A 71,400-nucleotide genomic window follows, 5' to 3' on the forward strand; every position below is an offset into this window, starting at 1 on the left:
CCCTCTGTTTGCTTTCATTGGCTGTAACCAGTTTTTTTCCAGTTCCTTCCTTTCCTGGGATGCCAGTTAATGCCAGTTAACACCAATAACACCAGTGCCTCAGCTTTTCAGCTGAAAACAGGTTCTCACACCTGCTGAGCTTTTCACTGTCAGTTGGCTACTGATAACACTGCAAAACATCCTTCATACCAATGCCATGCTAAGCAGCAGACCTCAGGATAAAATATTTCACGTTTCCACTTACTGGGAACATTTTTCCCTGAGACCTTATCACCATGATACAGTGGTTTTGGCACAGGGTGTAACTTAGGGAGCAGGTTGAAGCCCAGAGCAACAATGCCCCTTCATTTTTTTTATCTTGCCATTATGGTTTGTGCTGTGTACTGACTGCTTTACCATCCATAAAAGCTGGTTACCTCCTGATGTTACTAGAGGAGGAAAAGTTAAGACATTGCTGTGTTGCAGCTGGCACAGATACCATGAAATAAAGGCAGAACTAGGGAGGAAAAGTGGGTTATTTGGCCTTTATTTTCAGAAGATTATCCTGCTGGATTTCTAAGTAAGCAAGTAGGTAAATATTTAAAAATCAGTCCAGGCTCTGGCTTCTGAGGATAATGTAGGTAGCACTGAACTCCAGTTCTAAACACAGTTAAAAGAAATCTCCTTTGTTCTAAAATATCTTTTTATTCTTATTCAAAAAGAACAAAACTCATTGTTGTATTCACTTAAAATTCATCACTTCATCAGAAGATTTGGGAACTCCATGAAAAGCAGCCTTTTTTTTTTTATTACTTACTCCTGGAAGCAGTATGCTTCTTGTTGAGGGAAGATGCATATCCTGATAAGCTTTTAAGTTATCCCACAGTATATAGGTGCCAGCAGCTATACATAATCAGTATATTTAGTTGGAGGACTACATTTAGTTTAGGGATTTGAACAGAAAGGGCTGCAGTTGCATTACCTCTCTTATTTCCATCAAAACTAGTAATAGCTCACAGCTGAAGGACACTCTAAGTGTGATGGTAGTGGAGGTGCCTGCCCACACTGTCTTTGTAGAGATTGGCAGAATCAGTTTTGTGTGGAACAGGGGGAAAAAAGGGACAAATAAAGGGTGCAGAAGATCTTCACAAATGCTAGAAAGGCTGATGGATACTTCCAGTCTCAACAATGTTGTACTGCAAGCTTGTCTCAATAATTTCACACAGCAGTCCCTATTTCAGCAAAGCACATCTTTGTCAGTGGGATGGCAAAAGCTAATAGTAAGATTAAGTAGCCAATTCTTGTATATCTGATTACCTAAGGATGGGACAGATTTTCTATGTGGAACTTTCTGTAACTTCACATGTGCAAACTTAACAGTTGGGAATCTCTGAATAACCCTGGTGCAAAGAGGGCATAGAATGGGGGAGTCTGGCATCAGTTCATGCTGTTCAGGATGCCTCTCTTCCCACTGGGCATTCCCCCTTACAAACATCCCCCCTTTTCTGCCAGACCTCACCAGGAGCCTGGAGAGCCTCTCATATATTCTCCATGAAGCTGAACATGCCACAGGCAGGAGGAGTGAACCTCAGGGCCACATAGGCTTTGCTCCCCAGCAAGCTGGAGCAGGATCTCAGCAGTTCTCTGACTTCTTTAGGGCCATTACATAGAAAGACATTTGGGAAGTGGGAGCAAGTGTGTAGCTGTGGAGTTAGCCCAGTTTCCAAACAGCAGGCACTCGAGCAGAGCTGTGGGTTATATAAGGTGTGTGCTGTTAGAGGAGGTTGTTTACACACCACGTTATAGCAAAGGAATCTTATCATAGCTGATTTTAAACTTTGAAAAGATTTCAGCTCCTTCCCCAGTCTAAACAGCCTCTCTTTTTTTTTTTTTCTTTCCAAAACATCTGAATAATGTCTTTAAAAGCTGACATTAATTTTTGCACATAGCCCATGAGGATGTGGCAAAAAATTGTTAACAGCTCTGATAGCATCCTGACAGGTGGACATTTTGCATGGAAAATATGTTACACATGAGAGCAGAGCTAGGCTGACTTATTTAACTCCACACTGAAGGTATTGTCAATGCCAAACTTCCTGCTGGAACCAGTGCCCCTGCGGCATCCTTAGCTCTCCACCTTCTGAAGCTGACAGTGAGACAGCTGTCAGGGCAGTTGCAGCATCTTTGTCAAATCCTCTTGTTAAGCAAACACTGATAAGGGTGTATCATGCCTATTCTACTTAAGAAAAAAATGTTTAGGAATTCTCCTTCCTGGAAATTTTGCAAAAGCTACCAACTTTCCACCTCTGCCTTCCCTCCAATGCTATCTGCAGGCATTAGTGTATTAAAACAAAAACAGCCAAGACAAAACAGCACTCAGTGAAGGAGAAGAAAAGCACAAACAAGGAGCCTGCAGCACTGCCAAATTATACAACAGTGATTCCCACCAGGGATAGCTGGGACAACTTTCCTCACTGAGGCCAGCGGGTCTGCTGAGAACACTTCGGGGCTCCCACACCAGGACCAGGACTAGGATGAGGCAGGCAGCCCATGTAGGCAGCTTTCCCACATCCATGTAGCTTTTGCTGTGGTGCAGCCTCTGGCCACTGCTTCCCCCAAAGCTAGCAGGGGTGGAGTGACTCCTAGCAGCTCTCAGAATCAACCCTTTGACTCAATATAACTGAGACACTTTTTCCACAGATAATTTTCATGGGAAGAGGGTGGCTTGCTCTTCATTTGCTTGTAAAATAGCATGAGCATTTACGCTGTGAAAGCCATCGCAGACTGCAGAGGGCTGCCATGGCTTTTCTTTCCTCCCTGCTATTTCTCACCACAACTTGCTCAGTTTACAAGAGCTATGCAATGCTGAATGTGCGCGCTCAGTGCCCTAACTTTAGCTGACACAGCAAAAACTTCAAAACCACCCCTTAAGTGTGCCTTCTCTGTTAGAAACCTGTGCATATGAACACCAGAGGGAGAAGGAAAAGAGAGTGAGAGACACTTTAAGCTAATGGCTAAGGAATGTGCATCGAGTTGTGTGTGGACGTCTGATGTCTCCAACTATTTGTTAGCAGGCAAAAGCAATACTTCCGACAAACGGCCCTCCCCTCGCCTGTAATAGGCTCCCAAGAATAGCAACAGCCTGTGTCACTGCAAAGGGCAAAGCCTTCTGAAATAGCAACAAAGTTGTTCACAAACCACTTTGTGGTTTGCGTTTGGTTGCAGACAGCTTCAGCAACTTGTTGCCATGAGGAAACTAACCTGTGCTTTCCCCTCCGTCCAGGGAAGGACTGCTGCCCTGTGAAATGCTCCTGCCCCAAGGTGCAGAGGGGCTAGCAATGGTACCTGGGCAGAGCAAGGAGGACCTCAGCCAGCAGAGCCAGAAGATGAAAGCAGGGGAGGATGAGGAGAGCAGCCGGGGCAGCCACCGCAGCAGCCGCCGCCACCTCCCTGAGCTCCCGGCTGCAACAGGTAAAGTGGCCGGAGCTGAACGCCAGCTTAGTTTGTCAGCAGAGCAGCAGCGTGCCCGTGGAGCTAATGCTTCGGGCTCTGAAAGCAGCACTGCAAAGCCAAGGGACGTCCCAGGGCATGGGACTCTCGATGTCTAACAGTGAGAGAGGGGAAAACATGAGTAAGGAAAAGAAATGCCAGCTTGAAATTTGAACCAAGCTTTATGCTATACTTTTCCCAAAAGGCCTCGGTCCTACTCTCTGTGCATGTGTTGTTTGTTGTGCAGAGGCCTTCCCTTTACATAGATCAATCACCTGAAAAACTGGAAAACCCTCTGGTGCCCAAGATAGCAGCTGTGCTCCGGCTCTTTCATGCTCGGAAGCAATCCAGCCCTTTTCACGGAAGTGGAAGGAGGCCAGGCAAGCACTGCACCTGCTCACACAGGGGGAAATTGCAGGGTGGGGACATGGGGACTCCCTCCTCTTTTCCCCCCTAGCATTCCAGGCAGACATAGGGTTTCTGTGCTGACACCCTGAAAAAGCAGCTGCAAAATTTCTTCTTTTGAGTACTGAAGCTGAATTTCATAGCTCTTCACCTTTGCTGTCCTGCCCAGCCAGTCTGTCCAAGTTACAGCATGGTTTTGCACCTTGAGTCACTTTCACTGATGATAAGGTCAAAGAGAAAATGACCCACAAACATGATATTTCTCACCCACAAGACAGCTGTACCCAAAGAGGAAAGTACATTTGTAATCCAGAAATTACTATGTCCCGAGCAGGTTTTGTTCACTTAAAAATGAATGAACTGACTAACCCACAAATACCACAGGCAGAAATGCTTTGCTGGAGTATAATAGTGATCAGTCTAGTAGTATCTACTGATACCTGGATGCAGAGATGCAGAGGTCAATCAAGAACAGAAAGCCGGTTGGTGTGCAGACATATTTAACATTACCTGAGGGCATGGGGGGAGCAAAGCAGTTGCTTCTAGGATAACATCATCAAAGGGAAGCACAGCAATTACAATAGACAGCAGAGTTACTGCAGCACAAGGGTTGTGGCTAGAAGAGTACATGCAAATTACACACTTGGCCTTACCCTCAGAAATTAAAGCAGCAACTTGAAGGAATTTATAATTGCCTAGCTAGGAATTATAAGAACTTGTTGATTCTTACTGGAAAATAATGAAACAAAACCCATTCAATGTAATCAAGTGCCGGGCTGCCTGTTGACATAATGAAAATACATGGAAGAGCACTAAGAAATTGAGAGATGGCGAGGGTGGGTCTGCTCGGGATCTGCATTCCCTGTCTTTCCATCAGTGCCAGGGGAACTTTTTTCATGAAATTCAGATACTATGCAATACTTTAATTGGGCTTATACTGTACAAATTATACAATGCTTCCCACCATCACAGAAATTTAGATGTGTGAAAATATACAATTCCTTCTGCCTTCTTTTTTAGTCAGTTACAAAATATATGCTTTGGTTTTGCCTTTCACACTTGAGTGAAAGGAGTCACATTGGCCAAATGATCATGGATCCCACAAGGCCCTGACACTATTTTTGGGTAAATTTAATATACTCTGAGATTTTCCAGCTCTGCTTGAAACATAACTTTGTCCCAAAGCTACCGTTTGTTTCTTCCCGTAGGGTCTTGCTGGGTAACTGATTCAGATCCCATGCCAGACTTCTAGATAAGCAGTTAGATCAGATTTATGCCAGCTAAAAGGAGAAACACATCTATTAAATATCTATTGGCTCTAAAGAAACCTCAGGCAGTAGAGCAGATCGACAGGGAAGTGGATGAGACAGAGGAAGGGACTGTGACAGTGACAGTACAGAAAAGATCATGATGGCATGAAAGTAGGATAATCATCTTTTACAAGAAGCAAAACCATAATTCAATCATGCAGCAATTCCCAACACATGCCATTAAGTATTTATCCTACAAAACCATCTGATCTACACACTATACACTTTAGCAAAATGCTTCTCTAGAGACAGCTTGGGGAGTTATAAACACTATTTCCCTTTAATGGCAAACTTTTTGTATGTCAGACAGCATTCACATGGAGAAGAAATATGTTGTTAAAGATAGCTTAAAATTTTCAGATAGAGATGCTGTAGTTTTAAGATTTATCATGGATAAATATAGATACCTTGTTCTGTTGAAGAAGGGAGATTCCATGCTGTGGATTCATATCTATGCAATGCACTCAACTAACTCTAATTTTCTAACCTGTGCTTGTCAACCAAGGATTGACAGAGCTTGGTTTCACCTTCCAAATGTCTAAATAAATCAAAGTATCCCCAAGGATTTAAAGAGCATATGTTAGACCTTGCAGGACAATAATTTCCTTCCCTCCCAAATTGGGACATTTCTCACCTCAGATTAAATCAAAGTCAACAGAAAAAAGTAGTATGTTGGAAGCGACTGTCAAATCCCCTCCTATCAAAAATAGATGTATTTGCACAGGTCACGCAAAAAAAGTAATCTCTCCTCTCAACATCCTATTCCATCCCACTAATTTTCTGTACACACACGGCTTGTTCTCTTGGGAGAAAGGAAAGAAAATGTACATAAATGAAACCTCAGTGTCTGGATTAATGTGGAGTGTGATGTGTGGTACTGTCAAGGTAAGCTGCAAAGGGCTCCCGAGCCCATGTCCCATAGCTCTACTGCACGTGAAGTTGGAGAAGAGAGGTGCTTCCCAGCTCAGCTTGCTTGTAGGTCTTCCCTGGCACAGATCATATATTTATCTGTAGTGCCCAAAAACTTTAGGCACAGGCCAAATATTTTGCTTTTGGAAGGACTCTATTTTCCCAAACATGTGCTTGAAAATAAGGTCACATCCTTATTACTTGACCCTATGCAGTCTCACCATCAGTACTCTGTGCTATACTGCAACTGTGCTTTGTCTCCTTTTCAGGAGCCTAGCATTTACACTTCCAGCAAATGTTCTTAAATATGAGTTTGTTTGCCAAGTAATGCTTCCTTTGACCTGAGTAACAGTTGTAAGAAACCAGTTTGTTTACATGCAGAAACTCTAGAATAGACTTTCCAATCATTTGTCACATACCAGCCACACACTCATTACCCATGGTGTCTGTTGCAAACAGAAAGAGAAATTTCTCTGGAGGATATCATTAAAATATTTTATTCCCCTGGGATGCACAGTGCCATGGATTTTTCAGGCTTCTCATAAAAATAAGAGGAATATGAATTTTAAGAACTTTTTTTAGGGAAAAAAAAAAAAGAATGTCTAAGAGCTGCCAGCAACATAATTAAAAGTGACACTTAAAAGAATTGTGAGTGCAACTACTGCAACATGCTTTATCTGGAAATGTTAAAGCAAAACATATACTGAAGTCAGAGGGAATTTTGACCAGAAGAAGACTAAAGGAAAACCAAGCAGAGATTTCAGGGATTGACTCATCAGGTAGCTCTGAGCAGTCAAGTCTTAGGTACACCAGTTACAACAAAACCTCATAGCGATATAAGGGTATTTCTCAGCAGAACAGGGCCTGTGAGGAACAAGAGACACCAAGTCAACTGCTGAGTTTGCTGCTGCTAACACAGAAAGACAACATGTCTCCCTCTGCATCACATCAGAATCTGCTTTTCATTTAGGGGACTGCTCTAGTTACAGCTCTCTTCTATTTCTATATGACTATGCATCTGTCACTGGACACATGAACAATGATGCCAGTTGATTATTCAGACATTATTCAAGCTGCTGTACTTGGAGAGACAAGAAATATATGGGCTTGAGTGCTTCCCTATCAACTTCCCAAATGTTCAAGCTCCACAACCAGTCTGTACAGCCTCACAGATTAGAAATAAATATTCACCTTAATTTCTCTGAGGACCACAGGCTGAGGAAAGCACAGTCTGGATTGTAAAGAACAGTATTGGTGGTGGACTCCGTCAAGATATCTGACTTTGCACTCTCCTTTTGAATCAAACCTGGAATTATACAAAGCTGGCAGTTGCACATTCAAAGAATTAAAAGCTGTGAAGGACAGACCTCAAAAGTATCAATAGGAGACACTGCCCAAGCTGCTGCGTTTCTGCTGGTGATCCTTACACGCAGTTTTTGTCCCTCTGTTGCTTAACATCTTTTCTCAGTTGCTTGGAAGAAAATAATAATGTATTATTTGTGGGTGATTAATCAATGGGATATGCCACTGAGTGAATGCAATTTGGGTGTTTTGGCCTGCTGACTGCAAGTGAAAGTACTGTCTGGGATTCCCCTCTTCTAACTTTTGGCTTCTGCATCTGAGCAAGCCACACAGAATCCTTTTATAGCCAATGGAGAGAAATAGGCATCTGACCTACTTCAAATATCTAGACATGCCTATTTTTCACAAGTGGTTACAGAAGAGGTGTAGAGATGCTGCAGATCTCTCACAGTTAGGTAAGTTGAAACCATCCTATGTATTTCAATACAGACATAAAGTGATTTGCATTCTTAGGGTGAAAAAAGTCAGGTCACATTTAAAAGAAAGGCAGTGCTTTGGGAAGAACCCTGTCGGAAAAGGAGCTGGTTGTCCTGTAGGGTAACCAGCAGAACTTGAGCTCCTGTACATGCTGTGGCAGTTGTTAGATGAGTAGAGGAGAAGATGTCCACCAAGAGGAGGAAAATTGTCAAGTTCCTATCTGGCATTGTGCAAACACTGCAAGAGCACTGGGTCCAACTCATGATTTATTGAAGAAGTTGATAATCTGGATAGAATTCAGAGCAAACAGCTTTGAATACTTAAGGGACTGATAAAACTGTAAAGCCTCACAGGCTAAGTAGCTTATCAAGGAGAGGTCTTTGGGATGACTAGATGACAGGCCATAATTTTGTACTTGGTGAACACAGCTAAATGCAGGCAAACAGAGAATGTTACATGATGGCTGGAAGACGCAGTTGCAGAAATTAAGCCTAGAAATAATTTACAGATAATTTACGGTGAAAGAAATTATCCACTGGGAGAAATACTAACTTTAAATCATTTGCTTTCAACTATTAGCAATTTTTAAATCAAAGCTGAATATTTTAAATGGCCCAGTTCAAATAAAATATCATTTAAATGAGTCTGAAGGGTTATGTTGTGCTGTTCTTAAGTGTCAATTTGGATGAACACAATGGTCTCTTTTGGCTTTAGAATGTATAAATTGAGGCAAAACCTTAGGTTAAATCTACATGGCTCAATGATGTAAAATGCAGAGATATCCAAGGCTAAGGCAGCATAAATATCTAGCTAGGATTCATTGAAGGCTGAATTTTCCAGATCCAGTAACATACAGCAAGAAGGCAAGTTAAAAGTATAAAGGGGAGGGAGAAATTAGGTTTTACAATTACAGCTTGTATATTTCATGCATGCAGTGGAGGATGGAGCACATGAAGCATAAAACAGCTTAACTGGAGTCAGTAGTACTTCCACTGAAGTACTGTTCAGTGCAGTTCAGTGTGTGAAGGAAGTGCAGCAGGATCTTGCCTTAACCTAACCCATTCACTAACTTTTGCTTAAAGTAAGTGCAATGACCTTGGATACTGCAGATATGAAAGAAGAAGCTTTAGACATAATACAGATATGGACAACAACAGTATATATATATATATATATAAAGAAGATTGTTCCATCACTGAAGCATTTTGTAAATTTGTTTCTGACATTTTCTTCAAGCTGTCCTACCTCCATCACAATAAATCCAACACCTACCCCCACTTTATGAAAGACTTCTCGCTATATCCCATTTCCCCCACGCTCTTAGGGCCCATCATGACAAAACCATGTGGTTTTTTTATCATATCCTGTCTATCTCTGTTTTTTCAGTCACCCAAGCCCAGAGGCAGAGTAGACTGAGTGGAGATTGGTGCACTCAATAGCTCCTGCAGTTGCCACTTGGCTTCTGCCTAACTAAAAGGGAAGGAAGGGAGATCCAAGTAGACAGCTAATAGGTGATACTTATCTTAATAGATTTAATGGTCTAACTAATATCCCCTGACCCTGGAGGCACAGTTTATATTCACACTGTATACTCTGCTACCCTCCAAAATGACTCAGCCTTCTGTGGAGTGGCTGTAGGATGTGATAGCAGGCTCACACCTTGAGCTGCCTCCAGGAATTTTTAGGAGAGTTAAGAGTTGGCTTGGGGCACAAACATGCCATGGACCATGGCAGCAATTTAGCACGATATGTGGCCATGTGCCAGGGTCTGGGCCTGGGCTCTGGCACTGTTTATTTTGGTAATGCATACGTACTGCTAGGGCTGCCCTTCTCCTCTCTTTTCATGATTTGCTTTAGAAATGTAATATCCTCTGTCAAATGAGACTGATCCTTACCAATGTGCTCAAAAGTTGTTGGCGAGGAACTCCAGGCAGTCAGTGAGATCAAAGAGCCTTAATGCCTTAGAAAAATAAGCTAAAAATAAACAAAGTATATGTATCATTTTCAATTAGACCATACACCACTTTCCAGCTTGTTGCAGGAGAATTAACTGAAAGACTGACTCAGTTATGCTGCAAAAGCTACCTCTCCTCAGATACATCCTATCTCTTCAACTAACTAGAAAATCAGAAGTCAATTTTCCTACTTGTGTGGCAGCCAACATCACGATGAGAGGAAAGTCATGCTGGGAAAAAGAATAAGACCAACAATAACAAACTGATATATTCTTCAAGGTTTAGGGTGTAAAAGGCCTCACAGTTACTAGAATATGATCAGTCAAATCTATCTTGTAAAAATAAACAATGAATCATAGTTGTATAAAATGTAAAGTGGACATCCAAAGGCATATAATCTCCACTTGGTTTATGCTTTCACCATCTGTTTTTTATTCCTGACATTGTGGCCATCATAAGCTACACAAAACATTAGATCTTGATATTCTGAAGTATCTGAGATTAGTGATGAACAAAGCCCAGAAAGTTCCTGAACTTGTACCTCAAAGACTGTTTTCCCTACAATATCCCAGCTATCTGAATCAGCCTGGTACTTGATGGACAAGTTTCCATTTTGCAAAATAAAAACACTGGTACCAGCAGCCTTCATGGCATCCTCAGGTAAATCAAAAGAATTGGTAAGTGGTAGGAACAGAGTAATTTGTTAATTATTCAAGTCAGGGTTGAAGCAATTTCACTTGGAAATTACTGTTTTCCTTGCCCATGGTACACTAGTTAGGTGGACAAGACTTTCTCAGTTCAGTACAGGAGAAACACTGAGAACATCTCAAAGGCAAAAACTGTTTTCTTAAGAAAAGATTGTACTGTCAGTGTTGCTTTTTGTAATGGCACTCTAAGAGAGAAGTTTTAATATTTAGGGCCAGATCAAAATCTTATTGACTTCTGATCAGGAAGGTAAGAAACCTAAAAGCATTAAAATTAAAGAGGTGTTTATAAGAAATAATATATTTTTTTTCCCAAAATATATCATTTTATGACACCTAACAGCTTCACCTAAAAATTCTTAAAAGATTTTTTGGACTGGAATATCAGTCCAAATATAAAGTTATTATTAGTTGTCAGAACGCTGCAGAAGTCGCACTTCCAATTTATTGTGTTTTTTTCTCCAATTTCAGGCTGTGGAACGTTTACCTTTTTATCTTCTGCTGTTGCTGCTGTGAGTGGACTTTCGATGGGCTATGAGATGGGCGTTATCTCTGGAGCTCTTCTTCAGATGAGCAGCATATTAGAGCTCTCTTGCAAAGAACAGGAAATCGTTGTGAGTTCCCTGCTTTTGGGGGCCTTATTCGCATCCCTTATTGGTGGATTCCTGATAGACCGATTTGGAAGGAGACTTGCTATTATTATTGCATCTTCTTTACTTGTGTTGGGGAGTTTGATTATACTGCCCTATGAATCATATGGGCTACTTATTGTGGGACGGATTGCCATAGGTATTTCCATATCATTATCATCAATTGCAACGTGTGTGTATATTGCTGAGATCGCACCAAAGCACAGAAGAGGCCTCCTAGTATCGTTAAACGAACTCATGATAGTGATGGGCATTCTCTTTGCCTATATTTCAAATTATGCTTTTGCTAGTGTATCTCATGGCTGGAAGTATATGTTTGGCCTTGTGATTCCATTAGGTGCTTTGCAGGCTATTGCCATGTATTTCCTTCCTCCAAGTCCTCGGTTTCTTGTAATGAAAAACAATGAAGAAGCTGCGAGAAAAGTACTGGAGAGGTTACGGGAAACATCAGATGCTACTAAAGAACTTACTGCAGTCAAGTCTTCCCTGAAAGATGAAGATCAGTATAGTTTCTTGGACCTGTTTCGTTCAAAAAACAACATGAGAGCTCGAATGTTGGTAGGACTCACCCTAGTCTTTTTTGTGCAAACAACTGGGCAACCCAACATTCTATTTTATGCATCAACTGTTTTGAAGTCAGTGGGGTTCCAGAGCAATGAAGCTGCCAGCTTGGCTTCTACTGGAGTTGGAGTAGTTAAAGTGGTCAGCACAGTCCCGGCCATAGCTTTTGTGGATCAAGTTGGAAGTAAAACTTTTCTGTGTATTGGCTCTTCTATTATGGCAGTATCTTTGGTCACAATGGGCTTAGTGAACCGTAACATAAATATGAATTTCACCAGCATCTGCAGAAGCCAGTCTCCAGAGGATTTATTTCATCAGAGAGCAGGAAATCCCACTGGTGTCACCAATGGTAGCCTCAAGGACCTCTTTGCTAGTGCGGGTTCACCAGAAAGGTTGTTATTTGATGCGCAGAGAAGCCCAGATGTTGCCAAGACAGGAGAACTGAACAAGACTACCCTTGCAGGAGGCAAAAGCACAACAGATTCTCACATGGAAAGTGAGGAAGTTCCCATTGTCCTGAAATGGCTCTCGCTGGTCAGTCTGCTTGTTTATGTTGCTGCATTTTCCATAGGTCTTGGACCAAGTAAGTGTTTCATTTTTCTAACTCTTTGTAATGATTTACTTGCACGTGGATTAAGCGTTGGGATGACATGCCTGCCTTGGCATCAGGCAATTCCCAAGTTAGACAAAGCAACATTCCCTGCTAATATACACTGGCATTGTCAGAGACAGTCTTGGGGGGCCTGGGGTGTACTTTTTAGGCAGAGGTCCTGCCCAGTAAAGCAAATGGCCTAATCTCTCTTCAATTCAATGAAGTTAAAAACTGCTCTGAGCTTTGTACAACAAAATTTTGGGGCCCCTCAATATCTTTCCTTTTCCTAGTCTATTGTGTCCTTACATTAGGAAGGTTAAGAAGCAGGCATTTGCTGCTGCAAACTCATAAACCCAACATAAATCTCAGCCTAGGGTGACAGCATCATATCCATGAAATGACAGCATGCCTTGAGTCCTGGTGAAGATCTGGCCCCTTGACTATATAAGAGTCTTCAAATATAGAAAAGACATTCAAGGTATCATAGTTCATGAGCAAACTGTAGTATCATTGCCACTACTGGTGCTGAACAGCACAAGTGGAAAAACACAAAGGAACATCACAGAACAATCAAGGTACTGCTGTGGCTACCATCACATTTGCATAGTTCACACTCTCTACAGACAACATGTCTGCCATTCCCAGATAATAGCAATTATGTCTCTACATTTTGTTTTATTCTGTTTCGTTTCAACAGCACTAACATATTACTGTTCTTTGAAGGGGTTGATTTTTTAAAGCCAAACTGCAAAACCCCCATGCTTGGAGTCCATTATTCATTAACAGCCTTTATGTACTTTTTTTGCCCTGGCTCAAACTTGCCTTGCAAACATAGTGTACTCCCGCTGTACTATTATGATAAAAAGCTTGACACAAGAATACAATCCAACAATTGCACTAACAGCAACTCCCCTGCAGTATTTATTTATTTTAAACATTACACCCTGGGTGAGCAGCTTGAGATAAGCATTCATTGCCAGGCAGCAAGCTTGACTGTGTTATTGCAGAATTATTCCTTTCCTTGCAGATCATCCTGGGGGTGGATTCTGCTTTCAGTGACACAGGTTCAAAACCAGGGGTGCAGCCCTGAAAAGAAAACGTTACTTGAGCTTTTACTCCTGTGTTTCAAACACAAGATTTAATGACCCTAAACTCAGGGGCACACATTCAGGCTTGGTGTCTTGTTGAAAGGTGCTTTCCTGTTGACCTGGCTGTGAATGGGCCCCCAGTCATTTGAGTTGGCTTAACGGGAAGTTAAGGATAAGGACTGCTTCCTTGAGGGCTACAGAGACTGATGTATATTTGCCAGGATAATCAGAGAAATCTTTGAGGACTGTGTCTTTTTTCTGATCTCTTTTTTGACCATGAGCACAAATGCTCTCAAACAGCAAGTATGAAAGAACAGGCACAGACTCAGCTCCACCATGTTAAAATCCTGTATGATAAAACCGCATTGAGGCACTTTATGCAGATAAATACATTTGTACAGAAATGAAGGCCTGATCGAGGAGAGATACAGATATTTCAAGGAAAGTACTTTCAAAACATTTTCATGCCTTTAAATGTTAAAACTCACAATGTCTAGAAAATGCAGGAGTCTGAAAATCAAGAGATTATTTGAATCTGCAAAGGATCTATTGTGGTTACATAATCTGGGTTGGAATCCAAAGTTATGATTTGCGTCTCATATGCAGCCTTCAACATCTGCTTCTTGGAGCCCAAATCCTTGAATATATGTTAAAAGCCTAGCTCAGTGTGCCTTTCTCAGTGCAAAGAAAAACAGCCAGAGCACCTCTGCTTATATAAACAATTTTAACATGTTTAGGTTGTTAATCTCTAAATCTCGTCTGTGGCCTGGACTAGACTGTTAGACATTGTCTACTCTGCAGAGAGGGAGGCATTAAGGCTGTACTCACTGGCTACTGTTGCCAAGCAATGCCTGGACACCAGGGGACAGAAGCACTGTAACCCCCATACAACTGTATTTGCAGTGGGAAAATCTCATAATCGGTGTGATGGTTGCCCATCCTGCTGACTGAGACAAGGCACTGCTGGGAATGTGTCTGCTTGTAACCTACAGATTAAATCAGCCTCTTTTGGACAAAGAGCAAAGAGAATCTTGATCTTTTCTCTCCACCCCATAAGGCTATTCCTGGGGAAAAAAAAAATATATATATATAAAAATCACTCAGTTTATTTTGAGCCTGTGCTAAAACTTGTTCTGTGGGGATAAAGGACAGTCCACTTATAGCTGTTAGGAAAATGATACATTCTTGGTGCACATGGTACACTCTCCATGCAACTTCAGATCATGCAACCTGAGTTCTATATCTTCTTTTTATTTAACTACTTGATGGCTTTCCCAGCCCCCCTTCCTTTCTGGGGATTCTGGCTAAAGAGCTAGTTACAGTCTACATTTGCATAGCAGACATTTATGAATGCTATATTTTTCCATGATTTCTCTTTTGTCCCCAAATTACATAAGGTAGATGGATTTTTTTAATGAACTAAACATATGCTAAATATATTTATTGTCATTTATCAAAGCATCCAGGCAGCACTCAATTGAGTGCTCATCACTCCTCATTTTGAGTGATGAGCACTCAAAAATAGACAGTAAGAGATAAAAGCCATTTTTGCATTATAAAAGAATTCACAGACTAGCAAGCATCTGCTTAGTTACTTTTTTGATTCTGGGGTGCTCTGCATTTATATCATCTGCCCTTAGGCAAGATAAAACGAGTATTTCTGCTGCTCTGTTTCAGACTAATTATGTTTGATAAACTGCGATTCAACTGTTTGTTCACACTCAATTTCACACAATTATGAGGACGTTTTGTAGGTGCAACAGATCAGTGGTACATCATGCTGCAGAACAGCACATGCTTTCTCTCCAGGGGTGTTTGAAGAGGTATTTCAAAGCAGTTATTAACTAAGGAGACTTACCTGACACCCATCTTTGCCTTGAGTTACCTTTGCCTGTATATCCAAATGAGGATCAACCATTCTCACCAGGGAAATATGCCTGCACAGCCAAAGAGAAACCGCTCTTTGGCTGCCATGTGAATAGTGAAGAGCGTAAGGGGGGCTCTAAAAGTTCAGTGTGACCCTGGAAATTAATTTAGCACAAAGGACACTCAGAGAAATCCTAGTCAGGGTCTAGTCATGCATGACCACTTACTAAATGGCACTGAGTTAACTGAAATACTTGCAAAGCATCTCATTTGCCAGATGCTCTTTGCGAACCACTTGACAGGCAAAAAATAGTTGTCCTTTCTTATAACGAGGGTTCACCTCCTTCATTTATCACTGTTGTGTAGTACTGTGTGTATTGAGATGCAGGAACCAGGAAAGACAAAACTCCTTATCAGGCTTATTTTTCAAAATGAGGCTGTAAATGTGGAACTCTTGGGGTCAGCTAGAGCATGTGCAAGAGAGTTCTCATGGTTAACACCTGTAGGGCATCCGTAGCCTTTCTGAAACAGAGTGGGTCCAGCCCAGAGCCCTGCTGCTTTCCCACAGACCTGATAAACAAAATTCAGGTGTTTTTGTCAGGTGGCATCTGTTACCAAAGATCTGCTTCTCTGCCTTGATCGTCTCCTTCGACGCCATTTGGGATCTAGGACTAAATAGGGACAACTTCTTTCCATGTGTTTCTATATATCCGCTGAGTGACAAGGTCTCACTGGGCGATCTCACCAATAAGTAGCCGAGAGAGTAGCACCACACACATTAGTAAAGGGATACACTGTGGTCTGGAGGTAATCCTCTTCACTGAATAAAAATCAGAGGGGCTTGGCTGAGAAGCAGTAAATGCAAACTCAGTCTGGACACAACAGAGCATCTGTTGCATCTGTTTTCCCTGTCTGAATTGGTTCCAGTAAATAAAAAGCAACTGAGCAAAACAGGAGTTGGGCAATACCTCTTCACACATACTGTAGGAGTGCAGTTCAAGGGGATCGATGAACATCATGGGGTTATTTTGCTGTGGAGTGGAGAACACATTGAGAGGAGGATGGCAAATGTGTGCATTTGGACTGCATGTATGGCATTGGTGCCTTGCATAAAAGATCTCTTCCTCCTCTGTCTGTCCTCTAAAGATGTTTCTGTATAGCTGCAAAGGCATTTAGGCAGTTGGTCAATAAACTTTGGGATAATCTGTTGGTGCAAATCACATCAGCTCTGCTGACATCATGACAGTTCATGGGAAGGGAATGGCTTCTCTTCTGAATTACCTGTTACTTTCCATTCAGCTTTAACCCAGATGCTTGGGTCCCGGATTTGATCCTAGTGCTTGAAAGGGTGGCAGGCCACCAAGCTGCCCTTGGGTTTCACACTGATGAAATTCCTCTCACATGAGGGACCTGAGATTGCAGCTTCATGTCCCCCAGCCTAGATTCCCCTGAGAAGGGGCAGTGACTATGATCCCCAGCAAGCCCTGCTGTGATGCACAATATCACTGCTGTGGAAACTCTCTGTGGGCCTCAGTGGCCCTGTGAGGAACAAAACTTGTGCATGGAAGTCAATGAAGGCAAGTCTCTAGTGGGGGAAAATCTTAGGAGCAAATTTTTGCTGATGAAATAGTAGTTTGGGATGAGAATATCCACTTCTAATTTAAATGTGGGCAGATTTGCCATATTGAGTATATCAGCTTGAATGAATGCTTTAATACTAAACTAACTTATTCATAAAATGGAACAGATGTTTCAACATATTTGGAAATTTAGCTGATGTAGGAGCCAGATTCATCATATAATTGACAAAGGGAAATATTCTCCTCACCTAAGGGGGGCTTTCAGACCCGTGTGCTCTGACCTCTGCTTTGGCGCAGCCCTCCTTTCCTCACTAGCTATTGAGGAAGTTTAGGGAGACCAGGAACTTAAACTAGACTGTGTGATACCATTCCACATATAACTTGCATTAACTTTTTATTGGCCCGGAAGTAGTCACACAGTTGGTCTAGGTGAACATTGTATGTCCTTTCCAACTGAACTATTCCTACTCCCATTCTTGTTCTATTCTGTTCTGTTCTGCTCTGTTCTGTTCTGCTCTGCTCTACTCTGTTCTGCCGTGCTCTATTTTGTTCTGCTCTGTTCTATTCTGTTCTACTCTGATCTGTTATTTTCTATGCTGTTTCCATCCCCTGCCCTTGTTTTCTTTACATCTGATTTGAGCTGTTGAAGCATTAAATGCAGCTTTAAATCCATGCTGGGGACAGTGGGGAAGATGGAAGAAGGATCAGGCAAGAAGGATCAAGGAAGATAGAAAAAAGCTCAAGGGTTCACAAGAAAAGTGAAATCCATGGAGGCAAGGAAGGAAATAATTCCCTCTTTCAATCCATCACTGTCCTTCTTATGCCATTTTATGGGGTCTATGGCAGTGTTTCTTTGTGTATTTTGTTGAGTTAGGCAAGCGGAAGCCCAGAGCTGGAACATTGCCTTAAAGCCTGGAGAATTACACTAGAAATAGATTTAGTTCCCTTAATTTTGCTGCTGTGATTCTTAGATTAACTGTCTACCTGAGTTAAAGCATGAATCATTAGCATGGTTAAATGCAGAACCTTTTATGTTTCTTTCATCTCAGTCACTAAAGGCAGAAGACAGTGAACAGCTCAGGGACTCGATCACAGTGGTCATATCTCTTGCCAGAGGGATATGACCCAGGTTGCATAGGACTGCTTTTTCTCTGCCCCAAAATGCTCTTGCTCTCGGCCACCAAATGTTCTGCCAGAAACTGGAAAATCTTGTGGGAAAGAGAGCTGTCAGTGAGGAAATTCTGACACCATCCCCCCATGTAGCCGTTTCTTCCTGTGTTTTGAAACATCATAAGCTGCATGGCCTTACGCTAGCATGGAAAATACAGGTACAAGATAGGGGTGTCTAGAATTCATATCAGTATCTTTGATGTTGGAGCAGCATTGCAGGCTTTTACAGAACATGGTAATTGTATTAATTTAGAGTGTGCATGAATTTGCTGTTAACAGGCATTTGTGCTCAACATTGCCTTGCATGACTCTTGTTTATAATGTTTTATTTTTGAGCTTCTACATTTTGTAGAGCAGCTGCAGCCTGGCCTTAAATTTCACAGAAATGAGCAGCATCAATTTTATGTCATTTTGTGGTTTACACTGGGAGAAGGAGATAGTGGTGGGGATTAAATCAAGTGCTCAAAAGAAAGCAAGTGCTTAAATCTTTTGTTGGATCTCAACCAGAATAATAAACATTGGAAATGTTCATATTTCACTAAAGGTCAGTACAGAAAGTCCTATTTTAGTTAATTAAAAAATTATCTTGAATTCTTTATTTTATTATGAGATTCCTAGCACTGTTCTTTTGTACTGAATCATCTTTTTATGCATGCATCTATGTGGTTTGAGTATGACACTCCTAGTATTTATCTAGTTCATTATTCCTGTGCTATTCAAATGGTGCCTCATGTGGCCTTTATTTCACACTGTGCCTGTACTACCAACCTGCAGTAGAAATACAAAGCATGCCAAAATGGAAAATAAAGCAAGGACTCTGAATTGCCTACTGCTCCCTATTTCCTTGCCCCAGACAAGGTTTATCTGAAGCCCTTTGTTAATGTATCAGCTAACCCAGGAATCGCTTTGCCTTTTCACAGGCTGATTAGTAGTAGTGAAGTACAAGGTAATTTAAGACATTTTTGGATAGTTAGATGCTGAATTACAGGATTTTGAATTGTAGAAAGTATTCTCTAAAATACCAGCCAAAGAGTTTAATCTTATCCACCTTTATAGAACATACAAGTTTGCAAGGCTCCTTCAAGTGTGAAAAAGATCATAATAAGGAAAAAAAAGGCTTTTTCAGTAATGAGATATGACCATGTCAGTGGGAGCTTCTCTTTAATTATTTTAGGACTTCATTATGCAAAGATCAGAATAGCATTGCTCAAGCCTGAGACTGAGCTTAAACTACATACAGAGATGCACACCTGAAATGTGGGACGTCATTTTCAGTGACATCTGTGATCCTGTTTGTAACTTTAATTTTCGGTATGTGAATGAGGGCAAGTCTTATATCAGGCCAAGGGTTTTCCCTTCTGAAAGATGGAGCCTTTGGTACTGTGAAAAGAGGAAGTGACAATATCATGCCCAAACCAATATTCCTGTGCCTCCACTATGATGGTGTTTCAATCTGCTGTTGTTGAGCATTCAATTTGTCCCTCCAAGTACCACCTAAAAAAGGTAGGGACTATCTGTGCTTTGGCAAACTGTGCTCCACTTAAACAGTGATTTGAGTCAATATTCTGATCTTGGTGCTCTGGATTATATAAATATGTCTCTACTAATAATTGCATGTTTATAAACCTATTGACACAAAGACACTGCTTAAGAGCAATGGCTCCTGTGTTTGAAATTAGGCATAGTTTTTAAGTTTGACCTGGGTTAGTTAGCACCTGCTGTCCAAAATGAAGCATTTTCCTTCCAGACCCACTCTAGAGAAATAATATTGCTGTGACTGTAACTAGTAATTGGGCCTAACAATCCCGTTTTCTTCCACAGGGACATTATCTTTTGTAAATGGATGCACTGTCAAGTGAATCTAGCATACCATCCTGTACTAACTTCCATATGATAATCAAGGCTGCCTACCATTAGCCAGATTTGCCCTTCTTCCTTTGTAGGTTGTGTTGTATTTAAGCATTCAGTAAATAATATCAGTCTTTGATAGCCATATCAAAGCAAATGAAAAATTTTACATTTGTTTCCTTGACCATGTTCTGGGAATGAAGATCTTTGTGACACTGAAATCTGTGAAAAAGTTTATTGCACATATGTCAAGCTTCATAAAATATAGTTTCCTTTGGGAGAGAGGACAGAGAGTTTTTTAGAGGCAAGTTGATCTTAAGCCAGCTTTGTGCAAAAGCTTGAACTGTGAGTAGGACTTCAAAAGCATAAACAGTATTTTATTTCGCTCGTAAAGATCATCAAAATAAAATATGTATTGTAAACTATGAAAAAATAACTATGCCAGAGAGATTAAAATGCGCAATCAGGTAAATTACTGGCACTGCTGAGGATTATGTAGCCTGACAGCCAAAGTGCAGAGAGCATGGCCCAATGGTATGTCAGCACATGAAATCAGGAGATGGTTTCTCCCCGTGGCATCTGAGTTTCTGTGTCACACTGAGCCCTGGGATGAAAGCCAGAAAGCTTTTCTCAGAGGGAATGGGAACACAGGGGGGACCCAGCTTCTGTTGCCTTTGGAAATCAAACCTAAGTACAGAAACTTATGAAAGGAGCATTAAAAGATACTTTGTGGTGGGCAGACCTAGAGCCTTCTGACCTTCGTTCTGGCTGCCTTCCTCCAACAGCAACCAAAGGAAAGCAGGACCAGCAGTGACAAGTGAGGGACTTTAAAAAATGGGTCACTGCAGGCCTCTCACTAAATAAATCACTGTTGTAATGGTTTATCCTTTCCACTTGGAGTTTGTGAAACATACACACAAATCCCCATCCCTGGAAGTGCTCAAGGCCAGGTTGGATGGGGCTTTGAGCAACCTGGTCTAGAGAAGGGTTGGAATTAGATGATTTTTAAGGTCTGTTCCAACCCAAACTGTTCTATTATTCTATGAAATCTTTATTTTGCATGAACAAAGGCTTAAATTGCCCCCAATTACTGTGTCCCAACAGCTCTTTTCTGTTGTGTCCCTTTACAAGGACCAACATTAGCCTTGGATACTGGAAAAACAGGCTCATTTATTGCACCCATCTGGATGATTTCTCCTCTCCAGACATTTTACAAGTGAAATATGCGATAATCTGAAGTAATTCAGGCACAACTTCCCAGACTGGCTTGTGCAGTCATTCCTCTGCAAATGCCTCAAAGGATTATCCTGGATTCAATATTCTGAACAAATAAACACCTCCAAACAGGAAAACACATTTCAGGTTTTAATTAAAATGTCTTTTTTTTTTTTTTTTTTTTGGATGGCAGTATGTGATTTATTATAATAAGCACATTCTTCCTCGAAAGCTTTATTTTTTTTCCCCTCTCTCTTTTTCTCTTTCTGATTGCCCTGCAAGTTGTTCTGTCCTCATGGGACAGTTTGAGTGTCTACATAAGAAAGGATGAGAGAATGGCTGTGAAATTCAGTTAGAAACAGAATTGTCATCTCATACACCAATTCAAATCAACTTCTGTTAGGGGAGCTGACAAAAGACTATTGCACACCTCCATACAGTAAAGCTATAATGTATCCTACTGACATATTTGCTACTGAGTAGTGTTACTGGGACAGATAGGCCGTGAAACACATTAACTAAGACAGTTATGCCATTCCTTGATCCTTGTACATGTATCGCATCCTGCCCAGTATCCTTTAGATAGTAACCACTGTCTCTAAGAAAGTTTTTTCTGTTTGTGACCATTCTTTCAAGCTGAAAATGGATGGTAACTGAAAATCACTGAAAACAGATTAAAAAATGTATTGAATAGCTTGCATGAAGAGGCCTATAGGGCCTACAGGGATGCTGGGGATGGACTCTTCATTAGGGACTGTAGTGACAGGACAAGGGGTAACGGGTTAAAACTTAAACAAGGGAAGTTTAGACTGGATATAAGGAGGAAATTCTTTCCTGTTAGGGTGGTGAGGCACTGGAATAGGTTGCCCAGGGAGGTTTGTGAATGCTCCATCCCTGGCAGTGTTCAAGACTAGGTTGGACGAGGCTTTGGGTGATAGGGTTTAGAGCGAGGTGTCCCTGCCTATGGCAGGGGGGTTGGAACTTGATGATCTTAAGGTCCTTTCCAACCCTAACTATTCTATGATTCTATGAATTAGGAAAACCCATACCAGGCATTATAGGTTTTTTTTCAAGTTCACGGAGATGAAAATTCCAATAGTAAAAAACCCCCAAAATGTTAAAATGCAGGCTCACAGTAGTGAGGTGGTTATGGGAGGAAGGATGGCTGGGGAAATCAGAAGTGAAGTACATCTCACTGCCCTCCTTGCCAAGTGGCCCAGAAAACAAGGAAAGGAGGTAATGCATTGTTTTCACAGTCTCTTTCTCCGAAGCAATCCTGCTGCTCTAATGTAAACTGGAGGAAGTGAGAGTGAGGGGTGATTTCCTTGCTCCACCGCAAGGTTCCTTAAAAAAGCAAATGTGAGTGTTCAGCCATCTATTAGATAATGATGCAAATAGTACAAACACCATACAGAGTACATATTTTTTATGTACTCGCACCCTCAGACACTCAAGGATTAAATCACACTTGTCCTAAAGCATGTTACCTTAAGAAGTCAGCCTAAAAGATTAGCCATTAGAAAGAGAAATGTACTGTGCCAGAAGAAAACTAAAATAGTTTCAGATTTGCCACACCAGCTCCTTTTGGATCATCAGTGGTATCATCTTGCAGCCAATAGTCACAAAGATGCTCAGAGAGAAGCACCTTGGAAGCCGCAGAATGTGGTACCTATTACCTTCTCCCACAGAGATCAGGATGCAGACAGAGGTGTGAGATTAGCTGAGGCTTCTGCTGTCTCCCTTATCTCTCAGCAACAGAACAATTGCACTCCTTTAAATGTGCACACACAGAGCTTGTCTTGACCCTTTGCAGGTTGGCACTCTGCTGGCAGCTTATATGCACTCCAGAGCAATATAGCCACTCATTCATTTTGTATGTGCCACTTCAATCTCACATTAGGGGGCAGAGACAGCCAGACAAATGTCTCTCATTAAGCAGTCACTGATTTTTAATGCTGGTCATGATAGTGTTTAGGCCTCTTGCACAAAAGTAAGGCCAGAGTTTCAATTCACTTTCTGTGTGCCATATCTTTTTTACATGCTTTGGAAAAGCACAGACTCCCTCTCAATCCTCTCTTCTTTCCAGTCTAAGCATCCCTTGCATTTGCCAGCCCCCCAGATTTCCTTCCCAAAGACAAAAGCCTCTGCAGGGTTTGCATTGTGTGAACGCTGGGAGCAGTGCTGGGAGCGTGCTGGTACATTACAGCAGCAGGTACCCCCTGCCCCAAATCCCAGATGTGCCCCCATTCTGTATGCCATCATGGGTACACACCTCATCACCATACACATCATGAAGGCTTGTGCCCTTTGGAATCAAGGAGAACCAGAGCTGAAGCTGTGAGAAGTAGCGGGCCATCTGGCTATTTGTGTTAATACCCAGCACAGGCAAAAGCCAGTCAAATAAAAAAGCTGTGGGGTTTCATAAGCTTGGAAAAATGGTCTTGGCGAAGGCAGTCATTAGACATGTCATCTGACTTCCTTCCTCTAATGGAAGCTAAGCAGTGGCTTGCTTGCATCCTTCGCCAGTGCTGATCATTTGTTGCACATTCCTAGAAGGTCTGCCTACGTTACTGGTGGGATAATCCCTTCCTTCTCTTCCCTTGGACCTCGTGTTCCTAACAACCCAATCCTCCCTTTCAAAGTCTCACATACTTCTGCCTACTTCCTTCCTAAGCTGTAAGTCCACTTAATCTTTTTCCTGAGTTTATACCTCAGAAACTTGAATTCTTTGAAGCATTGCAGTGGCTGCTTTATAAATCTCACCATAAAGAACTTGATCTCACACAATACAGGTATATGAAAGGAAAAAATGCTAAGCAGCAAATGAATACTAAGGAAATCTAAAATGTCATTAACAAGAGCTGCTGAGCAGCTTCCAATTTGCTTCTCCCTCCTGACAATAATGTCAAAACAAAGACATTCTTCATTCATGTACCTCACTTGACTGCTGAGTACCCTCGAGCTCACAGTATTGCTCAGATATTATCAGATATTTCAGTTTTTCTGATGTAAGTAGATTATTTTCTTAAATCATATTTTATTTACTGCGCAGCTGTAAAGTAAGGAAGTAAGAAAAGCATCATGAGAGGGGTTGAGACATCTCTTTGCTTATGGCCCAAATACAAAGCTCCTTAAGTTGGACGTGTTGGCTCAAACAAAAGGGACACTCAATCAATCTCTTACCCTGCCTCCAACAATAGCCAGCAGCAGATGCTGCAGGAAAATACATCAGGAAAGGCTCATGCAGCATGCACAACCTGTCATTCTGCCTATGTGTAATTTAGGGAACTTCAAGAAAAATGTTGGGGATTTATTTTTACTATTGTGAGCAATAATTCCTGAAGGATCTTTCCCCACACATATGGAAAAATGGTGCTTTAATACCCAGCATTTAATCATTTTAACCCACTAATATTTTCACATCTGAAGCACCCTCTCAAAGTGAGTTCCACAGTTGAAATACACTTTGTCTGAAAAAGCATGTCCTCCCTAAAGCCTTGCCTAACTGCTGTCCCTGGTAACTTCATTTGGATTCTCTTGGTTTCTGTCTTTATAAATGCAACAAAACCCTCTCTTCATCTCCAACTCTGCTACCCTCTGCTGTATGTAATCTAAGATGAAGGGTACTTGTCTGTTTAATTGCTCTTTTCAGAGCCCCTTACATCGTCTACCTCATGAGTTGACCAGATCTGCATGCAATGTGACAAATACAGAGGCATAGTGTTCTCAGTACCACATTCAGTGTCCCCTTCCTAATAACTGCCAAGACTCTGTCTGCACCCATTACCTCTACCTCACAGGAGCAGATGCTGTGTCTGGATGCCCACAAAGGCTCTAGCACTTCTGCCCTTAGCAATGCTGGCATGGTGGTGTGGATCCTGCTGGTTGGCTTTCTCCTGGCTTCAGATGAATTAATAATGGATTTTATGGGTCTTTTTCTTTTTTTTCCAAATTAGTCAGTATTTTCAGATCCTTTTGCTATTCTTTACAATCTTTATTTTTTATTAGCCTTAATAATTTTGTACTATCAGTACTTCTTCATGTGCATTCAAACCTCACTTGAAAGACCTGGAAATATACTGAGCAGATCCAGTAATCTTCCACTGTGAAGACTGGCCTTGTGCTTCGTTTCGTATTATAAACAGCTACTGATCAATATGAATACCTTCTCTTTTGCCCTTGGCACTTTACCAAATACCTTTGAAACTGAAAAGCACAGTGGCTCATTCGTTTGAAACCCCATGTTCCTTAACTCTTTCAAAGAGACATCCTTTTCCTCAGCAAAAAAAACTAGACAGCTCTTCCTCAAGACACTGTACATATCCTCCTTCCCTTCTTCCAGCTGAGATCACTTAAGCTTTATCCCAGCTCCAGCCCACAGCTTGGTACAGAAATCTACCAGAGTGACCACTTCCTGTATTCCCAGGGAACGTTTTCTTCAGTGCTGGCAAGTGTCACCTGCTCCATCCCTGGCCTCTCGTCCTTGCAGCCAGCAGACTATCAAAAAGCCTGAGGATGATATTGCAAGTAACTTTTCAGCAATTCTACTGTGTTTTCTTTGCCTGGACACAGTGTACAAATTTATGGAAGACACATTTCTAACAGTTTTCTTCATTGAGTTTCTTATCTGTGCTGAGGTATTTGCTTTTATTTTATTTGGTTGTATATGTATTTTAAGCCTCTAATGAGTTAATTCAAACATTCTTCATAACATCCTGATGTATTTACCCTGATGGTCCTTTTAATATCTTTATAGAAATCAGGCTTATTCTAATATTCTTCTTTCGAAACAAAATGTGGTAGGCTCTTGTCTCTTCCACCGCTACAAGAATATTGAATTTGAAATGTTAGAACCAATATAACAGAGCATCTTTGTGACAGCTGACATCTTGAACTACTTGAACCCATGCTCAGCACTGAAGCAAGATTTGCCTTTTTTTCTCTTATTAAGTATCAGGCAAATTCCTGGAAGAAACCATCATCTATGCTACCTAAAATATAGTCCCAGTACTGTGTTCCATTACGCAATTTATTTAGCCCTAATGGAAGCAGCTGAAACCTTCCATTATGATTCTGTTTTCTGCCACTACAGCCCCTGTGACTTTGTTTAGAAGTGAATGTCACCATTCGGTCAAGAGGTTGTTTGTATACCTGAATCCTCTGCTCTTCCCACTTGAGAAAGGAATGTCCGGTCATCGAGCTTCTGTGGCACTTAATGAAACAGTTCAAATTCAGTGCAATATTTTCTTCTGCATTTGCAGTAGGCAGTCTATAGATTATACCATACTAAAAGACCATTCAGCTGCACAGTTTTTTTTAATTGCTGTCAACATACAAGGCACTGCAGGTCAGCAAGGGTGAGTTATTACCTGCAGTCACTGCATGAGCAAATTCTGCAGCTGTTGAATCTAGCAGAGACTGATGCTGAGCTCTTAGCCTCATCCCTTACCCACATCTCACAAGGAGATCACCAGCTCTTTTCACATCTATCCACTAACACTAGCTAAGTGTGACCAGAACAGACAATGAAAACTACTGTGTGTGCGCTTTGTGGTTACTATCACAGCAATCACATTAAATTACACATCATATGGAGATGTGTGTGGGAAGTAGGAGGATTTGGACCCTCTTTTAAAGATAGAATGATTTCCACTGTAACATACCACTGCTTAGACTGGTGAAGGCAGAGCACATAGTTGACTCTGCAGGGACTTTGGGAGCATACAGGTTAAATTTCTGCAGCACTGCATGCACACAGCACACAAGGTAGCAGCAATCATGAATGGGAGCCCAAACCTAGTTACTGGCTCCCCAAGAGAAGGCCACAACCCCTCTGTACCTACAGCAGCTGCTGCTTTTTGGCAAAAGTACAAATAGCAGAAACAATCCCAGAGAGGTGCTAAAAGCAAAGAATCGATCATTATTGCTGCTTCAAGCTTGGGGAAAGGGATAAACACACTGTAATAAGTGCCAGAATTTTACAACTGCTCTTTCCCTGCAGGGAATAAGCCTGTCCAATCCTTGCCAGCTAAGCAGAGGTCAGGGCCGTGCCAGAGGAAGTAGCTACCATTAGCAGAATGAAGAACAGATCAGATTTGTCAGTGGGATCTGTCTGAACTAAATAACTGGTTGAAATAAGAGCAGCTAACCACTGTTGCAGCTGATGCAGTTCCTCAAGCATTTTGGTTTCTTAACAGAAAAACAGTATGTTTCAAGCCCCCAGACAAGGCACTGCAGTAGTTAGCCTGAAAGAGCCAGTCTGTCCTTGGAAAAATGCATGTTACTGGAACTGCCACAGCACCACACATTTCAGCTGTGCATGAGCCGTACCCCAGTGCCCATGATGCTGATAAAGCCCATCTAGGCCAGGGCTCACCCAGCCTGGTGGGGCTGTCATGCCAGTTCATGGGACTTGGTCCTCCTCACTCGTTAGCTCTCTGAGCAGCCACTGCGAGTTGCTTGAATGCAAGAAGACTCTAGAAGTAAACGCAGACTAAAGTTCCCACAGAAAAAGTTTATTCCTGGAGGGTGGTTTATGCTGTGCAGAAAGTGGGATTGAATTATTTCAAACTTTATTTAAATCCTGCCTAACATTACTGTGAATATCCCCTTTGCCAGTCTCAGTGTATAGCAATTTTTCCAGCCGAGCTTGGTTGCTGGCTGCCAGGCCATCCCATGGAGACAAACTCCACAGGCTGTGCACACATTGCTCAGAAGGGCTCTTTTGCATCTTGCTTACTTGCTGCTTTGCATTTCGGCTAGCACTTCCTGTCATGACATGTTGTGACTAATGGTACTGGTTTCAACAGTCCTGATGCTGAGAAGGGGCAAAATACAACCCTGAGATCCCTATGCATTGCCAGGCCTGATTTTGCTCAGGCGCAGGGCTAGCTGGCCTGCAGGAAAAACAACGGGCTAGAGAAGCAAGTTCTATTCTTTGTTCCCCCATCATGTGTAGACACTGCACAAAGCACACCCAGGGCATTACTTTAGAGCAGTGTTTGTCTTGTCAGCAGCAGAATTAAACTTTGCTGTGATCCAATTCAGTAAAAAAATAGAAAAACCTTTCTCTATGGCTGCTGTTGGACATGGCAGCTGTGGTATGACTGTGTGCCACTTGACTACGCATAACAGCGTTAGGCTATTACACAGTGTGCTACCCTGGAATAAAACAACCACTCTGCCAGGTCATGCCCACTGTGGGAGTGAAGTTCTTTATATTTTTCTTTTTTAAAAAAAGTAAAATCTGGGCCAGCTCCAGAAAATGTTATTGAATTAAAATCTGTGGTGCAAAGAAACCTAGAGATTGCTCCAACCTGTTCTGATGACTCAAGGCTCAGGGCCCCTTTTCTTTCCCCTTTCATTCGGCACTTTCTAGTCTCTTTACACAGCACATTTTTGTTTTCTACCTTCACCAGTACTGCCACACAGGAATGCTACAAGAATCCAGAGGGATAGGGCAGTGGGACACAGACAAGGAGCCTATTTTTAAAATGTATCTTTAAGACTGCCCAGTGCAAATGTCTTGAAGAAAATCCCATCTGTCATTTTACAGGAACAGTATAACAAAGGAGCAATTTATGATGTACAAAGGTCTGAAGACACAGCTCATCCACAAGTACCTCTCTGCTCTTTTGCTGGTCATCTTCTAACACACAGTCTCTTCAAGAAGCTTCCTCTTTCAAATGCATCTTGCTTATGAACAAAAAGATGATGGAGGTTTTTTCCTAGTTTTGTTTTGTTTTATTTGCTTTTCTAATAACCAGGAATAGTACAGAAATGTGGTGTCATTTTTTTTCTCTTGCTATCTAGGTGGTTACAAGGACAGCTCTTCATGTCTGTATTTGTTTTTGTGGGCTAGCAACACCATCATTTAGATCACCTGTGCTATGGTGTGGTGTGATACAAAGGAGCCAAAAATCAGACCCTCTCTCTTAATTTATATCACAGGAATATCATTTATATGGAGCAGAGAGCTGGAATAGCAAACCTGCTCCAGTGTGGCCGGTTGATTTATAAGGTGGCATAAACACACAGTGCCATTCTGAGGCTGAAGATTACTTTGGTTTGCTGCCCCATTTCCATTAGCATTATGTCACTTGAGAATTATTTAGTGACATCCCCTTTTCCCACACAGCTGTGCAGTCAGAGCTCACTTCCCTAGTTCTGTGTGTGCTGGTGCTGCCCTGGTGCCACCAGCTGCTCGCCCTGGAAAATCACCTTATTCTTTCAAGTAGTCTCACCTGAATCATAGAGCCATAGAATGGTTTCGGTTGGAAGAAACCTTAAAGCTCATCCAGTTCCAACACTCCCTGCCATGGGCAGGGACACCTTCCACTAGACCAGGCTGCTCAAATCTTCATCCAGCCTGGACTTGAACACTGTCAGGGATGGGGTAGCCACAGCTGCTCTAGGCAACCTGTTCCAGTGCCTCACCACCCTCATAGAGAATGGATTACCTAAATGCACAGCAAGGAAAGCCACCCCTTTGAAGACAACACTTTTTTGTTTGTTAGTTTGTTTGTTTGTTTGATGTTTTGTTCCTTCTGTTTCAGTGGCCTGGCTGGTCCTGAGTGAAATTTTCCCTGGTGGCATCAGAGGACGGGCCATGGCTTTGACATCTAGCATGAACTGGGGTATAAATCTCCTCATCTCCTTGACATTTTTGACTGTAACTGGTAAGATTTCTCTGTGTCCTTCCAAGTTAATATTCTCCTAGTGGACAAAATGAATGTTTCCCATACGAACATCATTGCTAAAATTGCAGTTGTGGCGCCTCAGGAAGCAGATTAAGATTCCATTCAGTTTGTTAGTGTAATGTCACTGTTTCTAGCACACCCTTTGAAGCCTCATGGTGCTAGCCATCAGAGCACCTTGCATATCTACTCCACAGGCTGTAAAACCCAGCTCTTAAAAACACCCTTGCCTTAGTAGTAGGTTGAAAATATATGTTTTAGTCATACATCTTCTGAAGTCAATGGAAGTTCTGATCGGTATCAGATTACAGCTTTTCTGATCAATATGTTTAAAGCAATCCCATTGAAATCATTCCTTTTCACGCTAATGGCCTGGCTTTGAGGAAATTTCTTTTTGAAAAAGGTGTCTTTGTAAGGGAAAATTATGTCATGTTTTAATGCAAGAAAATAGACTACCCTATAGCAACTTATAAAGTGATGATAAACAAGGGGAAGGGTTAAAAAGTTGATGTTGAAATGAGTTGATTCAAAATAATTTTTTTCTGATTTTATTTCATAAGAAGTTTTGTAAATTTTAGGTTTCAGTCTTATTTTGAAGAAAATACATGCTGAAAATCAAAATTTATAAGGGAACAGAAATTCCAGGTTTCCTTTAACTGTACATTACTCGCAGGCAATCAACACACAAGAAATCAAGGTGGTTTTCATCCTGTTAGATGCATTCTGAGATGGATTTGAAAATAAGCACGATCTGTGACTAAAATGTGTAAAAAAAAACCCTGAGTACTATCTTGGTTGACACTGGGAAAATATGCCAGGTCAAACTCATTATGTCCATACTAGCACTAGTCAGATGAACAGCCCTCTCCAGAAGGAAATAATGCAGTTGCCCATCCTCCCCTCACCGCGTTTTGGTTTGCAGCACAGAACTGCAAACAACAAGCTTTTGGACAAAACCAAGCCAGAAAATGCACAGCAGATGCACTCCAGCTTCCAACACTTGCTCAGTCCTTGGACCGGATTGGAGCTAATCCTAAGGAAATATCCCCCAAAGTAGATAGTGCACGCTTCAGGTACTCAGCATCAACTGTTTCACCTGAAAGTCCCCTTTTGTCATGGAGCTTGACATGTTAATGCCCACCCAGCTGTTATTCTGGTCTCAGTTGCAATTAATGTAAAGCTGCAGTAACTCTATTGGCTTAACTGTCTCTAATCTGGATTTATGAAAGTGTAACTACGAGCAATTACATGTTCCAGAATGACTGCAAGCAAAATAAATGAGTAGGTTCCTGTTAATATGGATTAACAGGATCCATAAATTTTCTTTCATAAGAAGTAGTAGAAAAAGCAAAACCACTCTTTTCCAAATTATGGCCAGGCACAAATAAGTGAGCTAAGGATAACAGCCTACCTTCTTTCTAAGTTCTATCCTGTGCATTAGGAGCTGTATCCTGTAAGATGCAAAACCAGAAATAAATTGTAGTATTTGAAATTTTAAAACAAAAGACATGTTTTCTTTCTTTGCAGAGCTGATTGGCTTGTCTTGGGTGTGCTTCCTTTACACAATCGTGAGCCTAGCATCTCTGGCTTTTGTGGCTGTCTTTATACCAGAGACGAAAGGATGCTCTTTGGAGCAAATATCCATGGAACTAGCTGAACAGTAAGTATTAATGCTGTGATCACATCCGCCAGGTGCCAGAGGGACAAAGCCTTCCAATGCCACATGCTAATAAAGAAAAGGAAACTGCATATTTGGGGTTTTTTTTCTGGAGAAAACAGGTTTTCTCAAGGCTTGAGCTTGCATGTGTTGATCTTAGCAGCCAAGCAGACATTTAGCTGCTGCTGAGGGACTGGCCCTAAAAGGACGGTGGTTTCTATCTATCACCCCTATGAGGAACACCTGCAGTCAGGCTTGGCTCCCCAGCACTTTTGCTTACTGGCATTTGTAGAGAGAAGGGCAACTGTGATCTAACATTTAGGGTGGTGTGTCTCAGCCTGCAGGCAGAAAAAGGGCAGGAGAGAGACACTACTTCAAATACTTCAAGGCTGTGTGTGAGTTTTGATAGCTCTTCTAGATGGCATTTTTTGTGCATTTACTGAGTCCTGTGGCTCTGTAGACTCTATGAGCTCAAGCCTATAAAAGCTTCTTCTAGTATGAGTTATGTGTCCCCACATCACCACGTAAAAAGAGAATAGCAATGAGAAGAAGAGAGTGCTGGTGACATGAATGCCATGTTCCCACTCATTTAATATGACCTATTCTGACCCTATCAGTCTTTTCTCATCCCTTAGAAGTAGACTGGCTCTTGGAATAACATATGTTCAACAAAAAGAGTACATCAATTTGAAGAACAGAATTAAATGGTTTGCTGATACACATGCTATTTCCTTACAATCTCCAAATGTAGATATCATTGTCCGTAAATTGACTGGCAATTTTTGCTACCAATTTACTGCTTCCCCCATTCTTTTCAGTTGGTTTTGTCCATAAAAAATAATAGAAAAAGTAAGCAGCCCTGTTTTTTAAAATGTGGCGTTCTCCTGATCTGTTCAAAGACCTGCTTTACAGCAGCCATTTCCTTCTTTGGACTCACAACTGACTTACCAGCATAATGATTAAAAGGATAAAGAAATAGTAAGGGCAGAATTTTTCAAGGCTGATGCCTTGGGGTGAGAGTCAGGCCTCTTGGGTGTGTGACATGCTTCTATAGGCCAGGCAGCAGCATCCCCCAGTTCATCCCCACACCCAGGCTTGACAGGGCAATGCAGGGAGAGCATGTCAGCTGTATTTGATGGCAAACCTTGGCGTGTTTTTCTCCTTCTCCAGGAAATACATGAAGACCCCATGGTGCTGGATGAGCCAGCGCAGAGAGAAACTGGTGCTGGTGGAACTTGCTGCAAGAGAGAAAGAGCAGCTCTACTAGACCCAAGGCAATCAAAGCAGCCTTTACCAAAAGACTGGTAAAAACACCCCTCAGTGATGCCCACACTGATGGGACACATGCTATCTTTATTATACACATGATATTACCTCTTTCATTTCTTAGTAGAGCTTCTTTCAGTGGCAGTTTACAGCCAATATTAAAGATTGTTGTAGTTTGTAACTTACCAGAAATCTAGGCTCTGTCTGATTTACACCACCATCCCTCACCTTCCCTCAGGTTACTCACCTCTTACCTATAGGAGATGAATGTAAATGTGCACAATTCTAGCTACACTCATTCAAGTGTATTCAAGCTATTCAGGAGCTCAGCCTGGAAGAGGTGCAAAGAATTACTGGGATACTCAGGTGAAGGAAGGAATCTCACAGGAGGAGCCCATCAAAGACAGGCCTGTTTAGCCTAGCAAACACGGGACTGAAAAAGGTTAACAACTGTGTCATGTTAGGGAAAACACCGCTATAGAACAAAACCAGAAAACTATGGAATGTAAAGGATGGTGCAGGACTACTGTGTATGAACTCTTTATTAATTAATTTAAGCTTTGGAGTAAGAAAACTTGAAAAGGGATCTTGTTCATCAGAACTTATATCACAGAGCATGCTCAGCTTGTCAGAGGAACTTTCCCTACAGTTTCCTGGGAGGGACAGGATTCAGTGACCCAGGAAATACTGCTCAGAAAACAATCAAATTGTTTACTGGGGGGACATCTGCACAATAAATTACTCTAGATAGAGGACGGCTTTACAGAAGAGGCATAGGATTTCTTTGGCTTCTCTGTCCCAGGAAAGTTGGAAGCTGGAGGTACCAGAGTTGATGCCAAAATGGTTTTCTTTCTCAACACAGGGCACACTAGACTTTGACTTTTGGATTCTGAAAGTAAGACTCGTGCAGTACAAGACAGCACAAAGGGAGTTTGGAAACCATAAACACTGCAAATCATAAATTATGTCAAATTCTTGGTTATTTCTTACCAAGTGTATCTTGAAGTACTCAACAAAACTCTATAAAAGGTTATCTATATGGGTCCCATAAAAAAAATGTAGGTCTTTTTTTTTTTTCTTAGATTAACAGATTTTGTTAGAATGATCAGAAGATCAAAATTTATTATCAGATAAATAAATGGTTCTTTGAATTAAAAAACCATGCATTAAAAGCATGCCACTTGTGGCATTTCTTCCAGCATTTAACTGGGGAAGCAAGACTGACACTGTCAGCTGGAGTGCATATACTGCTCTGAACTAAGCATATGATCCCACCTTATTTGCTGTCTCATAGCACTAGCACCATCTGACTGTGCCCTGCACCGAAAGAACAGTGACTTATGATCCAGCTAAAGTTTTACTTCTGAGCAGGGTAGATCAGCTCTGATCAGATTCTTACATGGTCACACTTTTGATACTGACATTGTAAATTTATAGGCACATGTCTATTCATACAGTGAGCATGTGTTTGAAACCTGAAAAGAAACTATTGAAGCCAAGGACATGATTTGCCAGAAGACTGGAAATTTAGCTACCTCAGAGTGGGAACCTACGGGCCAAATCTGTACCACAACTTTCCTGCACTGTAAACTTTAAACGAACTAATATAAAGACCCTGTTGGACTTTAAATACAAAGGTCAGGTAAGTAGTTATCACAACACAGGATTTTTAACTGTGCAGATTATATGTTATTTAAACCAAATGAAACTCTGAATGGGTAGCCCACTGGCTAGCTGTCCAGCTTATGGCTGCCTTATCTTTTTTGTCCTGATCCTAGAGCCAGCAGTCCTCACAAGATCACAAGGTGCCATGAGACCAAGATGCTTTCAGGGCTGCTTATGGCAGAATGCACAAGGCTGAGAAAGATGCAGGTTTTGGCATATACAACCAACCAAAAATAAAGTAAAACCACATCATAAGAGTCCAATCTTCTCATAAGGGTCCATGTGAGCAATTCTTACATAATCCATAAGGAACATGAGACTGAGGACATCCAGGACATGTGGACAGACAGTGGTGCTGTGTACCCAAGATGCAGGTGACTCAGACCAAAGGCCCCATCAGAAGAAGTAAGCTTGAAAGTCCTTTGCTCTCATTCCCTACAGGGAATCAGTAGGTTCCCATCCCAAGCTAAAATTCCACCCTGTGTCTCAGGTGCTTCCACCTTCTCCACATACATGTAAAACTTTGGCTCCTATTACTTTGAATTTTCCAATAAAAGTTGAAGACCTGCTTAGAATTTTGAGGACTACAGTTCCGATAGTGACCACAAGAGGAGGTCCCTCTTGTGGTGTTGCTAAGAGGTCCCCCTGCCACTGCATAGGGGAAAGCCCACAGCAGTCTCCTGACCTCAGCAGTAAGAGTTTACTCTGCACTGAAGCAGTAGGAATCGGCAAAGGTAAGTGTTCCTGTAATTTCTGTAAATAATCACAAAAAGGATGTAAAATGCATTAGAGCTCAGCCACATAAAAGTTTCACAGCAGTGTGAAACAGGGAGAGCTGGAGAGCCAGGGTTGAAGCAGTGGGAGAGAAGCCGTGGATGAGGGCACATGAAACGGCAAGGAGAGGTGAAGTCAGAGACTGACTGACAGCGGAAGGGAAAGCGGCAGCTGAAGGCTTTAAGCATAGATGCGTCATGAGGTTGAATTTTTTACCTTAAATTTTGCACTTAGAGGTGTGAGGAATTAAAGAACCAGAACGTGGACAAAACCTACAAGATTTGGTGGGAGGTTTATGTTTGTTAATGCTTAGTTCAGCATCCGGATCTTTGCACTTCTGGTATCGGTGCATATTGTCATAAAAAGCATGAATTTATGGGGGTTTTAACCATAGTATGTTCGAGCATACTAAAAGAATAGTTTTTGAAAGATATTAATGCCTTCTTGCTAGAGAAAACAATATTCTATTACTGATAACTGAAAGAATAATAAAATATGGGATACATGGTTGGTATCATGTGTTGCCTGGAAGCTTGGCAAGCTCTTGTTGAAGAAAAGCAAAAGATGTAGAAGAACTTCTCAGGTACCAGCAAAGGGCTGCAGGCTGTACCTGCTAGTACTGCAAAGCTTTTTTCTTAGATCAACAGTGATATTTTCTTTTTATAAAACCTACAAATTCCACTATCAGTTCTGAACGCGTGTAAAATGATCATGTACATCATTTTTATACTAACAAGTGCCTAAGATTAAATCGAGTAACATAATGCATTTTTAGTAAGATTATTGCAGGAAATGAACCCATTTCCTGATCTGTGACTTTACTAAGTAGTGGATTACCTGTGTTTCCAGAAGTATCCCCATTTGCCCTGGCTGGTACTGTTTTCTGATAACTGCCTCTAGGTAGCAGACCTGCACATGTGATCTAAGCCCATACCATCTTGTAATTTCTATTACACCACATTTAGTGAAAGGGGCTTCCATAATATCTTTCTTACCATTACAGCTTCCCAAATCAACCTCTGCTGTAATACATTTTGTGAGTGTTCTTACAGAAGTAAATTTACCTCAGAAAATATCATAGAAATTGTCTCCCTACCTTACAGGTTTGGGGATAATTGTGAGCTCTTCTAAGTTTCCCACATGCACACTGATTAAGTGCAGACACAAATAAGGAAACACACGTTTTCTGAAGAAGGCATTCTATAATAGTTCCAACACCGGTTTAACTGCAGCGACCGCAACAGCTTCAGATACCTCCAACAGATGATGATGCTGTAGCCAAGGGCTTTTAAAACTATTATAAACTATAGTCTTAATTGTAGTCCTATATAGCCCTATAAATGAAGCCCTAATTGCACTTATCATTTATAACAAAGCCTGCACATCTGAGGACATGTCAGTCACAACCTCATCACCTATGAAAATACAAGGGGAAAAAGGGACGTGTCTTGAAAATCACATCCCCAGATTTCTGAAGCACTCCACAAAAAAATTTATCTCAGATCTAAAATTACTCAGTATCTTCATTAGCAGACTGGATTATAGAACAGAATATGCTTATTAAATTTGCAGGCAATGTTAAACTAGGAGAGACTGGGTTGGAAGCCAGAGCTTTGAAAATCTGTGAGAAGGATCTGAATAAAGCTGACAGCCTAAGTGCAAATTTCTCGGGTAACGCTAATTGCAAGTCAGAGAATGATAAAATGGTGCTAGAAAGCGCAGGGAAAGATCTAGTGGCTATGACAACTCACAAGCTAGCAATGAGTCAGTTATCATTCCACTCCAAAAAGGAGCCCTCAACTGGTTGTATAAATAGAACCAACCCTGCTCTCTAAGGAATATGAAACAAAGTTCTTATGGTGCTGCTAGCGCTATAGCTGAGCATCATACAGAGTTTTGCATGGAATCCACCTGAAGATTCCAGGGAGAGATGAGCAGTGCTCTAGAAAACCTGGCCATTGAGGAAGAGCTGATTGAATGACAGGTAAATTTAATCCAAAACACAGCTCCACACATGGGAGGTGAGAACTTAGTGTGCCGGGGCATGCTGCCCTGTCTGGGGTCAACACCATGGCTGCAGCAGTCAGTAACAACAGCCTAGGTGGAGGCACTACAACAGAGTGAAGGAATCAAAGAGTAACTTACAAAGATGGGGAAGGGATGGGTGTGTATTCACATGTGTAGAAACATGCAGCAGCAAGGGTTTTTCCAGACTGAGGCAGGGACCTACTGCTTTAGAGCAGGAATGGGAAATAAAACAATATCCCCAACTGTAAGCATATGCTGCCTACTTGTCACAAATGGTTTGAGGCTCCCTTGGAGCTAGGATAAGTAAGCACACATTTCAAGGAATCTTTTATTTGCTATTATTCTCTTTCTCAATACTACCCTGCAAGTTTAGTAGTGTGCTTTCTGGCATCCTTATGGATTGCTACAAAGGCCTCAAACTGCTAGCATGGATCTGAGCAGCATTTCAAAAGAAACAGTTCCCATTTTAATACATAGCAGCTTATTATCTTTCATTTTTGTTCTAGCAGGCAGATTTCATACTACATGATGGTGCTAACAAAAAAAAACACTTTCTCCACAGATAAATTTAGGAGACACATACGCTTCATAAAAGCTCCAGAATGTCACTGGTGGCACTCAAGTGCTTTGTAATTTGACCCAAAAGAAAAAAAGAGGCAAGCCTAATCTAAACCAGCTATTGTTGTTATAATGGCCAATTCCTCATTTGCCCATTTAGGACTACATTTTTTTCCTGGAAAACCTATTACAATTTTGTACATTGTTCAAATACCTTCTGCTTTTTCCTTTTTAAACTGTAATAATAATACACTAGTGTTCCCTAATGGTGGTTTGTCTGTTGCTCTGACTTTTCACAAAACCCTCATTAGCGTCAGGAGTGCTGAGGTCCACATTATTTTCTACACAGAATGGAAAGCTTGCATACAGCAAGCATCCTTTTCCCCACTCTTTACCATGAATTCTGTGACCGTCAAACTCAACTTAGTAATTTTACGGTTATAAGTCCTTTCTTTCCTACTTACACTGAGCTTAAAAGGGCTTTTATGAATGTATCACTTAAGGCTTATGGCAAATTGTTGCTTCTTTTTGTTCTGAGGGGTTTGGCTGATCATTTCCCATACCCCTTTTTCCTTTCCATGATTTCTGCATGAAGTCACTACAGACACCCCAACTTCTACACTATCCCCTTAAACAGATGAAATACATTATCCTAGGCCTTTGCTTCTTAACGATGCTCTTCCATCTTTCTTTCGCAGCTGTGACTTCTGGTACAGTAACAGCTCATGGTTTACTGTTTTTAGCACCCACTAAGACTGTGTGTTACCTGCAGCACACAATAGTAACATTACATTTCTCTTCAATGAGATAGGGAAAAAAGACATACATACATTTATACATATTTATTGTATCTTTTTAAAAGTAGCATTTGCAGTCACTTTTAAGCATTCACCTCTTCTGCTTCAAATGTGCACTTACTGATAAAAACATCTACTGGCTTCCAAGTCCAAGATTAATACCAAGAATAACACATGCCAGAATCAAGCTTCATTGCTTGTTGGCAGCTTCTGTCATGAAAATACTATACAGTAAGAAGAGCATAGAAAAGGTCTGTGTTAATCACTCAGCAATAGGCTGGGGTTGGATTAGCTCGACCACACCATCTTCTCATGCTGAAGCACACCACTGCTTTCCTGAAAACCGAAGTTCACACAGTAACTCTTCCTCCTCCATCCAGTAGGCAGACAGGGCAGTTGGTTTTTTTACAGTAGCTTTAGTTGACAAGATTTCCTCATCTATAGGAAAACACTCACTGTAGACCTTTATATTTAGAAATGTCTTCTCTTCATGTAATAGAAAGAAAAGTACTTGACGTCTGGCATGTAGTTAAGAGAACTGGGAACAAACCAAATTTCATCCTCGGATAAACATACGTAACTACTAGAGATTTCAGTCTAACCCACGCACAAAGTTTTACACATACTACTACAAATAGAAACAGAAGGTATCAGCAAAAGACTATTCTTACATTGTTTCAAATTAACTTGCAACTATACATTTTTAACTGTAATAGAAAAAGGGAAAGGAATATAACAGAACAGCTATGAAGAGAAATATTTTCCAAACCTTTATTTGTGCACATTCATCAGGTGAAAAAGATAACTTTTACAGCTTCTTTGGTGCCCAATATTCAGCATACAAAAATGTAAAAGACTATTCACAAATAAAACACAAGCTCAAACTAAAAAAAAAAAAAAAGTTTTTAAGGTAGTGCACATCGTGACAGCTTTGCTTATGAATACACAGAAATTACTGCAAAAATAAATAGAATGTCTTTTTAAAAGCAGCAATTTCATATCTTGTAAACTTCCGTTTTTACAATACAGCACTGTTAGGAGTAAAATCCAAAAGAACTGGAGTTTATACTGTGGCCACGAGCAAGTAAAAGAGTCTGTATTCTTCTGCTATGGTTGGTCCAGTTTTCCTTTTTGCTTTTAGTCCAATGTGCAGCAGTCTTTAAAGGTGCTTGGTTAGGGAACCTAACCATCAAGTGGTGAGTTATAAAACTTATTTCCTGCTTTCAAACACGAATGGGTAAATCTGTTCCACGGCACTGGCAACAGCCTTTACATTTGGCCCTGAGACGTATTAAAAAAAAAAGAAGGCAGTAGGAAGAGAAAAATCAGGGAACCACAAGTTAAAATAATAATAGTATCTTGAAAATAACAGTATTTTGGCTATCACAACTTTATACTGTAGACAGACATAATTTCTCCCCCATTTATCCCAGCTTAAGAAGGTGTTCCTCTGATCACTTTAATTGACAAGAAAATTGAAATCTGCAAGATGTTCTACACTGGTCAATGGCTAAACTACAAATAAGTAATACTGCCATTTAATTTCATAACAACCTGGGTGCTTTTCAATTTACAGTCAGCCTAGAGAAGAAGGCAGAAGCTGATTAGCAGAGGTAAAAAATACTTTTACTTCTGCTAATCTTCTAGGAATCTCTATTACTCAAAGCCTAACCATTTTTATCTCACTATGAAAACAAGGAAGAAAATTCAAATATTTAAACAAATATCTGCATTTTCAAATCCTACGTCACTTTTGGTTTTATAAAGACCAGACTACGTACATTCAAAGCAATTTTTCAGCCTACCACAATAGCACTTTCTCCTCAACTTCTCTGGCACTTCCACTCAAAACCAAACCAGATGCTAGCACTGGGGAACAAAATCCTTTCAATGTATTTTTTGACTCTCTTAAATGTCTTCCTTTTCTAAACCTACTGGGCCTAAAGTTAAATATTCCCAACAAGGTAAATAATTATTTTTGACATCAAAATACCTGTAACTGTGATACTGCCTGTGGAAAAAATCTGTAAAGTAGCTCTGAGAGTTTTTATTCTGTAACACACGGCAGGATGAAGTTCTGGTTCATAACTAGAAAACAAAATAAAAAGTAAAAAAGAGAGATCTAGAGCTGAAAAATAAAACCTTGAGTAGTACACCAAGACTATTGTTCTTAAAAATCCTACTGTACCTCGCATGAGGTCTGTTATTCTTCGTAAATTCTGGCAATCTGATCTCGAAGGGCATGTTGCACACTGCTAAAACATTCACAACCTTAAAATCTGTGAAAATTACCTTTTCAAAAGGGAAGAAGAAAAACACATTAGAAATACAGTTTTCAGTGAGACAGATGAATGGGTTGCAAAAAAAAGTCACAGGATTAGTAATTAGAATATATTTATGAGACTTCAAAATTAAAACCTTGTGACTGATGCATTTCTAATAGGAATATAAACCGTACTTAATGGACTCAAATCACTTACTTTATGTTTCAGCTAAGAATAAGTAAGAAGGTGAAAATTGTTTTGTTTCAAATCTCCAGTAGCCGGTTTGGCAGGCTGTTTTTCTGCTGTTACTTTCTGAAATCCTGCTCAAACTACTGGCTTTCAGTTATTCTTTACCACAGCCATTTAGATGACAACAAAAGAGCCAGCACGTAGCTCCTAAAAAAACAAATGCACTGCTGAGAAGTCACTGTTGGCAGTATCACTGAAAAAAACTTTTGTTCATGTCCTGAGATTACCTAAACTTAAAATGACTGTTCCTCAGTCAAAACTTTTTAGAAGGATGCTACCAATATAAAAGGTCAATTATTAATTTAATCTTCAATATATATTCCACTTAAGCGGCTTACTTTTTAATAAAACTTGGTGCATCCATCCTTGAAGTACAGTTCACCTCACTGATTTAATGTTCCAGCCAAACTTTTAGAGGATGGGTCTAACATGTACATTTGTAACAGTAGTGTGTCTAACTTCTGCTTGGGTCTGATGCAGTGTTACCTGGATAGCCTGTCACAACTGCTTTTATGCACTAGAATCAAAGGGAGAATCTCCCTGCCAAAGGACAGCCATTGTTTGTATTTGTCTGCCTGTAAACTGAAACTGCAGGTAAACACCACAACTGACTACCAGGAAGTTTTAGAATACTAAACTGTGTCATTTCAAGTCACTCACATTGCTTTTTTTCAACCTTTATTATAAAACGTAAGTGGTGTTTTTGCCTGGTAATATCAACCCAAACCCAGGAGAAAAAAAAAAAGGGGGGGGAGTGTTCATGTCCTAAATGTTTTATTTGGCTTATTTCTTCCTGTGCAACCTCATAGTTCAGAAGTGGTTTTTTGGCCCCTCCTCTTTAATAAAAGAGGCTCAAACTTTCCCTTAACAAGATTGACATGTATCTGCTATTCCACCAGAAACAAGGTAAAATTATGTTTAAATGACAGTTAGGCTTGTACCCTTTGTCACTCCTTTCAAATAAATCTTTCAATATATTGTAATGCTATCCAAGAAATATCTGTGGGTGGTTCGTTCATTAAACAAATTTTGTTGTTCATTAGCTAGCAAAGAAGCACTACTGTGAGCTGCCAAACCAAACTCAAATCCACAAAATAAAACAGCTTCTCTTTAACCAGCATCTGGAAAATATATACCAACACAAAAGGGGCATCTGAGTGAAAACATGCTCACTGCTAAATCATAATGCTCCCTCATTTTTGTTTCTTTCTAAAAAATGAACTATCAGCATTGCGTGAGTCATGCGAGTCCTTTTTCATTGGATTTACCTGAAAACCTAGTTTCTGTAGACTACGAGCTAATCGTCTGGCACCAAATTTAGCTTCTTCTTCACTATAAAGGAGAAAGAAAATAATTTAGCATTAACAGAAATAGAGTACATATTTGTGTGCACACGTACCACAACAGCTATTCAGACTACAAAATGAACTATTACACCTTACCCTTACTCCACAATGCAGACATACCTTAAAAGTAATTCAGCTGTTATGAGTTTAGCAAGTCTCAGATATATCTGAACTGAGAGTCTGCTTTTGCTTCTTTTCACTCCCTCAACACTAAGTAATTTGTTTGGTGGGCTTTCATAAAAGAATAAGAGATACCCCTCAAAGAAGGTCATCCTTTCCCAAGTTTCAAGTCCTGGCTAAAAACATAGCTTGAAGAGTTCTCAAATGAGATCTCTAGGATCTTCATAAAGTATTTTGCCTGCTGCTCTCCCAGAAGGCTGAAATGATGTTGCTTAAAATTCCAACTCAGTCTGAGGCAGACACTCACATAGAAAACTTCCTTCCAGATATGTATCTTGGCAAGGATCAACGCAAGATCCAGCGTGAGTGAATCTTAAGCGTCAAGTACTGCCTCTTGCTGCCATCTTCATTACAACACTATTTTAAAATGCACAAGAACTTAAGCCAGAGAAAGAATCTTCATCAACTCACCTTGTGGCTCCTGTGCAAATAACTTTTCCTGAGGACCAAATTGTGGCTGTAATCCTAGGTTTTCTAAGCTTCATCAATACCTTCTAAAAATAAAAATAAAAGTGGAAGATTCTGGAATTAGTGGTAGTTCAATTCACACTGGGGAAAAAAACTACATCAACTGTTAGAGAAATCACGTTACACTAATAACACTTCCTTTATTTTTGATAGCCTTGAACTGTTCCTTCACCTTTTTCAGTAATTAAAAACAACCCTGCTCCTGAGAAGAGCAAAGTAAGTGTGGAATATCTCAGTCAGTCATTCAGTATGCACAAAACAGATTAAATGAAAGTATTTTCTCCTGAATAAAAGCTGAAACCCACAAGCATTGTGCTTTTTTTTTCTTCCTTATTACAGTGACTCCCACATTGCTGACTCCTTATCAGGATACATCTTGACAAAGACACCAAATTTTGGGAGGTAATTTTGGAACCCTGAAGTGCAAGAGGGCTCATCACATACCTTGCACCAAGTATTCACCTCACTAGTTTCAGTCTTCTGAGACAATATTTACCCACTCCTCTTTTAGTGTTTGATAGACTAAATGCCTATCAAGAATAAAACTATGCTATCCATATTCTTCCATATGCTTCCAGTATCTGAAGGGGGCATATAGGGATGCTGGGGATGGACTCTTCATTAGGGACTGTAGTGACAGGACAAGGGTAATGGGTTAAAACTTAAACAGGGGAAGTTTAGATTGGATATAAGGAGGAAATTCTTTCCTGTTAGGGTAGTGAGGCACTGGACTAGGTTGTCCAGGGAGGTTGTGAATGCTTCATCCCTGGCAGTGTTCAAGGCCAGGTTGGACGAGGCCTTGGGTAATATGGTTTAGAGCGAGGTGTCCCTGCCCATGGCAGGGGGGTTGGAACTTGATGATCTTAAGGTCCTTTCCAACCCTAACTATTCTATGATTCTATCTATTCCATTCTATCCACCACACACATACCAGACACAAGAACGTTTAGCTTAAGGAACATTCACAAAAAAAGATAACCAAGCTATGTTGAACCTCTTACCCCAACATCACGCTTGTATATCACATTTGCTCCCTCTAATGCAATCTTCCTCAAGTTTAAATGACATCTTGTTCTAAAAACACACACTACATTTGTGATTAAAATGTCCAGTGCAACATCACTGTCCGCATCCATTGGGGTGATTTACAACTCAGTTTTCCCACCAGCTCACCATGAAGATCACATCCTGAGAAACAAAAATGATAAAATTAGAACATATCAATAAAAAACTGCTTATAAATGCTATTGTATACACCTGTCCCATAAATGAGACAAGAAGCAGAAGTGACTAAAGTGACTACACCCTGATTCATTTAAGTTAACTGTGTGTGGGGAGGTGGAGTGTCTGCATCCTGTACACTAGAAAACAGAAGGCTCCTTTGGAGGTTTGAAGCCATGTTGCCAGACTCAACAGAAATAAAGTGTGTATACAAACACACACACACACATATATATATAATATATATTTAAACTTGCCACTTAATTATGTTACAACTTTTACCAACTATTTTAGGACGCAGTAAAGATTACTGAAACTTTTTCCATAGCTCCAGTGGATAATCTTTCCTCAGCTCATTTGAGGATGTCAACAGGCACCTCAGGAAAATGCACTACTCTGCTGAAGTTGGTAATTCTCAACAGCTTGACGTTTGTGTTGGAATGGATAAGCCTGCTTAATAACTCTGAACTAACATAGCTTACACAAACTGCAGCCTGTAGACAGCCTGCTACTATGGCTTTCCCATCTTTATCCAGCACTCTTGGCCTAGCTATCCCAACATAACAGCATAATGGGAACTGTACAAAACATTCTGGTAGCAGCAACAGCGTGGGCTGAGTCTCAGTAGCCTCTCAGCCCTTCCTGCACTGCCCACAGGAACCATGTAGAATGAAAGCACTCCATGTGCCGAGTAAAACTTGAGTGCTTCCAAGGAAAAGCATGAGTAACTGTGAAGGCACAGGATGGCCACTCAGTGCACATCCAGTCTGCCAGTGCACGCTGAAAGTGACACTAGTAACAAGCACTTCAACTGAGGGAGAAGGATCATAAAACGGAGAGTTTGGCTACAGGCAGCCCAGCTCCAGACTGCCCAACATCTCTTCTGCAAGTATGCCAAAGCCCAGACAGCAGATCTCTCAAATCTCAGGTGAAGTATTTGGGGGAAGGAGAGAGGAAAAGAACAAGAACGTTCATATATAGTGAAAAGGACTTGTATCAAAATCCTGTAGCTCATCAAGGATTTTTTCTTTGTAGAAGAACATAAAAATCTTAGTTTTACTCCAGGAGAAGTAGCTGAAGGTAGAGCATAGTCTAAGAGACAGAGGCAATATTATCTTGATCCATTAATCTAAAATTTTAGTTGTGGTTTAAGCTCAGCCGGTAACTCAACCACAGAGTCACTTGCTCACTCTCTTCTTTGTTCCCCTCTCTCTCCAGGCAGGATGGGGAGGAGAATCAAAAGAATGTAAATCCCACAGGCTGAGATAAGAACAGTCAAATAACTAAAGCATAATACAAAACTACTACTACTATTACTACTACTAATAATAATCAAGGAAATAACAAGAGGAGATAATATAAAACTAAAAATAGAAGGGAATAAAAAAAAATAACACCCCACACACAGTGATGCACAACACAATTGCTTACCATGCGCTGACAGATACTCAGCCTGACCTGAGCAGCAATGTGGGCCTTCCAGGTGACTCCCCCAGTTTATATACTGGGCGTGACACGCTGTGGTAGGGAGCAGCCCTTTGGCTAGTTTGGGTCAGGTGTCCTGTCTCTGCTTCCTCCCAGTTTCTTGTGCCCCTCCTCACTGGCAGAGCATGAGAGACTGAGAAGTCCTTGATCAGGGTAAGCGCTACTTAGCAACAACTAAAACATCGGTGTGTTATCAGCATTTTTCTCAGACTGAAGCTGAAAAACAGCACTGCACCAGCTACTAAGAAGGAGAAAAATGACTGTTACAGCTGAACCCAGGACAATATAAGGAACCCACGTCTCTTTGTGTTGCCCAGGCTACGCTGCAGTGGCTATTCACAGGCACAATCCTGCTAATGACCAGCACAGGAGCTTTGACCTGCTCCATGTCTGACCTGGGCTGGTTCAGCCCAATTCAAAATGAACACAACAGAAAACAAAGAGGAAAAACAAAGAAAAATAGTCAGATATACAAAATGCTTTACATGGTTACTGCCGTGGATGAAGCAGGAGACTATGCATCAAGAACAATACATATAACTGTACAGGACATGTAAGTGAGCAGCTGTGTGGTGCTTAGTTGCCGTCTGGGTTTAAACCACAACAACATCAGACCGTAATAATGCACTTGTATCACTTCAGATGTTTTGGCCTTATGTTTTATATTAGAAATATTCAAAATACAAAATTAGCATTATTAACAGTACCTTCATCTGACTATCACTTCCTAAACATCATGCCATAGTCTCTAATCAAGAACTCATTCAAGGTACATCTTTGACTACAACTCACTGACAATACAGAAGTAATAAACTACAGGGTAGATGTGCATAATATACTGGGTCAACTTCTGTGTTGGTGGCTGTTTCTACTGGGCAGCTTCTTCCCAGCTGAAAGAATTATTCTGTACTTGTCAGCTTGTCCAACAGAAGAAAAGGCAAGATGGGTGATACCAGAAAAGAAATGAAGAAACAGCAGGAGAAAAACCAAAAGCTATGTGTGGGGGTGAAGTGGGGGGGAAGAAGCCAAGAGAACAAACAGTAACTAATTAGTATTCCCAGATCCCTTTTTAACAAAATGAAAAAAATTATATGAATCCTCAAAGTTAGAAATTACATATTCCATCTGGTTTTGATGGACTACTACAGATTGGGTTAGTAATTTATGGCACCAGATCCACAGATAGCACATGTGCAGATTTAGAATGACACACAGGCAGGGCAAGCACAGAGCAAGGAGCCGGAACTCATGGCATCTTCAGAGAGGCATTCGGACTCACACTGGCTTTAATCCTGATTCTTGCCAAGTTCACTTGCTGGAATCCAGGAATGACTGCCATGTAAGAAAACAAGATAACTCCAGTCAGCAGCATCTCCCAATTATCAGCAAGTTTCTATTGGCACCCTCAACCTCTACATTCTGAAAGAATACCATCATCATGCACAACATCCTTGAAAGGCTGATAACCTCTAAGCAAGCCATAATACTGTATGATAATGCCCTCATAAAAATCTGATGGCTTGTCTTAAACAGATCGGGGGAGAAAAGTCACATGTTCGATCAGAACAAAGGAAAAATGGTCGAAAAAGAGGTAAATTACAATTTAAAAGGGAAAGACCTATCATTAAAGGGGGATCTATAGGAGAAAAGAACACTGAGATGCTGTGAAGCTGTCAGTAAGGATGTTTTCAGCATTATGGTGTAGCTTGGTTAGACATCCAACCTACTTGCATAGATTTTAATGGGGAGAAAAATTACACATTAATGCGCTCCCATTTTCATTAGCCATACTCTGAAAGTTCAAGACAACAGGTATTTATAGAGGAGCTTTTTAATTTGGAATTTAATTTGAGCTGTAGCTAATATTCTAGACATGTTTTGTGACATTTAATTAAAAGGAATACAATTTGCTACAGAAGCAGCACCTGAACAAAGTGTAAAAATACTGAACCTTCTTTTAACAGTACTTGATCTAACAGAAGTATTCCTTTGTTAAGCTTTTCCCTCAAATATAGAACTATTCAAATATTAATTACCAGGTTTTCCTCATTTGTATTAAGGAAACTCCTATTTGCTCTTGCCCGTTCTTTAAGAATCTTTAAGAATCTGAAACTGTGTCAACAATTTTGAATACACCCATTTCCATTTACTATACAAATACAGTGTTAACTGTTCTTCCATGTTTGAGAAATATCAGGTAAACCAAAATGCTTCCAGACTGGGTACTTCTGTCCAAGCAGTGAATAAGCACAACCTACTACAACCTCTGCCTTAAGCATTCATTTTAATGTCTCACATTGTACTGACAACAAAGAAAAGATTCTAGGGAAGAGGCAGCCTGCTGCCTTTCTTTGGGAAGTCTCATAGAAATCCAGATTCATAGGAGGCATGTGAACTGAAAAAAGCTAAACCTTTTCTGAAAATAATAATACATGCACTATATAAAAATAACTTCTGAAGAACATGTTTATAAAAAAGTTGTAACAATGTTATCTTAAAAAAAAAGTTATTCTTTATACCTCTCTGCAGCAGCATGGCTAGGTGGAACACAGGAGTCCTAAACAATATTCTGATCCTCTTCCCCAGTTTTCTCATCTTCTCTGCTACTGATACAAACTACTGTATCTGTGCTGTGTAGCCCTGACCCATCATGTTATTTCTCAAAACCTGCATTTCTCTTATCTGCAAAATGGGGAAAATACTGCTTTCATGCTTTTACAAATACATTTTAAGATCAAGCAACAGCGTTATATATCAGCCTGTTACTATTCCATACTCATGCACTTACACTTGCAGAGCAGAGTGCAGGAGAAGAAACCAAACATCTGGTTCTTTCCTGTTCTGGATTTGCAAACACCTAAGTTGATTTTACTGAGCTTAGGTTTTCTTGATCAATTTTGCCCAAAGGTTCACCCTTCTGAACCTTAAACTTCTGGCAGCTTAAATCTCATTTCTAAAATTACGTTTTGTCATTTAATGCTAATTTAATAATAGCCTTGAAAACAACATCTTTCATTTCTCTGTATGTACAGAATTTGCATTAAATTATGTACTTCACCGAGCTTTCTCCAGCACAAGAAACTAGCCAACTCTGATTTTGAGTTCTCTTGCTCCAGCCTAACAAAATGTACCCCAACAGAGAAAAAAAACCCTTTAATACATCTCTGCGTAAGTTTTTATGATTGGACATTTAAAAAGACTGTTCTTTCTTTTTAACATAGACTTTGGGGATACATCTGGAATATTACCCTAATGAAAAAAAAAAATGAGAAAGGGGAAAAAAAATGTAGATGGGTAAAGCATGAACACAAAAATAAAAACAACAACGATACTTGACTCTGTAAAGTAACGTATTTTACACAGAACTACAGAAACTTCCCAGAATAATAAACAGGAGGAGAAATGAACACTCAAGTTCTTAAACAAAGCATTACCCATACATCCCCTGTAAGGACCATGACCATACTATTTTAGATATTATATAAACACACATGAAGACAAACACCCTGCACTGAAATCTTGCTATCTAGAAAAAGCCAGTGCTGCCTTCAAAATGTTCCAAACCAAACCAACCACACCATCATCATCAAAGAGAGAGGAAAGGCACTTGGGACGGAGTATATAAACAAAGTATTATTTTAAGCTCTTGGCTACCTTTGATCCAAGAAACTCTGAGCCATGAAGGTAGATGGGGGGTAACTAACAACGGTTACTTTAGTGTCAGAACGGTTTAATAAACACCTTTTCTACCAGCAGCCTGAGTATAAGCAACCTCTACTGGTTATTTTTATCCCTGCTCCAAAGCAGTTCAGCAACTGACCAATCCCACAAACAGTTCCAACAGTCCAGCTGAAAAGATACCTCTCACTACTGTGCCAGTAGGCATTCATCAAACTAATGCTTGAAAACATTTTTAAGACGTTAGCAGGAACCTCCACAAGAAGTTTCCATATCAGAACAGCGAACACACAGTAAGCCCATCAGGAATGAGGACAGTCAATTACATCATTTCATTGAAGATGCATTTTTGTATTCAGTCCCTCAGGAAACAGGTCTGTATCAAATGCTCGAGGTGACAGACCTCTGAAATCTGCTTGAATTCCTAGATTTGATACAGTCACGGTGGCAGACGAACCAAGAACAACACAGATACTACTATCTGTACAGAAAATACTCTGGTCCAAACAACTCTCTTATAGCCACTTAGCTAGTGGGGCATGCTTTTATTTTTCTGTTGTCTCTAATGGCAAGTTAAATTCTCTCTGAAGCAAAAGGCCATCTTGAAGCTAATATTCTCACTTTTCAGGATTTGCAATCATGATTATTTCCTACAGAATGAAACAAATATATTTTGGAGAGGAGGAAAATTTCCAAATACGCATAAACCCAGCATCAAAGTAGGGATTTATCCAATTAGACCAATGCATAGAATGATGACACCAGCTATGATAATAAGCATGTAGGGCACAAATGCTCAATCCCACTGCAAAAATTCTCTTGGCTAAGCCTACTTGCATCCACGTGGATCTGGGGTCTTGCAACACAAACCCCGTTGCAGGAATAAAGCCAAACAGTTCATAGAACAAGACCAGGAAGTGTGTTCGTAACACTCGTAACAGGCCATTCTCCTCAAATCTGTCTCATCAAAAAGGTCCGCTCATATTCAAAGCAAGATCCGCCTGACTCGAATTTTGTGTCACCTTTCCCTTATCACATTCAGTTAACAGTCGAATGCCAAGCATTAAGTGCATTCCATCAGACCGGTATGACACACTGAAAATTGTCATGATCATGATGAAAGTTTGAACCGAGAGGACAATTGGCCACCCCGATTTGATAAGACATTCTAAGAAAAATAAAAATCCATTTTGCGGCTACGAAGTATTTTAACACAACAGGTAAGCCTCTCATCCCCCTCCCAGCCCAACATTTACCGACCGCACATCCAGACTGAGAAAACAGACGTACGCCTCCAATTCACATTGCTGGGCACCTCACTGCAAGCCCTGCATGTACCAGCGTCACGACTCAAGCTAACAATTATTTTTATCTCCTCCAACCCCAACCGAAAACTTCTCCGGCCAGAGCAGCGGAAACAAAGCGGCGGCAGCAGGCGGCCTAGCCACGCCGCTCTCCGCAGCCTAGCAGCGCCGGGCGATTCCTCTGCGCTTCGCTATTCGGAGCGGCGCCGGTCGAGGGACCGTTACAAAGCCCCCAGGGCCTGGCACGCCGCTTCGGGAACTCGGGCACAGGGCAGCTGGTGACCTCCGGGGAAGCCCCGTCGGTTGCACGGGAACGGGCCGTTTTCCCTGGAGAACGTTTTAACTCCTTCCCCTCCCTGACACGGCGTCCGCCCGCCTCAGGGGGGAACCATGGTACCGCGGCGGGAGGAGACGCCAGCGCCGAGAGGGGAGCGGGGGAGGCCCACACCGCCCCCTTCACCTCAGCCGGGAGTAAGAGAGAAGCCGCATCCCCTCCCCCGGGCTGGGACCGCCGGGCCCACCAACCCGCGGCCCCTCGAGGCGGTGACGAGGTGGAGAGGGGCCCGTCGGCATGCGGCAGTCTTTACCGTGCGGGCGGGCGGTTAGCGGTCGGGTCGGGGCGGAGCGGGGTGCCGGCTGCTGCTAGGCGCCCCGCCGCTAGCGCCCGGCGGCGTTCCGGGTCCTGGGCCGACTCCCCACGACAATAAACATGCCCCAGCGCCGCGGGCATAGACGCGGCGCCGGCTAGAGCGGCCACCGGAAGTCACGGCAGCGGGAGGGGAGAAAGGGGGCCGCGCTAGTAACGCACTTCCGCTTTCGTCTGCCGCCCCCTGAGATAGTGGGGGGCTATAGCACTGCCCGGGGCGATGGAGGTGGTGGGTTCAGGTCACCCTCGCTGCCGCCAGTTTGGGTAGTCAGTGCCACGGGGACCGTTCTTGCTTGCCATGGTGATGATGCTGCCTCCCGCCCCAGGGCCGGCGCAGCGAGGCCGCGCTCGGTAGGGCGCTGCGGAGGCCGCGCAGGAGGCGGGGAGTTTCAGGTTGTGCACTTGGCTGTGAGCCGCCCTGGCCGCCCCTGTCCGCACGGCTGTTGCCAGTGAGCCCGTGGTACGCGGCTGCTGGCCCACTGATAGTTGCTTGGTCACAGCCACATTGTCTGAGGTAGCATCTTTGCCAGCAAGCAGGCAGGAGATCAGATCCATTTGGCAGATTGGATGGTGTGAACACTCATGGCACATAGTTTGTGTTGCTCACAGACCTCTTCAGCTTCCAACACATACCTCGATTGCTGGCTTGGCTGTTCCGTGTGTGCTTGCTCACCAAACAGAGGTGGTCAGTGCTGAGCCTATCACAGCAATCCTTAGGATTCACAGCAACAACATATTGCTGCTGTTGCTACTGCAGCAGTATTCTGGTCACTGACTCTTGTCTTAAAAATGCTTTAAAGATTTTTTTTTTTTTTTTTTTTTTTTTTATTTGAAGCGATCTTGTTGGTACTGAAGGGATAGTTCACACCAGTAAACTGGTACCTTGGTGTGTGAGCAGACTACTGACCCCAAGTGAAATAGGAAGCACACGGAGCAGTTTGCCCAGAGAAGCTGTGCCTGCCCCATCCCTGGCAGTGTTCAAGGCCAGGCTGGATGCGGTTTGGAGCAACCTGGTATAGTGGCAGATGTCCCTCCCCGTGGCAGGGGGTTGGAACTTTTCTTTAAAGTCCCTTCCAACCCAAACCAGTCTGTGATTCTATGAGCAGGTGACTGTGTGTGGCACACTGAGGAGGGCTGAAATGGGGCATGAGGACACAGTGGCTGTGTTTGGGGTGGTACTGGTTCTCTGTGCAGGACAGCCCTCCAAATTTGGCACTGTCCCACCTATGCTGTCTGTAGGGAGTAGAGCCTGTGCTGAACTGCCTTTCCACTACTCTTGTATTTTCTCTTGGAAGATTCATTTGTTCTGCTTCACTCGGGAACCCAGGAACAAATGATTTGGCTGCAGTGTAGCCATTTAAGGACCCACCACCCTAACAAATGAAATAAAGTTGGGTTGACTTTAGGACTATGAAGACACATCTGTTTCTAGTGAAAAGTATATATTTGTATATTTATATGTGTGTAGTGCAGAGTATTCATTGTATTGAAAATTTTCTGAAATCAAGGTTCTGTAATTACGTACTTCCGTGTGTGAAGTGACAGCAGAATAGCTTTCATTGGAGGAAACAATATGAAGTAGAAATATGGAAGTCTTCAGAGTTGGGATGTTTTCCTCTGCTAGATTCAGTTTAATCCTTGAAATTACTAGGTTCACTTGTCAAAAATATGTTTCAGATTTTCCAAATCAGCTCCAAGTGTACCAGTGACAGTGTTGCCTAATGCTGGCTTGTTAATGCTTCCCCGTTAGGAGGAGGGACCAGTGCGCGGCAGCGCTGCCACCCCGCGGCCTGTTAAGGGAACGGATTCGCCACCTTCAGGTGGAGATAGTCAAAAGATGCGAGCTGCTAAGGACGGGGATTCTGAATTTAGAGCAACAGTTACCGCAGTTCTGTAACTTTGCACGGGATCTCCAGCATTTCTATGGAGTGCCTTGAGGCTGTTTTAATTCTTTATGGGCTTCAGCCTAAAAGCTCTGAGTCATTATAATTAACACTGCCATTGTAGGATAGATGGTTGCAATGTTGTCTTCTCCCTGAGAGTTCTCTCAAGGTTCTGTATAGCTTTGTCACTACAGATGCTGGGTTTTGGTTTGTTTGGGTTTTTTTTTTTTTTTTTTTTTTTCCTGAATAGCTGATTGCATAGGCAAGTTATGAAGAAAAGCTTTATAAACTCTGATTTTGCTTGAATTCTAAGCTTCTATTTTTTTAGCACACTCATAAAGGTCTGCATGAATTGAACACAAAATGCCTTCTAGCGAATATGTATCTGTTTTCTGTCTCCACATGCTTGCCATTTCAGGATGTAACTTTTTTTCTAGCAGGTGTTCCACAGGAATGTGTAGTCATCACTGGATGTTAAGAATCATGGTGGGCTTTTTTACTGATGTAGAGATGAACCCATACATAAAGTTTCAAAGTTTTGGCTGCTTTTCAGCCTGAGCTTTTTCCTGTTTGGACTAGGACATGTACTGAAGATTGCATCTTTAAATATGTATTTAGAAAACGTGCACATGCATGCAAGTCATCGTGATCACATTAACATGGAATGCAAATAAGGTGATTGAGCACCTGCCTCATTTTACATGTAAGCCTATCAGCTGTGCCTGGAATTTTATTCCACACCTATATAGTTTCAAAGTTGACTATCCTGTCCTTATGTTCTCCCCCTCCTGGTCTCCGTTCCTCCGTACAACCCCCATGGCTTCCTTCAGTAGTATGATCAAGATGCTAAGGATTTCCCACGTGCAGGAACTCTGTCTTCGTCTTCCTCTTGCTATTCCTTGTTTTAACTTACCACACGCTGTACTGACATCAAACAGGGAAGGCACAGAGATCATTTCTGACACTGCCACTTCCTTACTATGTGATTTCATTTTCCTGTGCCTCTGGTTCTCAATCCTTTGTTTAGGAAATGAAGAGGGGACAGAGATGCGGGAGGGCAGTTTCCTGTGCTGGACATTCTACAGCATGGAATTGTGTGCTGCTTGGGACAATCAGTATGAGAATACTAGCAAAGTAAAAATAAGGATCACTGAACTTTAGGACACTGCACATATTTTTGTTCTGTAATTACAGCAGTGAGAATGAGCAAAGATGCAATTTCATTATGTTGTTATTCAGCTGTAACTGCAGGTTTCTGTAAAAAAAACCCAAAACAAATAAATCACGCATGAAACTAAAGCAAATGCTTGGTTATCTGAATTTTTCTATTTTTACAGGATTAATTTTCAATCAGATAACATCCAGTGCAAGGTAGGCTATGGGAAAGTGTAGGGGGAGAGAAAAAAGCTGGATGGCCCCTTGAAGCAGACCACAGGGAAGGCTAGGAGAGAGTTTCATACAGCTGCATCTTAAATCCTGTGGGCTCTGTGCAGAAGACTATATTGAAGTATTTGTGTTTGGCAAGGAGGTACCCCAGAGCAACCTGTATCTCACACGTTCCATAGAAGTGACACTGTGGAATGGTCGTCAGCTATGCACATATGATACTGCAGGCTAATTACAAGACATCTCCCAAGCTGGCAGCCAGCAGCAAATAAGCTTAAACCTTTGGCAGGAGATCAGTCAGGGAGGGAATCCTTTGCTGTAGGGCTTAGTTTATCAGCTGAAAGTGTAAACTCAACTGTGCCTTCGAACACTTCTCTGATGATGTGCAGCATGGTAACTCATGCCAGCACTGTTAAAACTGTTACCTCCCTGCCACAAGTGGTACTTAAGCCAGCTCCATGATATTCAGACATTCTGTATAATTTTATATATAATTTTATATATTTTTGTATAAAAATAGAAATAGTTATCATATAGTAAATATGCCTTATTTTATATAGTGTAGATATATTATGTAGTCCTTGTAGGTATATATTGTGTAATACATATAGTAAGATATATTATTTAATATAATGCATGCATATGAAGAAAATGGCAGCAAAGTACCCCAGAATAAAGTCAAATGATCAGGATGAGGCATTTTTTTAGTAAAATTTACAATAATTTAACACATGTCTGTAGTTTTGGCCCCTGCAACTGAATGGTATTTACAGACTATGTGTGCTGAGCTTTGTTGGCAGTAATTGAGAACTACAGCTAGACCCTGGCCACAGCACTGGCTGTCGGAGCCAGAGAATGGTCCATAGACTGTTTTATCAGCACTAGCAAGTGTAGATCGAGATGTACAGCCTGAGAGGATCCTTCCCTACATCCTTCTCATTCCTATCCTTATACTGAATCAAAGAGCAAAGATCCCTGATCATTTCACCATACCTACGAGAAGAGTTCGTAAGTTTGTAAACCAGAAGAGCCAGTGTCCTAAGCCCGTACCAAGCTCATGTGTGAACCTTCAGCAAGTCACTTATCAGCTCTGTACCTCTTTTTCTTCCCATTAGAATGATAGCAGCCTCCTATGGGAAAATATTTGGCCACGAGGTGATTGCAAACGTTCCAAGGTAACTGCCATCTTCTGTTTAATTTGTGCATTGACTCAGAGATGCCAGCTGTATGGAAGTCTTACATACGTCAGAGCAAAACAACATGTTACTGCTGAGGAAGAACTGTTCCCATTCTGGTCAGCTCGGCCATCAAAAAGTATCACAGGATGCTGAAGCAAGAGGCCACGCTGACACTTGGTTTTCTTGTTGTACTCAGTGATCTTTACCTCGTCCCTGACGGGGGAGGGACGTGCTGCTGCAGCAGTCTGGGAAGCCATCCAGCAGGACAGTTATCTTTGTGAGTGCATCCCTGGGAATGCTCGCTGCCTGTGCCTGCTCCTCCTCCCCTGCTGCTGCTGTGCAGGATTTTGCAGATGTTCCTCCCAGAGGTGGCAGCTGCAGCTCTCAGCCTCCCAGTTTCCAACTCTGCCGTGGTCTGGCTCTACCCAGCTCTGATGGAGCTGCTGATAGTTGTTCCCTTCCCCAGCCTGTCCCTTCACAACCACTAAGCATTAGTAGTCAGAGGAAGAGGAGTTATTCTATGCCTTTTTCCCCCTTGTCTCCAGGCTGTGTAGCTGTACCCTTCCCTTTTTTCCCTAGTGTGTCTGATCCCCATTTCTTAAAGAGCATGTAAACAAGAGAGAAGACTCGTGTGTATAGATAATCCATATTTACAATTGGATATGGTCTTCTAGTTTACACAGCAGCCTGAGAAGTAAATAAGGGTTGGGTTTTTTTTTTTTGCTCAAGGAAAACAGGCTCTAAGAATTTAAAGTGAAGAAAGGATTTGCATCGGTTTTTATTCTTCCACTTTTGTTATGATCTTTTATTTTTTGCCTTACAAGAAGGTTTTGATCTTTCCAATCCCCATGCAAGGATGGTGTAGCTGTGTGCATGTGTGCGCACTGGCTTGAAAACACATCTCATCTGTTTACAAGTTTTGGTTAAGGGCAAAACCCTAAGACAAGAAAATGCATCATCTCAGAACTGTTGTGATCCTAGGGTATGTATGTCCATGCCGTGTCTGGGAAATGCAGTGACTGCATGCCTAGGCCTACTCAAAGTTGTTTTTATACAGTGAGCTCAGATACACCAGCATCTGAAGTGAACTGAAGAAAAATCAGTTACTTGAAGAACTTTGCTGGGTTTGGAATCTGCCAGCAGCAGTTCTCCCAAATGTAACACTTTTTTTCCCCATCCACCCTGGAGCATAAGTTTTAGGTCAGACCTATGACAATTCAAACCAGCTTCCCTGCAGAGGGAACCGCACAGATTTTCTGCCTCTTAGTTTTTGACATGAGCTGGGAATTCTGATGTTGGAGGCACTTAAAGAATAAGCTATTAGCGTATGTTCTTGTGCACCTTGCAGCTCGGGAGCATGACCTTCCCTGTGGCCTTGCTGCCTCAAGGTTGCAGAAATTCACCAAGCTGTAGCACACCTGTAGCTTTACTGCACTAAGGACAAAAAAACACCGTTATTACTGGTTGTGCCACTTCCCATCCATAAAGCACTCTGGGCTAAGGAGCACGAAGCAGTGTGCAGCAAAATAGTGAGCACAAAGTAATATTTACCCTGTGGGCCTGCATTTGGCACCACAGCCTTAATACGGGAATAGTCAGTGCAACACGGACCAGCAGTGAACATGGACGATTTGAATTGCTGCCTGTTGGGAGAGTCTCTTTATGGAGGTTTTTCTAGGTGTGTACATACATGGAAATTACAAAATGCTCTTTTTGTTTGCTACCACAAATTTCAGTTTCATTGAAACTGAATTTCATGCCAATGTCATTGAAATTTCTTTTGAAAAACTGTCCTTTTAGGGAGCCCATGTGGGAAAATCTACATTCAGATATCCAGAGAGAAATTAGAAATGTCATGCAGTTTTATTAGATTGTACCCTCCACTTGTCCACCTGATGTATCTGAGGGTTTTTTCACTTTCAGACATCTTATTTCCTGCAATAAGCTAAGGTCTTTTGCTTTTTTTTGGGGGGGTGTGTGGTTTTTTTTTTTTAATTTTATTTTATTTTTACTACATATAATAATGGCAATGACAATGGGGTTTCAGGAAAGATTACCTTTTGAAAAACATATATGGTTCATTTTCCAGAGAAGCATGTTTTTCTGGGCAGACATGACTGTGGGGTTACCTATACAAATGCTTCAAACACACCTGTGCTTGTGATCTGGTAATTATACCCAGAATTCAAACCAGCTTCCCTGCAGAGGGAACCACACAGATTTTCTGTCTCTTAATTTTTGACATGAGCTGGGAATTTTGATGTTGGAGGCACTTAAAGAATAAGCTGTTAGCGTATGTTCTTGTGCACCTTGCAGCTTGGGAGCTTGACCTTCCGTGTGGCCTCACTGCCTCAGGCAGCGCCCGGGACAGGAAGGCATTGTGCAGGTGTCTGCGAAGTGACATTCTTGCTCTGCTGATACTTCAGGCTGGCAGGCTTCCATCCCAGTGAGAGGATAAGATAAGCCTAAAATCTTCTGTAAGAGATGGAAAAATGCTTGCTCCTAAAGACCTTATGGACTGTGAAAACTTCTAAGCAGTACAAGAGAAGCACCAAACCCAGGAGCCCAACCAGTGAGGGTAGCTCTGCAAATAAAGTGTTTTTCCTGTCTTTAGCTGACCTGAAAAATGGTTGCAAAGTAGCTGGGTAGAACTGGGTTTCCTTCCAAAAAAATAAAAAAAAGTATTAAAATCAGATGGGACAGAACTATTTTTACAGCATTTTTATCTTAAAAACACAGGTCTATAAGCAGGTTTTCTATGAACTAGTGAACTGGCACTGAAGCAGTGTTTGAAGCTTCATCTACAGCTGGCACCCTGCTCTGTATGCTCTGGTGTCTGATAAAGGCTGAGTTCATGTTGAAACCTTCCCTCTAGTTGCAGAATTTATAAAGATTTTGGTTTTTATTTTCTCTACTCAGTTCACACACAAAAACAAAAAAAAGGTCGATTTAGTTATCTTTGAGACCTTTGTCAAATTCAGTTGAAATCAGGCAATGAGTTCAAACATTATTAGGAGGGAATGTGTATAGACACTCATGCAGCTGCATCTACATCCACGTAGATACAGAAAGATAAATCAGTTTTGTTTCCACATGAAGAGGGGATAGAGATGTATTTTGGTAAATACTGAAATGCATCACTTTGTACAGAAAAGCAAGAAAACAACATATTTTCTTTAAAATAATTGATATTTAAACTGTTTTCCCTTAGCACATTTCCTTTCAAAATCATCATTTGCTTCAGGCAGACTAAACACACATTTTCTGTTTGCAAATATTTTTCTCTAAAATTGCACTTAGCTGCAGGAACGAATCATTTCACTCATTGTTCTCCTGAGATACGTGGCAGAGCTCTCGATTCATCTAAGAAACTTGGCCATTGAAGCCAACTGCCGATACCATCAGTGCTGCGCCCGTACACAAGAAGTCAGTGGACCAAGAGTTCCCAGCTACACAAACACCTCTGGAAAATACATTGGTTGTTTTCAAAATGGAGATAAAGCCACTGATTGTTTTATCATCAGACTAAAGCCATTACATTTACCTTTCTGTGCACTGCTGGTTGCTTTTGTTTATTGCTTGTTGCTTTCTGCCTTTTTATTTGTTGCTGAACCATTGCTCAGAAGCAAGGACTGAGGAAAGTGGAGGATGCTTGAGGAATAGTTTAGTCCCCAAGAAGCTTGCAAGCTAGACCGCTAGATAAAGTGAAGAGTGGCACAAGGAATAATGGTGTCTACAGCAGCCTCCGCTTATAGTTCCGCTTACATGGCAGCTTTTGGCACCTGGTTGCAGCTGTGTTCCTCACATTTCATGGGGGACTATTGCATTTCTTCCTTCTCTTTCTCTGTGCTGGGTTTCAAGTGGCAAATGAGCATTAACTGTGGCTAACTCAAAAGGGTGGGAAGGATACTGAGTGCAGTTAGCAAGCATTGCAAAGCAGGGTGGCAAAAGAAGCACCTGTGAGAATATTAAGAGTTTAACTCTGAATTTTATGCATATCTCAGATTCCCATCAGCTTCTAGAAAGGAAACAGCACCTTGCTGTGAGTCTCAAGCAGCCATTAGTTAGTATGGATTTAAGTCAAGATTTTTAGTGGTTAAATCCAACAGTTAATTTAATTTCGGTGGTTTAAACGGTATTTGTGCATGTGATTAATCTTTCATTTGCACCTAGCTTAAGGTCAGAGGGCCCTATTTTAAGAGAACAGCAATTCCCACTGAATTTCCCAATGCCTGTGGTGAAGAAATCAGCCCTTTCAGCTGTGCTTACCAGAGTTGCTCATCTCTTCAGCCAGAGCCGTGGCTGTTCAGGGTGATGGTTTCGGCAGTAAAGTCAGCCAAACTGCATGTCTCAGCTGGCACACCCCGCTTACGGCAGTGGAGGTGCCCGTGGCCAGCCCAGGTGAGGAGGTCTGCTTTTAGTTATGCGGGGTGAGATAAGGCTGCAAAACAGTGAAATTAAACGTCTCTCTCGCTCAAAACCGTTAGGACGATACAGCAGGCCCTGGCCCTTTCTGTAACGAGGGCTGAAGTGCTTGCACATCCCTCTCCTCACGGAGAGCTGCTTTAATTAAGCCTAGCCCATGCGTGAACCCGGATGGTGAATTCCGACTGCCTGCAGGACGCTCTGCCTCACCCGGTTATCTCAGGGGGTAAAGCGGATGGGAGGAAAAATATAACCGAGCCCTCTCCCCCCGGCGGGGTCCCGGGGGGCGGCAGCTCCCGGGAGGGTCCGAGCCCACTTCAACCCCTGCCTCCCCCCGGCATTGCACTGTCCCTCTCCCGCTTTCGGCCGAAAGGGACCCACGTATCAAACGGAACCGAGGGACGGTATTGAGAGAGCAAGTGAAGCGGAAATTTAAAGCCCCTCTGCTAATAATAACAGTATAAATAACCGAAGACGTCTTGTAAACAGTGCGGTCATAACCCTGAAACATTAAACAGCGCGGTGGGATCTGGCGCATCAGCTGCCGGCGGCCGCTGCCGGTGCAGGGGGAGCGCCCCGCTCTCCTGTTTATCTCGGCCTCATCTCCCACGGGCGCGCTGATCGATAGCTGGGAGATGTTTAAGTTAAGACTTCCCAGCACCCAGGACAGACTGTACTTCATCCGCTGCGCCCGTCCCCGCTGAGCGGCGCGGAGTGGCGAGGGGACTGTCGGGCTCCCGAGGCGAGGACGGGCTGCGGGCCCATCTCCCCCAGGGATTTGCTCCAAATCTTTAGCCCCAGGGCAGCAGCCCGGCCGGGTCCCGGTGCGGAGAGGCGGGCTCCCTGCAGCGCGGTCCTTCCCCGCCGAGGACGAGAGTCAGAAACGAGCATTACACTGCTCTGTGTTCAGTGGAAAGGAAGGTTTATTCACAGAAACAGAGCAGAACCTGCTTGAAGAAAATATATCTATATATCTTTAGGGTGAATTATTCCATAGAGATGACTGTCAAAGTCAGTTTTTCTAGGCATCCACGTATCTCACAGGTCTCAGACTAAAGATACACGCGTGGTAGGTTTTGTTTGAACTATGTCTTTAGTAGCGCTTGAACCAGCAAGGCTGTTGGTGCAGGGCACGCGACTGTACACGCATTTAATAAAGTTAAATAGAGTCGGCATATCTCGGGTTGGAGTCTTTGCACATTTCGGTCTTCTCTGCGCCGGGGAGCGGCGCTCCCCGTCGTCCTGCGCGGGACCCGGGGCAGCGGTGGGGCCACGGCCTGTCCCCGCCCGCCCCGCCGCCCGTTCCGCGGCCGCGCTGGGTCTCTTCTGGACCGGCCGCCGGGGCTCAGGATGCCGTCGGGCCGCACAGGCGGTTTGTGTTCACCACTTCTTTCAGGTCACTCTCGGGTTTGCCGGCTACCATAAAAGGCCAAGTCTGTAGCCAGGAAAAGATACGGGTGGGAAGCGGGTTACACGCGCAAAAATGCACATTACAACGCCTGTGTCCAGCCCTGGAGCGCCCCGGGGAACCGAGCCCAGCATCCACCGCCTGGGCCCGCATCTGGCAACGCTCCGCGGGGCTAGGGCCGAGGCACTCGCCGCAGGCTTCGGCGAGAACCCTTCTACCTTTCGCCGGCCGTGCTGCCGCTTCGTCTCCCGGCCCCGGCGGGCTCACCGCGGGCATCCTCGGGGCTGCGGAGCACGTCTGATCCGCAGCCGGAGGGCGGAAGGAGCCGCGCCGGCTGCGTCCGGCAGGTCCGCGTCCCCTCGGCTGCCGCGCCGTCCCCGGCGCTTGGTGGTGACCGGTGTGGGGGCTGTTCCCCGCGGGAGCCGCCATGCATCCCCCGGCCGCCCTCTCTGGCTTCCCGCCCCTCGGGGAGCTTGCTTTGGTGTGCCTCTGTGCAGGGGTGTATGTGTGTGTGTGTTATAGCTGAACTGGGTGTTGTTTTTGTTTTACTTTATTTTTTCCCGGTGGTGGTGTGCTGAGGATTTTTTTTTTTTTTTAGCAAAAAAAAAAAAAAAAAGCTTTCAGGCCCTTATCAGATGACACAGCGGGTAATGCACTTTCCCCTAAAGTCCAGAGCTCAAAAGGCAGAGCCGGACCCCAGTGAAATATCCCCAGGGTCCCTCTGTGATCCCTTTATCTAGCAGGGTCCACATGTGCAGGCAATATAAAGGTTTTATGCCTAAAAAGAGCCCAGGCAGATCTTGCCCACTCCTGGTTTGAATCATTTACCTGTATTTTTAGAGCTGGAAACTGGATGTTTCTGCTGGCTGGGTATGGTGGGGAGACCCTGGGCTGTTTGGGAAAACTCTCTGTGGGTGGTGGGAGCAGCAGGAGGGACACTGCACAGCCCAGGGAGGTTTTGCAGAGTCTGGGCCAGACACCCCTTCTTGGTCTTTATTTCTCCTTCACCAGTTTACATGGTAGGAGAACCATCCTTGGACCCAGCAAATCTGAGCGGCTGAGTGCACAGCCCCAAAAACTGAGTCTTTAAAAAGCTAGGGCTTGGGAGAACTGTTACGGGAGGAAATGGTAGGGTAGAGAGAAGGGGTAAGAATAAGTGTAGGTCCTTGGCTTGGTTCCTTCCTAAAACATGCCTTTCTCTAGCCAAATTCCTGCACCAGCCCACTTGCAGGTAGAAAGCTGTCATCAACTTGCTGAGGTTTTTCAGGCATTTCTGGGGTAGCAAAGCCTGTCCCTGCCTTAGCTGTGGCCAGCATGGCCTCTGCTTGCCTCTGGAGCAGATTGCTAGGAGCTGCAGATGCGGCCCTAGCAGTTCAACTCTCAGGGCCCAGGGTGTGAGGGCAGCTGTAAGCCTGTCCCCTTGCACAGTACCCCTTTGCCACCCCACTGGCACCAGACTTTCTGTGAGAAGGCCAGGGAAGGTTTCTCTCCGCACATGCTCCATCCCTCTTCCCAGGCACACACATGCATAGAGAGTGCCCGCTCCCGGCGGGCTGTGACTTACCAGGTTGACTGGGTGGATGTAGCCGTTTTCGTACTTGTCATTGGCCAGGATCTGCCTCAGGTGAGCAATGTAGCTGGAGGCCAACCTCAAGGTGTCCAGTTTGGAAAGCTTGGTGTCTGGGGGCACCCAGGGCAGGGTGGTCTTAAGCCTGGAGAAGGCTTTGCTAAGGACCCTCATTCTTGCCCTCTCTCTGGCGTTGGCAGCATTTCTCTGGACCTGCTTTCCCTCTTGGCTCACTCCATTTAAAGGGCTCTTCTTGGGGGGAGCTTTCTTCCTCTTGCCCGAGGCCCCTCTCCCTTTCTGAGGGGAGCCATTCTCGCCATTGGATCCCTCCTCGTTGCTCTCGGTGGACGCCCCAAACTCTTTGTTAGTATCCATTTTCAGGCCATTGCACTCCAGCATCTCCACCTCCTGCAGATCTTCCACATCACTGAGGGACCCAGTGGACATGGTCTGGAAGATGCCAAAGGACCGTCGGGATGGGGGAAGGGGTGGGGGGAGGAAGAGCAGCTCCTCAAATCTACTTCAAGGCGGTGGAGGAGAGAAGGGGCGCCAGTATTTTTCTCCTCTTCCCGCCCCCCCCCCCCCGGCACTAAGGCACGATACCGCCCCCCAGCCCCGCTTTGCCTGTGTTGGAGGGAGGGAGTGAGCGTGTGTGAGAGAACGGGAGAGAGAGCGAGAAAGCCGAGGAATTTAGTGAGGACACTAGTAATTTATCTAGGGGATGAGAGGCGGATCCAGCCCAGGGGAGGGGCCCTGCCCGCCGAGCACACCACGTTCCCAATCACAGACCTTTGCACAGGACAGGGGATGAGGTATCCCAGCAAGCCTTTGCCGAGAGCTCAGAACTGGGATTCAGATCTTCACAACTAAAGCAAAGCAACTCACTGTGTTCCCCCGCTCTTTCTATCCTCCCCTTTCCTCCTCCTCCGCCTTCTCCTCCTCTTCTCCTTCCCCACTTCCCTTTCCAGCCCAGGGTTGCTCTCCCCCTCCCTGCCTCCTAGATGACCCAGGCAGCTGGTGTCATGATTCTTGATAAAAGCCAAAATGGGTCATGAGCAGAGAGAGCAGCAGATCCACCAGCCAAGCCTTCCAGGGAGCTTTGTAATGCGTGCCGTCAAAACGCTGTCCTGTAACCTAATCTGGGGGAGATTTGTGGATGATTATATTTGCAAATACATCCTGTCCAGCTACTAGTGTATTCCAGGAAGGGAGCGCTCCACCAGCTGGCCAGCAGCATGGACCTCGGCGTCACAGCCCAGAGGCTGGAGGCAAGAGGATCTGGCTTCTTCCAGCCTTCCTGGATGATGTTCGACAAGTTCCGGACCCCTCTCACTCTTTCAGTCCTCCCAGATGTAAGCATCCTGGATGTTGCCCATTCCGCAGGTGTGCCAGGTGGCCGAGATCCTGGCAGTCAGTGGAGCCCCACCAAGCCAAGAGAGAACACTGTGTGGCTGGAGAGGATCTCTGTGGGAGTGAATGGGACAGCAAGGGATTATGCTGAAATGAAGGAAAAGGGGGAGGGTTATTGGATATCAGAGATCATGCAGAAAAATCCCCGTTTCTCAGTGTGTTGTTGCAGAGCAGATGGCAGTGGTTCATTCTGCTGTACCTGAGGAGTGTTTTGTCTGGTGATTCATGCATGTTCCTTGACTCCAAGTCAGGGACTTTGGGCTGAATCAAGAGGCAAGATAAGGACCTTTCTGTGGGAGTGGTGGGAATGAGGGCATTAGGCCGTACTGTGCAACCACTGGAGCCAAACATTCCCAATCGTTTTACCACTAGTGCCAAGGAATGGGTTGCTGTATAGTCTTAATGAGTAGGTGTATGCTGCAGTTACGATCTTTATGCAGATGTATATTCAGTCCCTGCAGAGCAGGCTTTTAAAAGCAGTTGAGCTTGGCCTGGTTCTTCTTCTCTGTGTAAAATCTTCTCCTAAATCCCCATGTGGAGCCTAAAGAGACCACTAAAGCATGACTTTGCTCCTGTAGCTCCTCACTCCTCACAGGTTTCCTGAAACATCACAGATCCCCGAGCATCCTGGGCTTTGAACACAGGGGACTAAAGAACTGGGCATGATTTGCACATGAGGCCTTTCTGGATACAGTGACTGATCTGATTGCAGGATTGACTTCACTTATTTAGCTGCTTACCTGAGGATTCACATAGCCCTGGACAAAAATGTACAGCCAAGGTGTACATTTTTGTCCATGGCAGGCCTTTGGAGTTAGTCCAGGGTCACTGGAGCCACAGGACAGTCTCTTACTGATCTGTGTGAGCATCACATTAGTTTTTCTGCATGCACTAAACAAAACCCAATCAAGTAAAAATCATGGAGGCCCAAACCGGTGTGTCTGACAAGCACTGTGAGCTGTCTGCAGAGTAAAGCTTCAGTAGAAGGCAGAGTGTCATTTCTGATAGCTAGCAAGGAAGCTATCTCTTGATCCATCTTGGTTCTTTGACTCATGTAAGCCAGAAGAAAAAGGGCAGATCTAAACTTTAAACCAACTATTTAGCATTTGGCTGGAAGATAACACCTTCCTACTCACAATAGGATAAGTACATTAAGATATCGTATCTCTAAGCCTAGGCTCTTGGGAATTCATGCACTTCTAATGTCATGTTATGTTAAATGTGCCCTGTTTGTGTTTTCTCTGTGTAGAAAGTAAACAGATTGTCAGCATATCATCAGTCCTAATTAATGGGTTAGCTTTGTTTTGTTGTGTTTTTTTTTTTGTTTCTTTTTGTCTTTATAACATCCTCATTGCAGATCCAAAATATTACTAATTACCAGCGCAGAGATTTATGAGCCTCCTTGTTTTCTAGGCCTGATTGCTGTTTGTGCAGGTGGAGATTTAAATGGCCATATCCATTGCAGAGATTTATAGTCCAAGTGATTGATGTTAGAAATGAGCTACAGGACTCTTCCTTGAGGAAGGATGACAGAAAACCAAGTTGAAGTTTCTCGTGTCTCTAGGCATGAATGACCATGGAGCACAAAATCCCATCAAAATTTCAGCATCAGAAGCTCCTAACAGAGCAAAACAACAAAATAAGTATATACTCATATCTTTTCTTATTTTTACTTCACTTCAGTAATTTCTAAATTTAGGGTAAAAAGCAGAAGGAATGAAAATGCCCTTAGTATGCCGCTACATGTGCATTCTGAAAATCAAGGAATGTATACATGTGTGTTAGGAGCCTTTGCTATTGCCACACATTTGTTGCATTTACTGACTTACATATATTTTGAGTCCTCAGAGACAATAAAATTGATATAATACAGACTACACAATTTGGTGGAGACACAGGACACATTTTGTATTCATTTTGTGGACATTATTTTGTGTGTACATTGTATACACATGTATACACATACATGTAACATAATGTACTTTGAGTCCTTTATGCATACAGACTATTAGACACTCTTTTAACAGCATAATTGTCCCTTTTTCCCTCTCCAAAGGGGCCAGCACGGGCAGACCTAAAAAGAATGCATCATTTCATCTCCAAGTAACTCTTGATTCCTTATTTATTTTTTACACATGTTGAACCTCTCCTTTTCTAACCTTCCTGCTCCTTATGTCCCTAGTGGCAAGCCCAGGGCCTATACCCCTAATCTGGCTCCTGGTTTCAGTCCTTCTTCCCTCACCTCTGTTGCCTTACCGAGTCCTTCTGGCTCTCATTCTGAATTGTAACCCTGGTCTGGGGTAGAGACCAACGAGGTGGAGACCAGCCCAGTGCTGTGGGAATGGTAGAGGTAGGATGGCTGCAGTCACCATGGTGATGGCCACTTAGTTCTCCAATTAAATGACTGGGACCACAGATGAGAGAGTGGGTTAATAACCGTCTGGGAAAGACAGATGGAGCTAAAGTCCTTTTGGCCTCTCCAGTACATTCACTCATTCATTCATGTTTTAAAGAGGAAGTTGAAATGCTGGCATGGGGAATGTCAATACAAATCTGTGGATTTCCCTGTAGTTGACTTAGTCGTCTGCATGGCTCTGGCTACACAGGAAAGTGCACCTCACTTTTACTTCTGACTGAGACCCACTAAGCCATAAAGTTGTTTAGGACATCCCAGGCATGCTGGGGTCAGAGATTCAGGATCCCTGCTCTGAAGGGTGTCAGATGGGGAACATGTCACACATAGGCTTATGCTGGTCTGAGGCAGGCTACAGATTTTCACCTGGAAAGAAAAGCCTCACTTTTTATGTCTCTGACCTTCTCTCCCCTGGGCTGGAATAACACAGTAGTTTGAGAAAAGCTTTGGAACTTCAGGCCAAGGTTTCCGCAAGTGTGGCATGGATTGCTTTTGTTTTGTTTTTAATATTGTGTCATTTATCAAGGCGCCACTTTCACAACAAGAGTCGTCACCCAAGAAAAACCTCAGATGACTCATAGCTGAGGAAAACACAATTAGCACTGGTTTTAAAACTCTACACTCAAGTATAGTACAGGTGTTTTCCTGTATTTGAAGAGTAACCAAGGAAGTCACCCACAGGCAGACAGCTGATCATGAGTCGTGTTCTGTCAGGTTTGAGAATAATCAGGAATAAAAGTACAGCCAGATTAGTGTTTTCAAATTGCAATTTAAAAAAATAAAATCTGATTGTGCTGAGATTTCTCCTGTTCACTCTTTGTATCACCTGGAAGCTAAGTAAAATGGTGGGGGGACTTCAGAAGCATATTGTACAAACCCAAAATGAAATAATATTAGTAATATACTACTACATACAAGTAATACTAATGATACAACATGACATAACATGACATAGCATAGCATAGCATGACATAACATCTAATATAATAATCCTGTGATATTTTTGTGATAGGATTCTGTCTTGTATATTCTAGAGCATGAACAGTGCTGGGGAAATAGATCAAAGTTTGTAAGAGTGGGATAGCTTTTCCAAAGGGCCAGGGCACTGAAACCCTCCCACGGTTCCTTTCCATTCTGTGTGTCTGTTTCTGGTCACAGTTATGGTTTGAAAAGTAAAAGATATTGTGATAAATAACAGAAAGCACAAAGAGAAAAAATAATGCCATTGCCAAGACAATAAAAAGACTGTTCTGGAGAACTGACCTGAGAGGCCTATGTTCTCCAGAACAGGTATGTGATACCAGCGTTATTACCCTTCCCCAAGAAATCCCAATGTCTTGCTTCAAAGCCCTGAGAAATCAGTGCTTTTTCAGAATCTGTTCTCTAGAATAGTTCATTGTGGCAAAAAAATGCAGCAATATTTCCTTCTCATTTAGAAATATATGCAGGTTTTGCTGATACCTAGAATGGAAAATATTCAGTACTGCTGATTACAAATTTGAAAATTTTAAAGGAAATAAATTGCAGTTTCAAGAAATTTATGTATAAAGTTATATTGCACCTACAATTCTATTTCATGTGACTTTTAAAACCCTGAAATATCATAAACCCCAAAACACAGAAACTCTGGGAAATAGAGTTCCAAAAAAAATTCAAAAATATTTTATGAAAGTAAAACTATTTAATTCCAGATTTTATGTTTTAACCCTTTTTGTCACATTGATGACAAAATCTGTGATACATATAAGTAGTGCTCTTGTCTACCTCAGGGAGCTCCTGTATGTGTAATAACTAGATGTCTTCTGCCACCCTGAGTTATGCCATCTGATACTTTTTCCTCTGCATAGCTTCACAAAAATCAGGAGGGCTGTCCACAGAGTAAACCAGACTGTATGAATAAGAATGGCAAAAGCTGCCTCTGCAGAAACAAAGTCATGATTAAGTATCCTAACACCTAAGAGAGATACTGACAAAGTGGTCAGTGTCCTAATCATGAAGGATGCATCAAATCCTAGTGTGACTCACTTCTCCCTCCTGTATCAGATCTCAGATGAGGGTTTCTGGTACTGCTCTTGTGTTAAGAAATGTCTTGTGAAGGATATGTCAGCTACAAGCTGAGTACACCAGAAACATGAAGCATGTAAGCTGTAGAAGTTATCAAAGCAGAAACAAGAGAGCTAATGCTTGACATGAGCACTGAGCCCAAGCTTTCAGTTAACTTTTCAAAGAAATGTAAGGGGATCTTCTTTTGCTGGATGCCTGTAGGAAGTAAACCTAAGAGGCTGAGTCATGTTTGTTTTATAATACACATTTATTCCTATACAAAAAGAGACTTAAAGACAGTGAGGAGAGATACCCTCCTCCTCTCTTGTGCAGGCACTATTACTATCCACTGCTTCCAGGATGCACCTCTGAAATATTGCTAAATAGTTGACACTGTAAACTGCAGACTTTTTTATGAAGTGGTCAAAAGAGAAATATGCAAAGAAGCCAATATATCTTATGCAAAATTATCACTGAAGGATTCAAGTGCAGACATAACTGTTTTATTTTGAATATTTCTTTCTGTGCTGTTCCTTTGTTGGCTAATCCTTTGCATTTTTGTGGCTTTAAGACATGATGAAATTTGTCGATAAGAAATAAGTTCTCTTTTGCCTTCCAATAATTAGCACATTGAATAAAGTTTTGGAAAAGAACAGATTTTTGCTTCAGAGGAAAATTTGGAAAAGAACATCACTTTGTAGGGGAGTGGCAGGAAGAATGTCAACTATTCTGGTGAGCTTTTTTTACTTCTATGGTTTATGGCATGATATGCGTGCATGTAGACACAGATTTTCTGAGATTTCTATTCACTTGAAGTGTTCACAGCTTCTGAAAGTCAGGTTCCCACAGCATCCATCACTAAATGCAGTAGGTTGCCCTATGTCCTCTGTTCCCATGCAAATGAAACATCAGGTGTTGAGATCCAATCTCTTTGTGGACTGCTTTACACTATTACAGATTGAATTGGCCTCAGTTTGTGCCATTGGACTCCTTGCACTGCCATTTGTCATGGGGGTTTTGCATTTTACCTGCTCTGATAGTTGTCCCCATTAAACCTTTAAATACACATGCCTAACTGCAGTGACATCAAAAGGAGGGGCTGTACATAGATAATATTTGGTCTGAAAATACTAGTAAAATACTGGTAAAATAAAACAGAAAACTGGTAATATTCAGCTATACGTGTGTGCAGTTGTACATAGGGATTCACCTAACATGGTAGTTGGCTGAAGACAGTATATGTTGTGGATGAGTCTTAAATGGAAACTTTAGCTGGCAAGTCAAGGGAGAAGGCCGATTACACATCCTACTCAAGTGACATAGAAAGACCACAGCCATTGTGTATTTCTTTTGACTCTGACAGGCCTTATATGTGCTTCCCAAACTGTGACTCTCAGAGCTTCTGGAACATCCCCAAAGTGGGGTCATGGCACTTTGCCACAGTGCAGTCCTCTGGTTTTATGGTGCATATCGTAGTTCAGACTACATATAGAAAATGGTGTTGTTTTAGAAAGTGGTATGGCAAAGGCACGTAATAAAAGTCTATTTAAGTAATTTGGAGGAAATAAACAGCTTTAAAAATGAACTAGGGGATGACATATAAAGACCATAAATGCAGGTTGCAGTGCAGTCCCATGAGACTAAGAAAGGACCAAAGAACTGTATGTACAGAGGAGAGGGGATAAAAAGCCCCAAGCACAGACTGTGAAGGCAGTCTTGCTCTTTCCCTTCTCTGCTCCTCTCTTTTCCTTTGTGTGTACAGATCCAGGGTGATGCCTTGCTACCTAGTATTTTGTTCTTAGCTGGGGGTGTGACTAACCCAGAAGGAAAGCTTGTTAAGGGAGGTAAACAGAGAGATGAGCCACCAGAACTTCTACCAGCCAGGACTAGCAGGCCGTTCATGCTTGTGCAGTTCAGTGAAGGGAAACAGAAAACAGCGCCTAATAGCTGTTCTGAGTCCATCCAAAGCAGAAAGGCCAAGTTTTTAAGAACTGCTGGTGAGATCTCTGTTCCACGATATCAACCCAATATAGCATCCTGTTTCTTAGAAAGAATGGTGTGGGACTCAGATATGTATGTGCTTCTGTTTTAAGATACATGGGATGGTGGCTGAGCATGGTGTGAAGAGAAATAACGTTACCTAGAACCTCCTTATTTAAAACAGTAAGGAAAAATTTTGTGGCTAGCTGAAGGATTTTCATTCTGATGAGCCATGTTCTGTCCTGAAGAACAAGCAATTCCAGGGAAGGCCTGTGTGAACTGCCTGATGCAGCACCCATAGCAATGCACCAAGTCATCTTTCTTT

At 42.4% G+C, this 71,400-nt stretch overlaps 3 protein-coding genes across 3 annotated transcripts; 1 reads left to right on the forward strand and 2 right to left on the reverse strand.

Moving 5' to 3' along the window:
• Positions 1-3,115: 3,115 nt before the first annotated feature.
• SLC2A12 (solute carrier family 2 member 12) lies at positions 3,116-32,903 on the forward strand. The gene is made up of 5 exons (XM_061378132.1): positions 3,116-3,450; positions 11,002-12,324; positions 29,656-29,778; positions 31,324-31,456; positions 32,624-32,903. The coding sequence occupies exons 1-5, from the start codon at positions 3,285-3,287 to the stop codon at positions 32,718-32,720; spliced, it is 1,842 nt and encodes a 613-aa protein (XP_061234116.1). The 5' UTR covers positions 3,116-3,284; the 3' UTR covers positions 32,721-32,903.
• A 5,668-nt stretch (positions 32,904-38,571) lies between these two features.
• TBPL1 (TATA-box binding protein like 1) lies at positions 38,572-51,136 on the reverse strand. Its single transcript, XM_061378393.1, has 7 exons — positions 50,771-51,136; positions 44,050-44,236; positions 42,992-43,074; positions 42,323-42,386; positions 40,730-40,833; positions 40,535-40,629; positions 38,572-39,822 (listed from the first exon to the last, which is right to left on the reverse strand). Exons 2-7 carry the CDS (start codon positions 44,182-44,184, stop codon positions 39,752-39,754), a joined length of 552 nt encoding a protein of 183 aa, XP_061234377.1. The 5' UTR covers positions 44,185-44,236; positions 50,771-51,136; the 3' UTR covers positions 38,572-39,751.
• A 10,023-nt stretch (positions 51,137-61,159) lies between these two features.
• TCF21 (transcription factor 21) lies at positions 61,160-63,995 on the reverse strand. Its single transcript, XM_061378207.1, has 2 exons — positions 63,227-63,995; positions 61,160-61,689 (listed from the first exon to the last, which is right to left on the reverse strand). Exons 1-2 carry the CDS (start codon positions 63,674-63,676, stop codon positions 61,600-61,602), a joined length of 540 nt encoding a protein of 179 aa, XP_061234191.1. The 5' UTR covers positions 63,677-63,995; the 3' UTR covers positions 61,160-61,599.
• Between the last annotated feature and the right edge of the window lie 7,405 nt (positions 63,996-71,400).

The sequence above is a fragment of the Neopsephotus bourkii genome, unplaced genomic scaffold (genome assembly GCF_033783945.1).
Source record: "Neopsephotus bourkii isolate Nb327-2 ecotype Australia unplaced genomic scaffold, CSIRO-AGI_Nbou_v1 NB_1765, whole genome shotgun sequence".
Lineage (NCBI taxonomy): Eukaryota > Metazoa > Chordata > Aves > Psittaciformes > Psittacidae > Neopsephotus > Neopsephotus bourkii.

What these genes read in the sequence shown, in the direction of transcription:
- SLC2A12 (XM_061378132.1), top strand. Translation starts at nt 3,285, where the DNA reads ATGCTCCTGCCCCAAGGTGCAGAGGGGCTAGCAATGGTACCTGGGCAG. An exon ending in TTCCATAGGTCTTGGACCAA is followed by an intron (nt 12,325 to 29,655) that starts GTAAGTGTTTCA and finishes CTTCTGTTTCAG; the next exon opens with TGGCCTGGCTGGTCCTGAGT. An exon ending in TCCATGGAACTAGCTGAACA is followed by an intron (nt 31,457 to 32,623) that starts GTAAGTATTAAT and finishes CTCCTTCTCCAG; the next exon opens with GAAATACATGAAGACCCCAT.
- TBPL1 (XM_061378393.1), bottom strand. Translation starts at nt 44,184, where the DNA reads ATGGATGCGGACAGTGATGTTGCACTGGACATTTTAATCACAAATGTA. An exon ending in TATACAAGCGTGATGTTGGG is followed by an intron (nt 43,075 to 44,049) that starts GTAAGAGGTTCA and finishes TTTTATTTTTAG; the next exon opens with AAGGTATTGATGAAGCTTAG. An exon ending in AGGCAGTATCACAGTTACAG is followed by an intron (nt 39,823 to 40,534) that starts GTATTTTGATGT and finishes AATACGTCTCAG; the next exon opens with GGCCAAATGTAAAGGCTGTT.
- TCF21 (XM_061378207.1), bottom strand. Translation starts at nt 63,676, where the DNA reads ATGTCCACTGGGTCCCTCAGTGATGTGGAAGATCTGCAGGAGGTGGAG. An exon ending in ACATCCACCCAGTCAACCTG is followed by an intron (nt 61,690 to 63,226) that starts GTAAGTCACAGC and finishes TCCTGGCTACAG; the next exon opens with ACTTGGCCTTTTATGGTAGC.